The sequence below is a fragment of the Trachurus japonicus genome, chromosome 5, assembly GCF_045865225.1.
Source record: "Trachurus japonicus isolate A0001 chromosome 5, Traja_1.0".
Taxonomy (NCBI): Eukaryota; Metazoa; Chordata; class Actinopteri; order Carangiformes; family Carangidae; genus Trachurus; species Trachurus japonicus.
The window spans coordinates 22,563,442-22,635,530 of record NC_140911.1 but is presented as its reverse complement, the minus strand read 5'-3'; the positions used below and the strand labels follow the sequence as shown (position 1 = coordinate 22,635,530).

General features: G+C 40.6%; 1 protein-coding gene across 1 annotated transcript; it reads right to left on the bottom strand.

Annotated features, from left to right (window-relative positions):
• Positions 1 to 48,356: 48,356 nt before the first annotated feature.
• Positions 48,357 to 54,636, bottom strand: nicn1 (nicolin 1). The gene is made up of 6 exons (XM_085778053.1): positions 54,490 to 54,636; positions 52,802 to 52,981; positions 50,298 to 50,411; positions 49,216 to 49,284; positions 48,983 to 49,087; positions 48,357 to 48,616 (listed from the first exon to the last, which is right to left on the bottom strand). The coding sequence occupies exons 1-6, from the start codon at positions 54,634 to 54,636 to the stop codon at positions 48,575 to 48,577; spliced, it is 657 nt and encodes a 218-aa protein (XP_085634179.1). The 3' UTR covers positions 48,357 to 48,574.
• Positions 54,637 to 72,089: the final 17,453 nt, after the last annotated feature.

Here is a 72,089-nt window from a genome sequence, read left to right as displayed (position 1 = left end):
CTTGGGCACAGTACGATTGCCTCGTGTGAGTGCGCCCTTAATGATACCAGGAGACTTTAATCATGTTTCCCTGATGGGTTCACTGGGGGATGTGGTAGAGAGATGCACACTGAAGATGGTGGAGGCCTTTTTGATCAACTTGGATCCTCCACTTCATAATAACTTGATGGACCAGGAAAACACTGGTGGTGGACGGCTCGCTCTTGCAGTACGGACATATAGAAAATATAGAAGATCTTTACAACCATCAGGCTTTTTCATTCTTCTGCAAATGGTAGCCTAGATGAACAGACAGACAAACTAATTTCCCTTTGGGGATTAATAAAGTAATTCAGATTTGTATTTGTATTCATATTTGTAAATAGAACATAGTCATGTTTACTAGTTCAATCCATTAAATGTTACTGCAAAGTCAATAATAGGATATACCCCCTTACAAGACCAGCAGTCTTTGCTCCAGTCATCCTGTGACCCTAAAAGGATAAGCAAGATGGATAACGATAACAATAGCAATAATAATAATGGTACATTTTATCAATAATTTAAATGTTTTTTGATGGACAAACTGGGCTCAGCCTCAGATAGTTATTGGTCCAGCCAACACCCCTGCTGGAACCCCTTTTTATCACCTGTCAGAGACAAAGCAATAGAGCAACCCTGTCAGCTGCTGATCATTTGCCCCCAGTGATTTTGTTGCACAGTCCTTTGCTATCACAATGATTAATCACAAACCTGCAGGGTTACTTGTATTGCTTCTGTAACTCCCATGCAGTTGGAAGGATGCAGTGCCCACAGGGCACTCTCTTTACTTGGCCCAACGATAGCTGTAGCTCACCTCGCTCTATCAGTGGTATGTTATTGGCCTCAGGCTCAGCAGTCCATCTTCCAAAGTTTCATTATACAACAGTTCACGGCAAGATCACCCTCAGTGAGTCTAACACCTCCTCATGTCCCTCTCTTTACTTTATTAGGGACCTGAGCAGTGAAGCAACAGGAATCCTGCCGCTTTTGTTCTCATTACTGAAATTAATTTAGTTTTTTCTCTGTAAGAAAACAAAAGGACTTGATGAAGTAAAGACGTTTCCTCAGTAGAAATACAAAGGGAGTGACCAGTCAGTCCACTGGGACTTTTGTTGTCTCGAGGCATTTTCACACCACAGGAGACTGTTAGTTCATTTGAATTGGTCCGGACCAAATGCAATGTTTGTTTGTTTTTTTGGTTTGTTTGGTGCGGTTCACTTTCACATTCAACATTTTGCATGTGGACCAGATTTTGTAAACAAAGCTATGTATATGCTTAGGTTGTTCAATCATTGGTCAGAAACATCTGCAGCGTGGCAAAGCAGGGAGTGCTAAGTGGAAGTAAAGAATCATGGAGAGCTTGCACACTGCATTCATTGTTCTGATACTGATCTTGCTTATACACATACTGTAGTTACATATAGTTTACAGTGCTTCCAGAGAGCGTTTGCAAGTGCGTTAAAGGCGTATGCTTTTTGCAACTGGATTGGAATGAGGTCAGACTGCTTTCAGACCTCAAGTCAACTGTACCAGGGTTTGTTTAAAACCACACTGAGACCACCACTTCAGCTGGATCTTGGTCCACTTGTTTGGGCAGCTGAGTTCTATATCACGTGATGGCACACAGCGGTCGCAGCCGGTCACAGCACCATCTTGGGTACCGACTTCCAAAGGCTGTCCATGAGCTGTGACATCAAGTCTCACAAAACGAGTGGATAAACCTTTTTTTATTACACGGCTCTATATAATGTCGCATTCCGATAATTAATTGATATTTCTGATATTTGCTGTATGTACATTCTAATTTTGCATTTTACGGTCTGTTATTTCTGTATAACAGATCGTTGCTAAGTAAAAAACACAGTTGCTAGCCAAACGTGTCCCATAAACCGTAATCTCTTGTTTATGACAGATACAACTACACAAATACATACATTGTAACATATAATAATCCATCGATCCACTGATGCGCTCACAACATGCGCTTCAACTGGGAGCAGCAAAGTCTGGTAGCTCTGAGTTTTTGAGTTTTTACTCAACATTTGCTTTATTTTTGTTATGTTTTTTGTTATCTACTGATGGATGCTTCTCTGGGGAGAAGAGATTCTTCAGAGATGAGCTTCTTTCATTGAAAATGGACAGATCTGGAGGACACCACCATCCTGTCCTCAGATGATCTGAAGAGGTGCTTTTGTGGTGGTTGTTGTGCTGCTGCTGGTGCAAAGTTAAAGGCTTGGAGGTGGAGATGTCCTATCAGTCCTTTCTGAGGTCAGTCATCATTGGAAATATCAACTCTCTGCCCAACAAGAGTGATGAAGAGCTGGAGATATTGGTGAAGACTCAGAAAGTAGACATTTATTTTATTTTTTCGAATCATAACAACACTTGTGTACATCCCACCTAATGGCAACTGCTTAAGTTCCATCTGAAGTTCTCCATGAAGTTGTTGCTAGGATACAGACTAAACATCCTGAGGCACTAGAGCACTGAAGAAGGAGGAGGCAATTCTGGACGGCCTGGATCATCCACTTCATGGCACCTTCACTGACCAGGAAAGCAGCGGTGGTGGACGGCTCCTCTCTCCTTGCTGCAAGATGGAGGAATATAGTAGTGGGGCGGATAAGCAAAATGATTTGGCCCCTCCACCAATGATCCTGATCCACCCAGCTGCCTCTTCACCATCGGTCCTGCTCCACCCGGCGGCCCTGCTCCACCCTGCGGTTCCTGCTCCATCCGGCGGTTCCCGGCGGTTCCTGCTCCACCCGGCGGTTCCTGCTCCATCCGGCGGTTCCTGCTCCACCCGGCGGTTCCTGCTCCATCCGGCGACCCTGCTCCATCTTTCTTTCTTTTTTGTGTCATTGTCGTGTGAGCTACTACACTAATATGAATTTCCCTCCTCGGGATGAATAAAGTATTCTCTACTCTACTCTACTCTACAAGAACGTCACGTGACTGATATCCATCTATTGCTGTATTCACACCTGACCAAAAGGTCTGCACCAAGGGGGGAAACGAGTTTGAGTTTCTTTCAAGTAAATTTGACAACTGATAGCCAAGAATAGACTGCCTGATTATTGTATCTTAATGACGCAATACATTGATACAATATCATTCTTTTTTTCTAGAGTGAATGACAGAAACAACCATGCATCAGACTGTGGGCTGTACATGAAAGACAGAAGTGCAAGAACGTTTTTCCCAGCAGTGTTTTATTCTGAAAGGTTCTGATGGGATGTTACAGTGGTTCAGATAGTTGGTTGTTACACCTCTGAAGTAGAGAACATACAGTATGAAGAGTGATGCAAAAAAAATAACACCAGTCAATCGACCAAACACATAATGGGACTGTGAACCTCAGCAGTACTGATGTTGTAACAGTCGGTATGTTTACATGCACAGCTTAATCGAGCTATGCTCAAAATTCGATTTCAGTTTACATGCAACAGAGAAAATCAAATAACGGAAGGTTAATACCCCCTATCCTGTTGACTTTTCTGTCAACAAGTAAAAAACTCAATATAAACAACTTAATGAGCTTAATAAATTATCAACCAAAGTCCCCAACCAGACCCACCAGTCTCACTTTCTCCCTTTTTTTTTTCTTTTTTTAATAAAACACAACCTGTGAAATGCACTGAATGGGCGCTGACACCGTTTTTTTTGTTGTTTTTTTTTCTTTACTTGGCTGGGTTCGGTCAGCTTCTTTGCTCCACTTTGTGCCGTCTCTACTTTTGTGGAGCATGTGCACATGCATTGTCCAGTTTCAGTCAGATTCAGTCCATATACATGCTGAAGAAAATTGATTTCCAATCGCATTATCTGGGTGTCTTAATTGGAGTTGGAGAACTCCGATATTAGTCGGAGTAAAGCGTTTACATGCACTTATGTTGTCCAGTTATAGCCGGATTAAGGCAATAATTTGTTTTTTTCAAGTGTCATGTACTGACTGACAAAGCAAATTCTAATCAATTAGTAAAACCTTGTCCTAAGACCAAACTTACTTAACCCCTTTATCTCCATATGAACCACAGTGACGCCAAACCTCCATGTAAAGAGCTGATCTCGTTTGACTGGAGGATAAAATAATTACGGAAAAAAAAAAATTGGAATCACGGTGCCCTCAAAAACAATTAGTCTGTGAATCAACAAAGAGAGCTTATCAACCACTTGTCTTGTCTGACAGTTAATGAAATGAAAAAGGACAAATGTGCAATGGCTTCCTAGTAATTACGTACCTCCAGTTAGCTGATAGAGGGTTAGGAAAGAAGCCAATCTGGCAGATACTGAGTCCCCTGGCTAATCAGACAGTCTTATTATTTCTGTCTTAACTGCAGTCCATTACAGTTACAGCTGGAGAGATAGCTATGCAGCTGAAACACATCAGCCCAGAAAGAAAAGAATAAACTCTGTGTTTTCTACTTTAGGTCTATAGATATATTGAGGTTTAATATTAAAGTGATGGGTCATTAGAGCAATTAGACCTAATTAGCTTTATTGGGGGGGGGGCTTTGCCGAAGCTAGTCTGGTCTTTTTACCTTGGTTATGCCATAAGTGGCATAATGCCTGGTACACACATAAAGATTTTATAAATCTCAACCGATTTTTTGTCTGTGAGAGACAAGAAGATAAAATATCTCTGATTGAACAGTTTTGATCGTATTGTTTGTGGTGTGCTCCGATATTCCAAATACAGCACACCACACATCTCGCATGATCAAACGTGATGTGACGTACTTTGTTGATGGTAGCCATGGAGATGGTAGTCACACCGGTTTGTTATGCTACGTGTGCTGCAGTCAGCTCGCTTCTTTATTGGTTACATTCAATTTCACGTCACATTCCGATTAGTCGGTGACTCAGGATTGTCGGGTTCCCTCACACACAAGCCGACTTTTGTTCCAAACAGTGACAATTGTAAATATTGAACATGTTTAATATTTATGATTTTTGTCGGCGCCAACCGTTTTACTAGCCGATTGTCGGGAGAATTTAACAAGTAACACACCAGACACCACAGGAGAATCTCATAAAATAATCTTAAGAGCCTAAAATAATCGGGGGATTTTTGTCCTTGGTCGAAAGGGGCAAAATCAGACAGATTATCTTTATGTGTGTGGTAGGCTTAAGTGAGATAAGTGTTGTAGATTTAACTTCAAACTAAAAAATGACGAAGCGAGGCGTTTTCTTCCATTCAAAATGCTTTAGTTGATAATAGTAAAAAAAAAAAGAAAAGAGAAAAACATACAGCGTGTGCGAGTTTTCAGGGTTCAACATACGCAACAACAACACTGACGTAATCACGTTACGTTACCTTCTTGCTCCTAGAGCATCATGGGAAATGAAGTCCATTTTAATGTAACTACAAATCAATGAAATGCAGTCTCCTTTTTAACCACATATTCAACAACATATTAACTGTTTTTGTCAATATTAATGTTAACTTGTATTTAACTCATTAACTTATTTATCATTCATTTATTCTTCTGAAATAATGTCTTTCCAACAAATAAATTCTCAACAATAAGGTTTGTCTCCTACTGTTTCTGAAGTGCACTGTCATGTGTATAAAAGCTTAAAATGAGCTTATCTAACCTACTTTGATTAAGTAACAAGTAGATGTGTGGTTTATAGTAACATCCATCCATTAGCTATACCGTGTGTAAGGTTGTAGGGACAGCTGGAGCCAGGGGTTCACCTTGGAAGATCACCAGTCAACCCAAGTCTGACATAGAGACAAATGACCTCACACCATTACATTCACACTGGCGGGCAATTCAGAGTCGCCAATCAAACTAGTGTGCCTGTCTTTGAACTGTAGGAGGAAGCTGGAGAACCTGGAGAAAACCTTTGCAGACACGGAAGTAATATACAAACTCTTGTTCAGAGAAAAGTGAAGTGCAGATCTATTAAAGGAATGGTTGGGTTGGGTTTGGTTTGGTTATGTTAGTGATATGTCCCCCGAATGAAAGGGTGAATTGTTGTTTTTATACACAAACATTTGTTCAGATGTAATAACCAAGACCTTACACAGTAATGAGTGAGCTTTAGAGGAGCTGGTGGGCGGATTTTGTTTTATTTGGACAGGAGAGTGGTTTCACCCTGTTTCCAATATTTGTGTAATTAGCCAACTGCCGACTGACTTAAAACAACTACCCTTAGCAAAAAGTGAATTAATCCATTTCAAACTGCTTCCACAAAAGTTTTTTTTTTTTTTTTTTTAAATATGTAAATATTAATACATTCTCATTCTATGTCCAGCAGGTCATATCCTTGCCAGGCCTCTAAAACCTTGTTCTTCATTTTATATTGGCTGTCCCACTGGAGATTATAATGATTGATGTGTATACCATTGCAGAACTGTTGCACTATTTTATCCTTCAGTAATGTCAAACGAATCCCAAAAGAGCTGTAACAGCATCCACATAAGGCAGAATTTGGAGGGCGCACGCAGTTTTGAAGTTGTATTCCACACTCGTCTCCACAGTGTTTAAATAAGTTTGACTGAATGTCATGGGTGACACTTTGTGCCAGATTTGCCCGTGAGGTGAGCTTTTCCTGGTGACATTTCACACCCGTGTGTGTGACAACTTGTCTCTGTCAGCATGTGTTTGTTTAAGGAAGACACAGACAGACTGGAATGTGATTGGTTGTGTGAAAACCAGGACATGTTCGCAGCTATTGTCCCGCAAGGTCACAGTGATCCTAGTCTCCATCTGTCACTGCGGTCACGCACACTTGTATATACATTTATATTATCCATCACTCTCAACATCAGAGTCTTATGCCCTTCTCAAAATTCACACACCATATGATTTCCAGTGGATGGACGGACACACACACACACATACCCTAACCCACACAAACACATTGACCTTCAGGCTACAACTGACATCTAACTACTGATATAGAAGAAGCCCTCTGCCACTGACAGCCACTGATTGTATGTGTGTTTTTGTGTTTGTGCGTGCATTGGTTTAATCATTTATTTGATGTGTGAAGAAAAGGTGATGAAAGCAAAATATTTCCTTCGGTCAGAGTTGCAGTAATCACAGTAATTCATAAACTTGTGTAGACAAAAACAAACTAACAAATGATACTAAAGTAGGATAAACACCAACATGCTCATATTTACAGTTGTTTACTTTACCATCCTTAGTTCTTTGCATTCACCCCTTCATCACCAGTGTAAAAATATAAATATAAAGAAGGCCCAGCTACCAAACACTGGCTGGCAATCTTCACTCATGGGGCTGGCTCAGGGAGAGAGGGCTCTTGTGACCCCTTTCCTGGGGAGGTAACATGCTGACAGATTCATTCTGGGTTTTTGAATAACTTTAGGTCCAACTTCTACATGTACAAAAAGTTTCAGCTGGAAAATGATGTAGGTCTAAGTGTATGCTGCGGTTCACAGGACTGTGGTGCCTCAGGATGGTTCACTAATTGTTGACATCTGCAAGTGGGACATATGAAAAAAAGAATCTGCAGACTGATCTGAGCTCTGTTTCTGTTGGTTAAAGAGATATTATCTCTGGCAAGCAGACATGAGTGAACAGCATGTGGATTCCACTTCATTCAGTCTGTCCCTGCCAGGGAGCGCACACCAGCCAACGGTCGTCGGCACATGATGTCAGACTTACCCACACTAGTATAGTCAACAATAACAGTGCAAATGAATTAGTCAGCAGAGTTTTAGTCCTTTTCCTGTCTCTGTCTTTCCTGTTGTGAAATAAAAATATTTTGGCTAACTTCCTGTCAGCCGATGGAGTTAGCAGTCCCCGCCCTCGTCCCTACGTCACCACATTCACGCGCATCCCTTGGCTGCACACACAGAGAGGACAGCCCCTTTATGCCGTTCTCCCTCTTCATTGGATAAAGATTGTAGGATACAAGGAAAGTTTTCTCCTCGGCTTACAGCAGAGCAGAGTGACTGACAGACCCGTGTTTCAGTCCAAATACTCTATATAAGTGATTGCTGTCGGAAGATATAACTATTTAAGACTTATATTGACACAAATATTCCGCTTACTTCTGCTTTAAAGCTATTTATCACACATATGAGCTGGTAAGGGTTTTTTTCTCCCTCTTCTTTCTCTCCACCTCTTTATCTGTCTCCTTTTCTGACAGTCTACAGACTTTACAGTGCACCTTCACCATCAGTTCTGCTCAATTAACTACAGTAGAATTTGGAAGGTAATTAGTATAGATGAACTGATAAGTGACTGGAATGATTAAATGAGGTGCTTTGAGCTAAACGCTAACATGCTAACTGAGAACATGCTGGCAGATTTTTAAGTGCTGAAATGAAGGCAACTAGTCTTCTTTCTTTGTTGCTTAAGTTCCACCTTTCATCCAAAAAGGCTTCTTCAGTTCAAAAAAATTGGTTAGGGATACCCAGGTATTTTGGGTCCTGGGAGTTGTCCCACCCTGTCATCAGGTGAGTTGTTTTCTTGATATCTTTAGGGTGAAACCAATAAGTTAGTCTTTACCCTCACAACTCATTTGTGGGATGTTCCCCACCAGACTTCTTTTTATTGATAAAAAATGTATATCACAATACAATAATATCATAAGATATTAAATTAAATATCAAAAGATAATCTGAAGGATGATGGTCACTTCTACATTTTGGTAGAAGATCACCAAAGACCGTAGTATTCACCCTCTGGGTAACACAAGCATGTTTTCAAAGAAGCAGTTGCAAATAAGGGTTAATAGTGGTTGACATAATCAATGAGACACAGCACAAGTCGTTAACTCGTTATTTTCCCATTTTCACCTGACTGTGAAAGATTACCTCGTTACCACACCCTACATCACTGACAGCTGTGGCCAGAAGATGGGCCCTTCAGTAATGTGATGCCAGTGGAGTCCTGGGCAGTGGGCACTAGTCTGTTTCAGAAAGCAGGCTCAACAAAAACTCAGAGTTTTCGGTTTCAGAACAGGTGATCAGAATTAGCTAAATCAACTCTGATTATGTTGAGCATGAGGGAGGTGCATTCACTGTGAGCACAAAGAGCGGTCATCAGTGGAGCACAGATGACACGATTCACGAAAGTCAGAGCCGCTAATTTCACTCTAACCCAACTGGAGATTTTAATGATGCCGTATGTGGAGTATAAACACATTTAAAAAAGACTGAATTCAGCGGAAACCGCGTGCGCTGATGTGGGAAAAAGAGTGCAGTGTGTTCTCCAAAAAATTCGGGGTATGGTCAGCGAGGGGCCGACAGAGCTTTACTGTATTTTCAATAACATGTATAACAGTTTCTGCCCACACTGTCCCACATGAAAACCCAAGCCGTTGTCTTTCTGATGTGTTCACTGTCTCCGATGTTAAAAAAGAAAAGAAAAAAAAAACGAAACTAAAAGCTGCTGTCGTTGAAGAATCGAATGACAAAAAATAAACATAAAATCTGCTCCGATGATAATGATCAATGATCACCTATCCACGATGTGTGGTGAAACAGTAGCTATCTTTCATAGAGGTAATAAATCCTCCAGGATCGAACATCCAACAGGCTCTACTGTAATGATCCGCTCTTCAACAGCCTTCAACAGCGGGCTATCAACCTCAGGTTTAGATGAATCAAACCTGCCAGGGAGCAGGTTTGATTCACAGCACATGTTGCCATAGTGACTGACTCAGCATTACATTGAGACGGCTCTCTGACACGGAAAACTCTGAGTTTCCCTCATCTCAGGCTTAACATAATCAGACTCTTCACATATCCTGCTTTCTGAAAGTACACCTGCACATCAATGCAGTCAGGTGAGGAGTTTAACCATTGAAGGTCACTAAGGACACTTTTCTCTTTAAAAAGTTTGAGTTTCTGAAGACATCCTCTTGCACTTGTTATTTTTCTGCTGCATGAATAAATGAACACTTCAAAATAGTCAAAACTAAAAGAAGCAGCTACTCTTGAACGAGTTTGCTTCTCCTCAGCCGACTTTGATGGTTAAAGTGCAGCAGTTAAATAAGTACAGTGTACAGTACAGAGTACAGTGATCCCTCATTAGCATGACACATTCAGGTCAGTTTCAACCCTGTTTTCACATCCACACTGACGGCTTTGCCTCAGGTTCAGGCCCTGGTGATCATTTTACAATTAAATATCAGATGTCACAAGAATTGCTTCACTACTGAAATTCTAATCATTAATTTGTCAGGCTGTATCAGGATGTTTTGTTGTGTTTCTTCATTATATACATATACTTCTGTGTCAGTGAGGGTTGCTGTGTACATTTTGGCTACCCAAATTCATACACTCCAAACTGATTTTAGCCTGACCTACTAAAAAAACTAAGTCCTAACTTGAAACTGTAAGGGCCTGCTAAAATGTCTTGACTATACAGTCTGGTCCACGTTTAGATAGGAGAAGTACACACAAACACACGCATCATTCTGCAGCAGAATCATTCGCAGCCTTCCTTTCATCACCATGTGTCATGTTTATAACGTTATAACTATCATCCCAACGGTAGAACTCTGACTCAGAGACAGTGTGAGTGTTAAAACAAAGACATTTCATTGGAAAGTCATAATGGGGGGGAATCCTGAGAAGAGCAGGGCAGGTAGTGGGTGAGACACTGGAGATGAATGCAAACCAGGAGGGACAGGAGGTCGTGGACCTGAAGAACAGGTAAAAATCCAGGAGCTTGCAGAGCCCCGAGAGAGTAAGCCAAATGAAATGATACAACATTCTGGGTGGAGTGGAGGGATGGTCCAGGCTTTTATAAGCCTGTTGTAGACTTCAGGTATAACCAATGAGTAGATTGGCAGCAGGTGAACAGATGGAGGGGAAAAAATCAGGTTGCCACAACCTGATTTGAGACAAACAAGACACATCCGGGAGAGAATAAAACAGCAGAAACACTCAGGGTGATTCTGCTGGGCTCTAACTCCATGTCTCAACAATAACATTAACTTCTTATCATCTTGATGTGTTTGTGTGTGAGACAAGATAGAAGGGTCAAATGTTTGGATAGAACTCTACTGTAAAGTCTTCACACAGTAGAGAGAGTGGTAAGCGCTGGTAATTTCTTTGCAGAGCAGTTTAACTTTAACTAACGCCATCTCTGTGTTTCATAGCTGCATGTTAGCCTCACAAATCATCCCTCTCAAAATGAATGCAAATCCATCTCAAATGAAAATCCTTTTTTAAAAAAAGCTATTTTGTAACTAAACTGGGGTGAATTTCAAGTGGAAAGTCTGAAATCCTGCATTATTCTGGATGAGCAAAGGACCATGTCAACATGAGGATAATGTCAAGAAAAGAATCTCCCCTGACGTGTGACTAATACAAAACAGGCCTGTGGAATGAAAAGACGAGGGAGAAAAATGAGTCATTTGAACCTTGTTGAAAGCCGTCGTACTCTCAAAGCACTCAGCAGGTTTACACTATGTATTGGGACAATATTAGAGGTACTTAACAATGGACCGTTGACAGCATGTTAGACAGAAATGTAATGGACTATTGTTGAGTGCCACAAAGAAAGTAACAGTGAAGCAAAGACTGGATAATCACAATGGAGACATTTAGGCCGTGTTCAGACAAAGAGCACTGTGAGAATAAGTCCCTTTAGAAGCCACATAATTTTGTGTCTCTTAACAACAATCAACAATAATGATAATACTGTAATACAGTTTATTTACACAGCACTCAACCAATTAGCAACCAACCTTGATGTGGTTACAGTTACAGATACACACACACACCAAAACACACAGGTAACATACACATGCGCGCACTCCGCTCCCACACTCCCACACACACAAACACACAGGTAACTTAAGAGACAACAAAAATAAAACACTGAACCTACACTAACAAATAACACTGATTTAAAAAGCAACAAAAATAGAAATGAACTCTTCTTATGCTGCACTGCCTTTGGCTGTGTAACTCCCTCATACACACTTGTTTTCAGCCCTCTCCTGCTGCAGCCACCCCCTACATGAAATGAGGAGTCGGGAAAGGGTGCGCAAGTCATCCCAGATTCTGTTTGAAGCATGACGTCAGTGGGAGGATGACATCAGCAAACACCAACTCCGCTGCACAGCAGGAGTGTAGGAATGAAAATATTTCGAAGCCATTAGAGAGAGGAGAGTGAGACACGGAAACGGGAAGAAAAAGAGAGCACGACTTGATCTTAGACACTGCAGATATGTGCAGTCTGAAGTGCATGGCTATGGTTTCCAAACCAAAGTATGAACCAAAAAAGTCCTGGACTCAGGGCCATAAAAACATCTATTTATCTTGAATGGAGGGATATACAGAAATCTCAACAATGAAGAATAATAAGATGACAAACAATGGAAGACAGTGTTGGTTGATCAGTTGTTGCACTTGATGTAGTGAGAGCTGAGAGCCGAGCCTGTCTGTGTGCAGACAATTAGACATAAACAAAATGACAATCTGTGTATCTTTAAATGAATTTCATTATGAAAACAGACACATCACAGCCCATGACTGGATAGCTAATATGTTATGCCAAAATACGCTGTTGCATTATTCAAAAGCTAATTCAGAACTACACATGCACGCATGCATGCAGACCCGCATGCGCGCACACACACACACACACACACACACACACACACACACACACACACACACACACACACACACACACACAATTTACGATCTACAGTACAGGTAGTACAAATTGCATCCAGGGAAATACACATACTCACCATTATGTTGAGAAATGCACATAAAACAGTATTAAAAATGTACAACATCCTGCATAAGAATAACCCTAGAGGCAGCTTAGTTTAAAGTGTATGATGTTTACTCCAGAATGCCACACACACACACACGCACACACATACATCTTACAAACCTGTCTCCTAAAAATGATTATATATTATATATAGGGGCGCGTGACGTCAGTCCGACTTCCCATTTCTCCGACTTCCTATTTCTCCGACCCTCCGACTTCCGTTCTTCCTAACCCTCTCCGACCATACATTTCTATATTTTTGCTCCCATTAGTCCGACTTCCCATTTCTCCGACAACCCAAAAGTCCGACTTCCCATTTCTCCGACCACACATTTCTATATTTTTGCGTCCATTAATCCGACCTCCCATTTCCTCGATTTAAGTATGCCCGGGGCTCCGACTCCCAGTAATTACGACAGTGTATTAGCCCGACTAATCCGGCCCAGAAGCACCCCTGAACCAGGCTCTACAAACAGTTCCAGGGTGCCATTCCGAAGGGCCGCCATTCCGAACGTTTACTTTAATGTGTCGGAATGCCGGCCCTTAATTATTTATGGAAAAGGGGTGCCTTTCCGAACCTGAAAATAGTCCGCCATTAAAAGGTTTAACGGACTGGGTACATACATCGCAGCGAATGGTTTGGTAGCACAGTGATTAGAGCATCCGCCTCCGGCACGGGAGATTAGTGTTCGACCCCCGGAGGATATGCATATTAGCAGAGACTTTGTTGGCCTCTACTTGATCTTTTTACTAAACTTAACCAACTCCTTTCTACATTGCCTAAACCCAACCAAAGCACCGAGCAAGGACATTTATTTTTCAGCAGGAGTGCCGCGGCTGCATCAGACTCGCACCTAGGTGAAACTTTGGAGGGGGAGGGGGGGGGGGGCTGTCCCTGCGGCGCGATCGTGTCAAGCCGGGCAGGAAGTCAAACCACGAGAGAATCCGGTCAATTTTCAAAATAAAACACATTCGGAACAGCGGCCCCTAGGAAGGAATTTTCGGACTGGCAGACTGCCGGAATGGCGGTCCTTCGAAATGGGGATCGCCCCCCCTACAAACACTGGTGCGCATTATGCCACGTAGCAATGGGACTCATCGCTCATTATTAATAATAGCCTACTGCACAACTGAAAATATTGTAGCAACCCCGCATGTTCTTGTTATGATGTTTAAGTTCTGTGATTTCATCGCTGTAGCCTACTGTATGTCCTCTGTGTGCGTGTGTGTAGGTGAGTGAGTGAGTGAGGGAGGAGGAGCAGAGGAAGAAGTGTCTTTTTTTCTTTCCGCCTATCACCAGTTTGATGAGGGAGTGATGTTCTTAATCTCAATAACTAAACTATCAAGTCACACACAAAACTGACACACATGATAAACAAACAGAACTATGTTGCAGTTTGTTTGTCAAGTTAACCTGTGACATTCAGCACCATGGACAGCGCAGCGGATGAGCCGCGGAGAAGCTGTAACTGTGAGCCTCTGGGCTCTGGGCTTAGGGCCTGGGGCCTCATTTATCAAAACTGTAAGTAAGCAGTGTAAAACTGCTACTAAATTTTTGCTTAGGCCTATGGCGAAAAGACGAAAATGGCGTACACCCAAAATATTAACACCTTTTTCAGATCTATCAAACTGTGCGTACGCACAACTCTCCGCAATTTCTCTTTGATGAATCACACTGGACCCGAGAATGGTGCGCACGTGAACACATATACTCATATTCCGCCCCCGGAACGTCTAGACACAACCATATATGGTCAGCACGTGCATATTAAGTAGCCATGTGCGCTCTGTGGAGCGGCAACAAAAAAAAAAAAAAAAGGAGGCAAACACATAAGCCGTGAGTCTCCTTCGTCTCGAGCGTCTCCAAACTGACCCAGAGCCGGTCCCGTCCAAAATTTAGTCGGAGCAGTGGGCAGGGGGCAGTGGGCAGGGGTCTAGAAAAGTCGGATTAATGGGTAGTCGGAGAGATGGGCCGTCGGACTATTGGGCGGTCGGATTGCAGATGCTCCCCTATATATAGTACCACTATACTAAAACAGCAGTTGTTTTTCTGGAAAAAAGTTCTCAGGACTATGTTCACAAGCAACTTGTTTTATTTTATTTTATTTTATTTTTGAATGTATAAAGTGTAGCTTTTTACACATATCCTTGATCACATTTTATGTAATCAAGGATATGTGTACAAATGTTGTTGACTTCAAGGTGAAGCCCTGAATGTATTGTTTGGACTTTGACAAATATGGGCTATTCCACATCCGCCCTTCATGAATGCATTAAAAAGAAACAAGTCAAAGAAACAACATCTTTATCAATTTATTATGTTTAAGTAAATAATTAATAGTCAGAAAATATGACTAAAAAAGTCACCCCAACAAATAAACATTATCTGCTTCTGCTCTCATTCCTGTGAGACCTCTGTTTTGTTGTCGCCCCCTAATTACACCCAGCCTTTATATAGCATCTCCCTCATTCCTCCTGCCACCCTGTTGTCTTTTTTCTCAGGACTTTTTTCTCCACCTCCCACAGTCCATCTCCTCTACTGCTGCTCAGATCAGATATTTATTGTGAACCCAAAAGGATTTGCCTACAAGGGGGGAGGATATAGGGTTGGGGAGGGGGGTAAAGGAGGAAGGGTGGAGGGTGGTGGGGTAAATTAGATTTTGGCAGGTATTATCCATTTCAAAGACGTATGGATGTCCAAGGACATCGCCGGCAGGGTAAACAACAAGGCAGCTGGATAAATAAAACAAGCACAACAAATAAAGCATCATGATGATTGTGGACACAGTGAGAAATGAGATCTGCGATGGGCTGGATGCTTGTGGGGGGTGGGGTCTAGACATGTGGGGTTTCTTATTGATAAGAGTGCATTAGGGGACATTACATTTGGCATCCTGTTTTGTCAACTTTGGCTTTGCATTCATTCATGGACTGTTATTTAGACCAAAAAGCTTCATTCTTTTGAAAGCAGAAAAAGTAGTAACTCTCTTAAGCTGGACATGCACATTAGATAGTGGTGACAAAGTACATGCATTACCAGAAACTTTGTTATATTGTTATTGCTATAAGTTTTCTATCTTTTTTATTGTGCAATATAAGTGACAAACATAAAGACACGACACAAGACAAAAAATAACAAACACAGAAAAAAGTAAATGAATTGAGAAATTGTGATAAGAGAGAACAAAACAAGAGAAAAAGAGAAGAAAAAATAAATAAACTGCAGCCAATTGATCAATCAATCAATTTTTCCCTTTCCCTTCATTTCCCTTCCCTTCCCCCCCTTCTTCTTCTACATGGTTACAGTGTTGAAATGTTCAAAAGCTATGCAGTGATGGCAGATTGTTTATGGCCTTGAAAGCAGCTTTAAATCTGTTTGACACAAAATCACATCTCACAAACATGTTTCACTTCCAGCAGCAACATCACTGTCATCAAAAAAAAAAGAAAGCATACTGTACAACGACAAACTCACTGCTCCTGAGGTTTACATTGTGTCTGTTTACATTGTGAGTAAGTATTCCATACCTATACACAAAGGCTACTCACAGCTCAGAGGGTGGGGGGTACCCGAGTAGTGAAATGGCACTCAGATGCTGCCCAAGCCGAGCGAGTATTCGAGTACTCGGATATCGGCTACAGCCCTACTGTTAAGTTACATTTAACGTTAGTTAGGGTTTACTGGGCTGGGTTTATTTAGGGGGCTATCGGCCCTATCCTGTTTCAGTTAAGCTAGGTAATGTTAGCTACTGGCTGCTGCTGTCAGAAATCACAACCTTACTTTAAACCTATTTTTTCAATAATTCAAATTCTGTTTGAATAGTGAAGTTCGTTCTGACAGCCCTAGTCATCACGAGAAAACGGTTATAAAAAAAAGGGCAGATACTGCTTTTGCCAAATATACAGTTAGAAAAACATTTTAAAAATCAGAGAATGCAACAAGTTACAGGTTACTCTGTACTTTAAGGTCATATCCCTGTTTATCCAGAATCTTAAAAATTATGAATCAAATTGTATCATAATTGCTCTGTGAGATTTTGAGCAATGGCTAAAAACTGTTTTGTGGTCACCATGGCCTTGACCTTTGACAACCAAGCTCTGAATAGTGTGTTGAGTCCAAGTGGAGTTTTGTACCAAGTTTTAAGAATGTCCTTTTACGGTGGTCTGGAGATATTGCATTCGCAAGGCCCAAATCATGTTTTGTGAGGTCGTCATAATGCTGACCTTTGACCTTTAGCAACCAAACACTTAGCAGTCCAAGTGTGTATTTGCGTGAAGAAGTTATTTACAAGACGTTCCTAAGACACCATGTCCACATGAGTGAGACAGACAGACAGATGAACAACCTGGGAACAATGCACCAAAACAAAGCCAAACAAAAGATAAAGAAAATGAGAGTTGATCACTGTCACGTGTCACATAGTATACTGTATGCACACACTAGACTGCCACTGATGGTCCACCCATCTCTGTTGTCTAGCTCTGAGGGACACACACAGTGAACTGAAGCATTGATGTCCAACACGTCCAGCCTTTTTTCTTTCAGATGTGACATTCACTGCTAAGATGTGTACACTGTGTAAACTACAATGCTCTCAAGCTTTGATGTGGCATCAGTGCTCACTCTGCTGGATTTTACTTGTTTCCTTTCATTTTTCCATTTTCTGAGCTAATAAACAATCAGCCTGAATTCATTTTGTCTTGATAGTGATGATGTTGATGTTGGACTTCATGTAGATCCTGCCAGATATTTGCAAATCACAACAGTTTTGCATCTTCATAGTTTTAGTATTCACCAAGAAATAAGCAAATAAGCTGAGCTGCACTGATTTGCATGAGGTGCTGCTAAACAAATAACCAGCGAAAAATAAGAAATGGTAATTTCCTTAAAGGGACAACGAGGAGTTTCTATTTGGTTATAAAAAAGTCTCACGTTAATGTGGATGAATCTACGCTACCCACACTTGTTAATGGCTCCATTTTCGATAAATATATCGTTTAGTCTCTATCGTTATTTTGTTATTATTAGTGGTGGTGGAAATGCTGGGCGAGCCGACCAGTGTTTATTTACTTTCGGTTTCGCAGACGCTCATGAGAATAACACCGCCGTATTGCCGCTTATGGTCGGAACTACGACGGTAACTGAACCTCTTTGAACCTCTGACTTTAATTCTTGATGAATGAAAACATGAGTCCATCTTGCGCCGGTCGAAGAATTCTACGGTGTGCGCGGAGGCTCATAAATGTAGTGTGAAAACGCGTCGCTTTTCCAAAACTCCTCGTTGTCCCTTTAAAGGATCATAGGGCAGGATTAATGAGAACGGCCAGTGACGCGACGGCCGCTGCGCGTAACCACAGCAACCAGCGAAGCCACCGGCACGGGAGCGCGCACAGACTTCTCACTGTTTACTTTACTCTTTACAGTCTTTCCTATCTGGGGGGGGGGGTATTTTACCGTAGGCTCTCTCTCTCTCTCTCTCTCTCTCTCTCTCTCTCACACAGACAGACAGACAGACACACACCTGCCTCTTCACTGCTGCAGCAGGGGGCTGCTTGTCTGTTCCTCAGCACCTATGCATGGATCCTACAGGCCGGTACCGAGAATTAACGCGCCGGGTCCGGGTGTCGGACCGCATCTATCAGGGTCCGCGATCCCATGCAAACCAATCAACACCGGACATATTCATGATTTCATAAAAAAAAACAAAAAAACGGACATGTCGCGGACACGCCGGCCAGGACGTGAAAAGTGGACGTGTCCGGGCAAAAGAGGACGTTTGTCCACCTGCCTGATAACGTTGTTAAAGTTATAACGTCGGCTTTTAACCGCTAGCTGCGGCTAACGGCTAATAATAAGACAGTAGTGATGAGGGAGAGGGTGTGTAAGTTAGTGACCTGCCTGCTGCTGTGTGCGTGTGTGAAGGGAGGGGGAGAGAGAGTGGCGGCGGCGGGGGGGGGGGGGGGGGGGTTAACAGGGCTTTCAGTTGTGCTGGGTCGTTTGCTGGCAGTAACAGTAATTTGGATCCACCGTGGTTCAGAGCGATTGATATAACAGGGAGTGTCGCCACTCTGTTACTATATATCAATCGCTCTGCCGCGGTTGCCCTCTTCATGTCTCCATTCCATTGATCCATTCTAAGGCAGTCGTGGACGCGCTGACGTCAGGTCCGCCGGCCAATGTGCGAAATTCACCCCCTGAATTGCAGCGCATTTTGCAGCACAGACCCCGTTCAGGGCAATCGAGAGATACGCGGGTGGGCTCGTTCTTTTTGGTTTTGAACGCTTCCTCACCCATTATTATTTAAAAAACGTAAAACGCATGGGTATTTTCTCACAAATCCTGCCCTATGATCCTTTAAACGCTATTTTTTAAATTTCAACCTTGTTGCAGATATTTTAGCAATGTGTTCATAAAGTACCAACGAAAGACATTGGAAATCCTTGGTTCTACCATCATTAACTACTGTCTTTCTTTTCTTGGCAGCAAGTGGTAATATTTGTTTTCTCCCATAATTGTTAAAGACATTAATTGAGAGAGAGAGAGATTACAGGAATGAGGAATGGCACACAGTAAAGGTCAGATACTATGGATCATGATCGGTGCTTTGACCCCTCAGCCAGAGCACACTTGTCGGCAAGTTATTGGTTTCCTTACAGTATCTTCACATGGATGGCTGGTTGGTTAGTGGGTTGTTGGTTGGTTGTTTACTTTATCAAGTCTAAGTGAACCTGTGATAGTGAACATGTCTTTTGCAGATGTAATAGACTTAATGTTCTAGACCTTTTTTTTTTTTTTTTTAAAGTATATTTTTGGCTTTTCATGCCTTCACTAGACAGGACAGCTGAGAGTGTGACAGGAAATGGGAGGCAGAGAGCGGGGACTACAGCCTCAACACATGGGGCGGGTGCTCTACCAACTGAGCTAAACACCACCCCTTAATGTTCTAGACCTTTAACTTGATCTTTTTTTTTTATTGACTGGATCTTTTTTAATCAATCAATCAATCAATCAATCAATCAATAAAACATGGTTAACATCACCAGATATGCCACATAATCTTTATTATGAAAAGGTAGAAAATACAGCAGGTGGTAATACTTGGTTTTTACCATCATTGCTAAAGAGAAACTGATTTTCACTTAATGCAGGATAGAGATGACAGAGTATGAGTTGTGGCAAATATGGCAAATGACACAACTATGGAGAAATATTGTATATCATGGTCAATGCCTTGACCCTAGGTAGGCAGGAGGTAGGAGGAGGGAAACAAGATAGATTTGTTAGACTTCAAGCAGAAGTAAGCAGAATATTTGTGTTAATATAAGTCTTAAATAGTTATATCTTCCGACAGCAATCACTTACATAGAGTGTTTGGTCTGAAACACGGGTCTGTCATTCACTCTGCTCTGCTGTAAGCTGAGGAGAAAACTTTCCTTGTATCCTACAACCTTTATCCAATGAGGAGAGAGAACGGCATAAAGGGGCGGTCCTCTCTGTGTGTGCAGCCAAGGGATGCGCGTGAATGTGGTGACGTAGGGACGAGGGCGGGGGCTGCTAACTCCATCAGCTGACAAGAAGTTAGCCAAAACGACCGGATCGCTTACTTCTGCTTAAAGTCAGACTTAATAAAACATGGTTAAAGTGAACAGAGATGCCTCATGTCATCCACTACTTTGACTTGCATATCTTAACACTAGAACGGCCATGGCGGTCATTTTGACCGTTTTGATATTTATATGTGCAATAACTTTGTTGAAAAAAAACATACAATCCTGCTGGTACCTGACTTTTCCTAAAAGTGTCTGTATTTTAATTCAAAATGTTTTTTAAATAAATCACACAAAAGGCAAAGAAAATATGGTCACTTTTACCTATTTCGGCCATACGCGGTCATTCTGACCGCACGGATTTCCCCGCGATTAATGTTACAATTTTGGTTGCTCAGCAACTAGCCTACCATTGTTTATGTCAAGTGCCGGTCTCGAGTGATTGTATTTATCAACATTGGAGTGACTTCAGACAATGGCTGCAAATAAAGAGAAGAGAAATATGACGGCTGCATGACGCACCAGGTGAGCTCCGCTGTCCTGTCCTGATCACCAGCTGAGCTGCATAATGTCCCACTGATAGATTCTGTCCTGTATAGGGCTGTAAAGTCGACTGGTCGATAATTTCTGGCTCATCTTCATCTTCCTCACTGTGCTGTCAGACCCATATAACGTTACATGTCTATGGTCGGACCTGGCTCTGTCTCCGTTGCGCACGCTATAGCGCTTCATGTCAGAGCATTTTCACGTAGTGTGCTCCAGTCCGTCCGGTCCCGGGTTACGGACACGGAGCACGGAGCAGAGACCAGGTCCGACATTGCAAGGCTGTCCCTCTCTGAAGCAGAGGATGAAGCTGCGTCACTCTCGTCAGTCTTCACAGACAGTCCGCAGACTTGAAAGAGTTTCTGATCATATCGTTGTCAGTTTGTTCCAGGCGACAGAGTTTGTTCTTTGTTGTAATGTGAATTAGTTTAAGTTATTACCTTTTTGAAATATATGTGTTGGTGTTATGTTGTTTAAAAAAGATATCACAACACAATAAATTAATTAACTTTTCAACTTAGTATTTTTTGTGAGAGATGACAGGGTTTTGGATCAAACGGTCATTTTGACCGCTTATGGCCGTTCTAGTAGGTTTGGAATTCTGGCACTTCTAGTGTTAACTGTGAAGAAAGCCTTTCTGCCCTAACTGGGGCTACCTGTTGCCAATGGACACACTCTTCTGATATGAACAGACTTCCACTGCTTCTTGGTACAAAAAAAATACCAGTAAAAAGGGTACAAACACATGCATCCTTACAGACCAAACACTAACTATCCCTGTGCAAATAGATACAGATAAGCACAGACAGCCAGACTGGGGACACACAAACACGCACACACACGTGCACGTACACACACACACACGCAGACACACACACTTTCTATCCAAGCTGAGGCTGAACCACCTAATGCTTTCACAGTTCATGGAATCTAGTCATCGAGTGAGGCAAGATTGAGTGTCTGGCTTGCAGGAGTCAGTGCCAGTGAGAGGGGGGGCCCCAATGCTGAAAGAAAAGTGGAGGAAAACAAGGAGAGGAAAAAGATGGGGGGGAAATGGAGGGATCCCTGGGGGCCAAGTCACACATCACATAGCCTGACTGAGACGGAAGTTAGAAATTCCACTTTACTGAGACATCTACTTTCATTTGGACCCCATCAATGTCTTTTTCAATACCCATTACCACCAGAGACACAAGGGAAAGAGTGGAGAGGTTAGGGATCAATGGTCTTATTAAAGGGAAGGAAAGAGTCTCTAAAATGTGTCCTCAAGTGCGACAGCCTTTGAAAGGTGAATTCTTTTAAGTCATTGATGAAAGGGACTCTAAATATGCTAAATAATAGACTCAGCAGGTTGCACAAGCAGACAAGCCGGTAATAAGACAATTTAGGTGACTGAATTTTTCCTTTACTTTTACATTTGAGAACATGAAGGGAAATATTTATTGTAGGTTTGAGGCTTTTATTGAAGCGCAAAACAGTCATACTGTATTATCAAGAGTTTGCCCTTATTCACTGCAGGGCTTGATCAAGGTTCCAGTGAACATGACTTATATATATTAATATATATACTGTTATCATCTCTCAAGCTAAAACTTGCTAACAAACAGTTGCATATTTTTATATCCCCGGGTTAAACAACAACAACAACAACAACAACACCACAATGAATCTCAGTTCATTCCATTCACTCTGTTTTAGCTCTATGTTTGGGCTCCACCAGCTTCTTAGGGGAATATCTTGAATATCAAGAAGTTCATACAAAATCGGGTACAGCTTTATCAGAAACAGATTGACAGGAATTAATTATTAATAATATTAAATATGCATTTTCATGTGACCTTACAGGAGCTTTTTGTTCAACACTAAATAGTGCAATAAATGTTTTTAAACTTTTTCTTATCCCAGCTGCTTATTTCCCCCTCAATAATAACATTTGATGGCTAGTACTACGTATTGTGCAGGTATTTTATCATCATCATTGTATTTGGCATTTCAACTTCATTGGACAGTGGACAGTGCAGAGATAGAGTTACCAAGATGCCCATGATTCATGGATTCATGCAGTCACTGACCTTTTTGTTGAGCTGACAACATCAGGATTCCTCACCCACAGTGAGCCACTGTTTTGCAGGTCAAATATGTAATTGCTGTTCTTAAAGTGTCTCTTCACCTGATAATTACAGTGCACCTGCACAAAACACACTCTTCCCTGCAGACCTGCACAGCAGCCCGGCATGGCTTCTTATTCAGCTGCATTTTATGCAAATTTTGATAAACCATAGCTCATTTAGGTGTAGCTTTAGAAAGAAATTGTGCTCCACTGGGTTGGTGAATTAATAATAAAAATACAGAACATATAAACTATCTTCAGCAAAGCTTAAACTTGTCTCTAAAGAAAGAATCTGTGCTGCAATTTTAATCTTTCTCGTCCTAAACATCCTCATATCAGCCTTTGGAGTTACAGTGCATTCATGCAGAAAAACAGCAAGAACGCTGTTCCACCTGCCAGCTACAGTGGGAGGATACACTCACTCTGCTGAGCACCATCGATTGGCTTACTATATATTTAAGGCATGTCAGATCAATAAAGGAGATTTAAGGGGGCTTGTGTTTTACGGTGCAAACATGTGGTTGATGTGCAGTGAGGCCTTTCACAACAACACACAGGCATGCACACACACATGAAGCAATACTGTATATCAAGCTTGTATTCATTGGGTAATGTGTGTTAATTCCATGTTACACACACACACACACACACACATGTAATGCAGCACAAGGCATTTGTTTCGTTCTTCATTCTTTGCTGTAACGAGCAGACGTGAAGCGTTAACATGGTTCTATTATTTCACTTCCCACACATTCCTCAATCCGCATTCATTCTTTCCCTCCCTGTTTTCCCTCATTACTTCACTTTATACCTTTAAATTCCACGTGAAATACACTTGGGCATACAGTAGAGCGCACATGCCACTGCCAGTGGTAATTGTTCAAAGGCCACGTGCACTGCCTCTCCCTGCTTTCCCCATTACAAGCACACACACATGCAATGGATGAGCTTTAATTGTTTGCTTGTGGCCCGAGCAGAAAAAAGAGAGCTGCGGCATGTTGATTCGTGCCCCCTGGGACAACATCAGTGATGGTGATGGAGGAGCACAATGCAATCAAAGAGGCAATATAGAAGCCTCAACACATGGAGAATCCAATTCTTATTCTAATGTTGTAATAACATGGGAGGAGAGGCCGCTCATCAGCCCATCATTTTGTCAGCGCTGTCTCCAGAGACACGCTACACACTCGGTCTAAAATTACACACACACACACACACACACACACACACACATGCCTCATGCAAACACAAATGAATCCTCATCCCGCTGAGTAACCACATAAATGCACATTTCACTGGCAGCTGTTTTAGATTGCTCATTAGCAGGGTTTATTTCATTTCTTTATGATTTCTAATTGAATAAGGCTAAATATTAATTTAGGTATGTTCACGGCTCGTCCCTGGAGCTCGTTTTCTGTGTTGCTGCGATAAATTAAAATTCAGACAGTCAGGTCGCGCACATCTAGTGTAGCTTTACTGTTCCGTGTGACACCCAGAGAATCATTGTGCAGCTCATCACTTGTCCCTCATTTTAGCATATTCCTGTGGGGATTACAGCTTGTGGGTTGTGGCCTGCTAACTCTGGGAGACACTTAGAACATTTATTTTATGTAAAGCACCATGGTCAACCTAGGTTGTGTATAAGGTGCTCTTTGAATAAACGTGACCTTGACCTTGACCACGACAGCAGGAACATGGCGCATGAAGGACAGACAGTGGGAAATGTAGCAACAACCCAAACAGATGCATGTGCCATCATCGCACCACTGTTGAGGTTCAGATGGACATGAATATTCTAACTTGTTGCTAATTTGTCCCATGTCCTTTGCCTGTTGCCAGATGGTTGGGTCTGTATGGCTTGGGTATGTAATGTAATGTAATGGGTATGTGAACCACTGATTAATTAACAATGTGGTAAGTAATTATATTTTTACAGCTGTCTTATTCATTTGAGTTGCATATGTGAAACTGTACATCTCAAATTACAATATAAAAAGGAATAATAATGGATTCTCTGACTGTTTTTGCACCATTGACAGAAACATGTCGAAGTCACTATCAGACACAGGTGTTTGCAGGCACCTTGCACAGTTAAAGGACAATTCCAGGCGAATTCAACTCGGGGGTGTATTTTCATATCATTTTAGGTCTAAAAGAATGAATCTGAAGATTTTCAGTTTAATCGCTCCTGTTTTGCGGTAGTTGCGTCTGTCCCCGCATCGCCACGGCAGCAATGAATGGGAGTGGATGTAAGTTCCACTGCTTAGGCTGTTTCCATCCCTCAAAGCCGCAATTTTTTTCCACAGACAGCGTCAGATGGCTACTCAAACATGCACCGAGAAGTTTATTAACTTCAAGCAAGCCGACATGTTTGTAAAAGTCGATCTAATTCAAAGTCTCCCGGAGTCTCGCGCGAGCCCGAAGTTGCAGTGCTGGTGTATTCAGGCGCAGTGGGAGCTACCGCTTGTGTCATAAACACAGGAATATCAACTCTTTACTTGCTTGAAGTGTACATTTTTTTCCACAGACAGCGTCAGATGGCTACTCAAACATGCGCCGAGAAGTTTTTTTTACTTGAAGCAAGTAAAGAGTTGATATTCCTGTGTTTATGACACAAACGGTAGCTTTTCCCACTGCACCTGAACACACCGAGCACGGCAACTGGGTCTCGCGCGAGACTCCGGGAGACTATGAATTAGATCTAGTTTTACAAACATGTCGGCTTGCTTGAAGTAAATAAACTTCTTGGTGCATGTTTGAGTAGCCATCTGACGCTGTCTGTGGAAAAAAATTGCGGCTTTGAGGGCTGGAAACAGCCTAAACAGCGGAACTTACATCCACTCCCATTCATTGCTGCCGTGGCGATGCGGGGACAGACACAACTAGCGCAAAACAGGAGCGATTAAACTGAAAATCTTCAGATTCATTCTTTTAGACCTAAAATGATAGGAAAATACACCCCCGAGTTGAATTCGCCTGGAATTGTCCTTTAATAATAAATAAATTATAAATAATTAGCTTTATTGATTTCCCTTGCAATGCAGTGGATGTCTGAAGTAAATGACATCCTAGTGATTTTAAGGGTATTTGTTTATTGTTTGCATGTTTACATTTGATGGAATCATGTGTTGTGAAGCACAGCCATCGGTCTTAACATGTATGTTGTGGTGAGCATTATGCATATGTAATTTTCGTGAAAAGGCCTAGAAAATAGGCTTGGTTTTTAACAGGCCCGAGGGTGAAAATGAGCTAGCTGGCTAACACAGTTACATTGATTTATTTGTCGACGCTTCTCACCCATGACCTCCAAATGTGGCCCATCACTAAAGCTTGAGCATCACATGAAACCGTGGTGTAACTATTAGGAAAGGTTTGCTTGTCACTACTGAATTTGAGTGGTAAAACATTTGCTGGTGAAATAAACAAAGCTTTTCTTTTTCTCAATTTACCCAGAATTCATTGTACCTCAGTCTAGTAGGCCTATAAGATGGTTAACAGCTGAAGCTTAAGCTGTGTTGACATAGCCCAGGTGAGCTGTGGGTGCATGACATATTGAATCAGGTAAGACGTGATTTTTCTGATGTTGTATTTTTGATGATCAGCAACAGAAATAAAAGAAACATATTTTCTATTGTTTTCAACATAGACGGTTCTTGGCCCGTGAATTGAGCTAATCATCGAGTCTCAGCAGGTGATGTTGCTCAGTGATTTGTGTTTGAACTGAGAATGTGACATTTTCTCAGTCAGAGTTCAATGCAAAGAATAGACACAGAAACAAACATATAAACTGGCCTGAAGGCAGAAAAAAAACTCCAACTGTCTGTGCATTTATTATCAGTTAATTAAATATGCATTATCTTCCACGGTATTTACATAGGAGCACTCGCACACAGATGCACAGACCAAGGCACATAGTTACAAAGAAGGGTTAACCAGCTTTGGAGAAAGGTCAGATTTAATTACATCCCATGCTTATCCCTCTGCTAGCCCTGCAACAATTACAGGTTAATGGAGGAAGTCACAGAGAGCAGCTTCCTCTACGACTACTGAATATTAACATGACAGGAGTATACAGCTATGTGTGTGTGTGGTGTGCGTGTGTGTGTGTCTGTGTGTGTGTGTGTGTGTGTGTGCATGTGTCTAACATACAGTACAGCCCTCCTAGCTTATTACTAATAGTCAAGCAATTTTACTGAAGCCGTACTTCTCTTTATTCTTTCTGCTAATCATTTGCAAATGCCCAATTATTCCCAATCACTTTCACAGACGAACATTCTCAACGTAATGAGCCCTTCATAAGAATCCACTCACTCTCAATCAGAACCTCACGCTGGGACATTTCTATGTGGGGAAATTACATCCACCTTCCAAGCATGACAGCTCAATGTACGGGTTTTTTTTCTGCAGAAGAAAAACAAGAAGTTTTGGAATTTGTGTCAGAATCAAATGCCTGAGGCAAGGTCGCATTAAATATGGAGGCTTTAAACTATGAGGGTTTTATTTTGTTTTTATTTTGTTTATTTTGATTGTCTTTTTAATTTCTCAGTTTCATATTCATTCTGATGCAGAGCATTGCAGCTGTACATCATGCATTATGTAACACCAAAGACACTCTCATGAGTTTAATCGTCCATCAGAGGTTATATTATAACCCCACAGCAAAGTCCCTTGTACCTAGACTTTTTCAATGTTTTCATTTTTGAGTGAGCAGGGAACAAGAATTGTGAATGTGAAAGTGTTTTCTCCCACTGGAGTTCTGACAATATTCAGCTCCACAATACTCACTGAAATCCTGGGTGCTCTCAGCTCCAAGACCAGTTGTTATTGGCAAATATCTATTAAATGGGTCACATGTATAAGGCTCAGTCATTTTGTAAGACTGTAGTTTCTAATCGAACTGCTGGGCTCTATTTGCAGCAGCGGATTAATCCACATTTGGCACTCTAGTCAGCATTTCTAGTAGCAGGATACTGTGTGACGCTCAAAACAACTAGAGTCAAAATAAACTAGAATGTGTGCTCATGGTTACGAAGGAACATGCAACAATGAAGCTCTATAGCACAGAGGATATAACTACCAGGCTTAAGGTAGGCTACACACACACACACACACACACACACACACAGAGAAAATAGCTTTTTCTGGTCTTTGCTTGACAGATGATAGCAGGAAATGTGGGTTGCTTCACACAGACAATATTTTCTTTTAGGGTAAATCCAATGCTGGGTTTGAGCTTTTCAAAGGATTTGTTGACAACGAAGAAAAATATCCCCAGACTTATCCTTTAAACCATGAAGGTGCCACGCTCATGCCTTCCTCATAATTGGCGACAGACAAAGGACACCAAGACCAAAACCTCAGCCTGGATAACAGTGGAAACCTAAAGCACCACTTCAGTCTCCCCAAGTATACAAAAGGATAATTCATTTGGTGGCTGTGTCCTGATACCTTAACAAACACCACCCATGAGAGTCTCTGTGGGAGCCATATTGTCCGTATGAGTCTGTGCATACACGTGTTTTGATTTGTGATACTTATTTCTCTTCATGTGTGAGCATCTTTTCAATGGGTTCTTTCAAACATGACCAGTATATATAAGGGAAAAAAACATACACAATATACGTATAATCTGTAACTGTGTGTGTTTATAATATCACTGATATTATACTGTGTACTGTATATATATGTCTGACATTATCACTAAGTCACCTGGCAGTTATTTTTCCCCCTCACAGAATACACAAACTGCTGTATTGACAGAGCCCTCAAAATACTCAGAGAGCATACACACCCACAGTGGCATGGACGGTTACACACACACCAAAACTTTCACCTGTGAACGTGTAAACATGCGCTGACACTGGAAGGCAAATCTATGGCACAGTCAGATACAGATGCTCTGCTCACCTACAGTATACTGACCTCACTTTGTCAAGGTTTTTGGGGGGAGAGAGAGAGAGATAGAGAGAGATGGGGAGAAAAGGATTACTTCCCTGCTCTCGCCCTCACACTGTGGAGCTGAATCTAAAGCTTTGGTCGTGTTATGCCCAGGGCTGTTCTCACCATCCTCAGAGCACTTCCTCTCAACCTTAGTCAGCCGAGCGAACAGGAGAAGAGCTGCGGCATGTGAGAAAGAATGATTAACATCACCATGACCTCCATCATCCTCAAGAAGCAATGTGAATTCATCTGGTTTGTTCGACTCCAGACCCCAGAAAGGTCAGACTTCAGACAGAAAACAAGGCTTTAAGATGGTGAAACTTGCTCAGAGACATAAATCTGGGCAGGTGTTTTGGGGATCTTGAAGATCTTTACATTTTGGAGCACAATACCTCAACCTAAGAGCTCAGTGTTCGCCTGCTTTTTTATTCCCTTTTCTCTGGAAAAAGGACAGTATGTGTGTGTGTGTGTGTGTGTGTGTGTGTGTGTGTGTGTGTGTGTGTGTGTGTGTGTGTGTGTGTGTGTGTGTGTGTGTGTGTGTGTGTGTGTGTGTGTGTGTGTGTGTGTGAGTTGAGTAGCGTCCAAAACTCCACACAGGCCTCAACACTTTCGCTGATTTATTTACAGCAGAGTATTTACAAATTGGCAGAAATTGGACCATCACATATTTGCTTGTAAAAAAGTCGACACAAGACTACGCAGCCAAGGCCTCGAGCTGACACTGAATCTCTCACAAAGACCAAAAGTAGGAGGAGAAACTGGCATCTATGGATGGGCTTTAAAAGAAGGAGATACATTATTTTATTTTATTTATTTATTGTTATAACAGAGAAACATTCAAGGTTCAAGTTGTCCCTCCATCCTATTTTTGTGAACACAACATTTGAACCTCAGTGATAAACTCATCAAATCTGATAGCAAAAAAGTCAAAGGTCAAGACCACTGTGACCTCACTGAGCACATTTTGTCCATGACCCTAAACTTAATACACTAGCCATGGCAATGTTTTCAAACAAATGTCTTAAGTTAGATACTAGTTGCATCCCAGCACAGGAACAAAGTGTTTTTTTTATTCCCAGGAGGCGATGAGGTCAGGTGGAAGAAGGGTCTTAATGTCTTGTCTTCCTTCTCTCTGTGTTAGTCCATCTGTCTCTTGGTATCTCTCTCTCTCTCTCTCTACTTTGCTTTCTCCATCTTCTCATCCTTAAGGGGCCCTGACTTCAGAGAAAGAGATCGATAAGGGGCACTTCAAAGTGGTCTTGGATCCAAGCGGTGCTTTGAAAGATGCAGGAGGCAACATTGCTCAACGTGCACAGGATCCTCTTGCATCAGCAGAGCTGTCATGGCCACTCGCAAACCTTTAAAAAGACGCAAGTCACAAATAGGGTGGGAAACGATGTGGGCAGAAGAGGAGTGAGAGGCTGGGAGATGAGGAGAGGACATGTAGTTGAAGAGGAAGGGAAGAATTCATGACAAAATAGGAGATGGGTGGAGACAGAATGAAGCAACACACCCCAAACAGATGGAAAAGTGAGTCTAGGGGCAACAGAGTGGTGTGAAAATAACCAACTTTCTCGTAGATTTAAAATTGAGAGGGAAATCAGTAATTTTGTTAATCATTTATATTGACAAAAAAAACACACATTTTACTTATCAACTTCCCTCACAAGAGTGCTTTTAAAGAGACGTGAAGTTCACTTGACATCAGAAAAACAAAATTACATGTAATCTACTGAACTTGTGGTAAACTCAACAAGTGGATAATTAATAAATAACTTAATTAAGATCAATGATTCAGTCCTTGTGTAGGCACAAAAAAACTAAATCCCCACCATCCTCAGAGTGATGCTGAGGTGGGTATGGCCAAATGGGGTCCAATTCAGATAAGAATTGATAAAACAATACAACTCATTGTTAAAATATATTCAAATTGAATCATCAATCAATATTGATCCCTGAGATGAGAGGGGATGGGGCATCCAGGTAATCTCTGGTTACACCGCTGCAACGTCCACAGTTTGATGTCAGGGGGGTCCACAGCTCCCTGGCTGTCACTTCATGAAGGAAAACACCCTTTTTTTTTTTACATAGAGGCATCAGAGTGGAGACTCCCTACCGCCCCTGAATACAGCCCAGCATGGCCACAAGTGAGAGTTGGTGAGTACATGAGTAATGACACACACCTGGACCTCACCTGAACTGCAGACTGGAGCCTGTTAACACCAGAGCCAAACAGAGATTTGTGCATCCAGAAATAAATATACAATACAAATTCACCCTGATAAATGTTGATCTGACAGTTTGGTGAACATTATCCAGATGAATAATTTTACTCCACAGATCAAAGAGACCACATCCTGTTTTAGACAAAATGGCTTGAGATTAAACATAGGTAGGAGAAGAAGTACAAAACTACAGAAGAAGAGAAAACTGAACTGAGAGACATATTTCCTGAGAGACAGGCAAAAGGAGCTCATGTCCTTGAAACTGAGAAGGGAACTGTAAATGTAAAAACAAATGCCCCCAAAAAACCTATCCTGGAGGAGAGAAGAGAAAGAGAGAGTGAGAGAGGTTGAAATATGAGAGCATCTAAAAAGTAAAACCTTCCAACAGATGTAATGATGCAGCTTTGAAAAACAGAAAATAAGAAGTAAATAAGATAAAGTTCTGGCTGATGCTGAATTATAAAACATCATCTGTGATGGGCTATATTTTTACACATCAAAAGAAAATTATTGGGTCAACGGAGCCTTGTTCAGGGTAACTCAGCAAAGTGAAGGAGACAAGGGGACCAAGGGAGATTCATTTATAAAACATGTCCACACTTTTCTAACTGCTTTCATTGATGCAGATACAGAAACTCTTTTAAGCAATTTTTACTTTTTCATTTACAGGTTCAGAGATACTCTGTATTTCTGTTGGATATATCTGGATTTATTTTAGTCATCGGGATCAAAGCATCAACAACACCTTCATCATCTTGGAATTGGCAGCTGGACTATACATTTATTTATTTTTCAAATATATGTTGCACACTTGGATAAAGAGACTCCCAGGCGTGCATGAAGTTTATCTCTTTCTTTAATCTGACAACACAGGAATACAGACACGGTAAGTAACCCTCGCTCCCCTGCAGGCGCTCTGCTTGCTACATCACATACAGTACACGCCTGACCCTGAGGACCCTTAGCTGGATCCCTAGCTGTCTCCCTCACTCTGTAACTCACGCATATTTCTTGTGGCTGCAGTTTACTCACATTAGCTGTATTGTTTCTTCTCATATGAGATAATGAGACGCTAAGGTGTGTTCTACACACTAGCTCTCCATTACACAATGCACCCTATTTACACCTGATATTAGAATTTGATCTTATTCAGATATGTGATTTTCTTTTTAAGGCCCAGATAAGAGACTGACACCAATTCCGTTTTTGTAATATGTTCTTATTGTGCTCATTGTGATTTAATGCCTGTCCTTGGAGTAACCCATTCATTCGCTTCGCTAATGTAGTATACGTGTACACAGTATATTGAATTTTCATTCATTATGTGTATGTCCACTGTATACAGTATAAAATACAAACACACTGCATGTACAGAATCACTTACTGATTAGCTGTAACATGAAAACAGCCTATAGGTGACATACAGTGTGTAACAGCATCAACCATGACAAAAGGGGACATGTTACATATGATCATCTTCATTATGGAGACACACCTGCAGTCAACTGAATGTCATTGATGTCCAACAATGATATACAGATCAGATGAGTGATCCACGCAGTGTTCACTCAGTGTGAATCCAAGTGGAATTATAACAAGGAGTAATAACACACGTTTGAGTAGCTACACAATTTACTGCTTTAAGCAGCACAACATACATTAATGAGAAACTTTAAGATTTAAAAGTAAAATTTTTACAGCATGTGCCTGACAATTTTTGTTCTGGTTTAATTATGATACTGTGATCCTTGAGGGTTTAACCGTGTAAGCTTTTATATTATTTTGCTCTGTCTATTATTCATTTTTGCTGTAAATTATTGATGGAGACAAATTGACAGGGCTCCTAAGCAGAAAGCACTCAAAAACAAAGTTAGACACAGAGAGGAGAGGATTCATATGCAAAAACACCAGAGGTGGAAGAACCACAGAGACATGACAGAGAGAGAGAGGCAGAGACACAGTCAGACAGGGTGACAGGCCCTGGTGAGGTGGAGAGAGGTGAGTAACACAGTGCTGTCACTCGGCTGCTTTGACAAGTTGCCCTGGTTGCCTGCTGAGAAACAAAAGCAGTGTCAGACAGTAGCAGAAGAGATGGAGGAAAAACCCCAAAACATCACCCTCCCTCAAAACTCTGCTCTGACTTTTCACAGAAGAGACAACCTGTTAAAAGTTCATTTCAGTGACCACACCACCCGAGTCACCTTTATGACTTGACTTAAACTCTTTCACGACCACACTAATTGTTCATCACATCCGCTCCGGACCGCATGTTTTTGGCTATTTGTTTACCTTTTATCTCACGTCGAAGCAAACTCTGTACATCACCTAGAAACAAACAGTTTTCACGTGATTGAAGAGTGACTTTCCAACGTGCTCCTCGAAAAAACGGCGAGGTTTTCCGCCGTTTCGTTTGTGAGTACGAATGAGAAGAAGAGAGCTCGGTTTCTCCAAAAACGGAGCTCCCGCTCTAGTTTCAGAGAAAAATGCAATTTTGTGTAAAATGGCAATCGGCTCATTTTACCGGTACTCTGCAGCGTGGCATGTCTTCCAAATCATTTCTACGGCTAAATAAGTATTTTTGTAGGCAAATCTGGGGGGTGCGGCGGCGTGGAATGCAGCGGTGCGGGTCTCTGGTCGTCAATGGTCGCAAAAGAGTTAAGCAGCTCGCCTTATATCATACACAGGTTAGTGGAGGCAGGAATCAAAACTTCAAAACTTCCACTGCTCCCGTTTATTGCAACTAGACAACATGCCCTGGACTCATTTGACACCAAATACAACCAACAACACACATCAAATGACATGTGATTTTTGTGCACATCACAATACAACAAAATAGCGGCCACAGTTTTCTTCTTTAAAACTGTGACATTTTTTGCATCTCTATTGCAGTAGCCACCTGTAAGTAAATGGTAAATGGTCTGTATTTATATAGGTACATAATTGTCATCTATTTAAACTCCACCACCATCCACAGAATAGTATGATCTCTCCTGCTCCTTCAGTCTCAGACTGTTTTGTCTGCTAAAATGGAGTCAGCGACAAGATGAGGACGAGACATGCATGCAAACCAGAGCTGTGACATCGGGTCAGAGAGACAGATAAACAGGAATAAAAATGCTCATGATGTGATGCAGCCTCCCCAACAAATACAATTTTACAGAGGTTTTGCACATGTAACAGTCCAATCTCTGTCTCTGTCTGGTTTTGTTACTTTACGCCCCCCTCCCTCCCTATAATTCAACAGCAGAAAATCACTGTAACTTACACCAGGATGTTGGAGACTCTGCACCTCAAGCTTCAATGAGGGGATTTAACATTCAGGGCAGAGATGCTCTCTCATTAAGATCTGTGTGATCTGACAGCAGGCTGTTGATAGCAGAGGGGAACTGATTGTGCTATATTTTAGACACACACAGATCAGCACACGCAGGGATGGATCTCCGAGGACTATACACACACTGTGTGTCTCGCACACACGCACGTACACACACACACACACACTGCAGGGGTGTCTGATTAGATCTCGTCTGTAGATGGTTTCGATCAACTCGCCGTTCTTTACACCAGCAGATGCAGTGCCCCATGCTGCGCCGGCTCACTCACATATACAGCTTCTCATGTTGCTGCATTTTAATATGTTGGAGATATGAGGTGCTCAGCGCACTCTTCAGAATTACAAAGCAGGACGGTGATTGATTATGCATCGTGTCTCGACCGCTTCCACAGAAACGGCAAAGGAAGCGGCTTAACCAGTTTTGCCACATGCTGAACCGCACCACATCACTCCTGACCGTCTAACCCACATTGATATGCATTTAAACTGGCTGCAATCTCCACAAGTGGCTTATCGTGAGAGAGTGAGAGCAAAGCAGAGTGTTTTTACTCTTTGTTTTTTCCTCAGAAAAAGGATGCCAGAGTCCATTTTGGAACCTCAAATAAACTTTCATTATTTGTTTGTCGTTTTTGAGACAGAATATTTCTGCCTGTGACTGTGCCAAAGCAAGGGAAGGTCTTGTAAAACGATTTTTAATATAGTTCCTGGAGGCAGAGGTGGAAATTATTGGACTGTTTTGTTTAGTTCCAAAAATTCAAAAATATTCTCACTTTTGTCACCATGCAAAGTTCATCTCCAACAACAAGGTTTTGCAAACTGAAATATAAAAACCACATTGATACCTGCTTGGTAAAGGCAAGAGAAGAGGATCTTTGCTCCTTACCACTAGTTATGCCTCTTCTCCACTGCACAGTTACAGCTCTACTCGGCACGACTCACCTCGACTTGGTTAGGGTCCTTTTCCATTACAGCTGAGTAACTACTTCATAGTACCCCCTCAACATGGGCGGGGTCATCAGAGCACAGCTGCTATTGACTCATCATCTTGGATCCTCATGTCAGCTCCAAACATACTCGTCTGCACCTTGATTATGGGCCACACTATGTAGGTACTACTGTATGATGTACTCAGTTGCAAAAAATAATGACCTTAACCGAGGATGAGGTAAGTCCAGTCGTGTCGAGCCAAGTAGAGCTGTAACTGTGTAGTGGAAAAGGGCCATGGAATTGATTAATCTCTTACAGAATCTGTCGCTCTTCCCTTTTTTAATCTACAGCATGCTGTCCAATAGTCGGCTCCATGACTTAATTTCTCAGTGGAGAGCTGCCTCTGTAGCCTTCTCTGAATAATCTTTACTGCTGCATTGCACTATTGCTGTGTCCACAGTCTTGCCACAGCTCATCAAAAGATGAATCACCTCTGTATTCCTTGAGTGTGTCCTGCAGTGCTTCAATAAGGTCTACAGCTTCAAAATCAATGTGTGCTCCAAGCATGTCAGAGAGCCATTTGATTGACCTTTCTCTAATATTGCCTGAAAACTCCAATAAAAGATCAAGTCTATTTGTGTAAGTGAGCCCCTAGAGGTCCACACATATTTCCCTGCTGTTGTCCATGTCGTGGCTGCGTCTCTGCAGCTCTGTAGCTCTACTTTGAGTGTACAGGTAACAGGTCTGAAAGCTTTAATCCTGCACCTGTACTAATCTGTTTTCCAGACATTTGATTCCCCCATCAATGAAGCTCTGGTGAATGTAACTTTTAATATCAGTGAATTTATCAAAAAGTAGCATAATCAATAAACTGGCACAATACATCATTTGTAATTTTCCTCCACAATGGCACATAAAAGCATAATCACAAGAAATTGGTCATTGAATTTTCTGGCTGGAGAACTTCCTCCTTCCTGATTATTTCAAAACAGATCACATTTACTTTTGTCCAAGGTCTATGCTGAAATCTAACTGGATGTGCAACAAGTTTTACTTTACAGTTAACACTTTTGGGACTCACAAATCACAATGGTGCTCAATTTTTAGAGTGCCACACTAACTGCCGCCATATAGCATCCATCCAATAGCACTCAGACTCTACAACCACTTAAACAGTAACTGAGCTCATTTTCAAGATCGAGGTAGTCAATTATGAGCTCTATTTGCCAAATATCCCAGTGGAGGGGGAAAGAAAACACAAAGTCAATCAACTGAATGATCCCCTCCCTGAAGCTGTGTGGAGGCACACAACATTGTGTGGGGAAGGACTAATCTCACTCATATACCCCAGTTATAAAATGAGAAGTCCTGCATGACACTAAGCAGGGAGTAAGGGACAGATGGATGAATAAGCTTTAGGATATAGTGTGAAGCAAATCAATCGATAATATAATAATGCCTGTATTTACCAAAACACTCTTCTCCAGGGTGGATACAAAGTGCAGTGTAACTTTAATGCTACTGAACCATGAACTGAATGATTGGTCAGGGGTTAGGGTGAGGTCCGGATCAGGTCTTGGCTGAGACCTGCTCTTCTTTGTCTCATTCATCCTCATGCTGGCAGGGCAGTCACTGGTGATTGGACAAAACCTTCCTAATATGGCCTGTCTACTGCCATCATCTATCCGCCCTTCAAACTAATGGCAATACAATTCTCGGGCCATTAAATAACATTATACTGTATATAAAGTTGCTCCAGTGCACAAGTTTTAATTGCCAAGTACTTTGTCCGAAATACATTATATACAGCTCCTATTCTGTGTTTGCTGTCAGTCTCATCTGTTGCTTTTGTCCTGGCCGACCCTCCCACACTGTCCTCTTCCCCCTCCTCCACATCTCTCTCTTCATTAGCTGCTATCCCTTCCTGACCCTGTCTCACTGCTGCATCAGCAGCTCTGGTTCCAAGGCTGGAAATATTTGAATCCAATTAATTGGACAGCTATAACACAGTGGTCATATTGTTCTTTAAAAAGTTTTTTATTTTACTATTTTGTGGTGTTTTACATCAAGTTTTGATCCACAAGATAGACCATGCTTCTGTTTTTAAGAACCTTTTTCAGCTTCTCAAGTTTTGGATGGTGGTTCCAGGTGGGTGGGGCTTGGTGGATGCTTTATTGTGACATCACAAAGTACACAGGAAGTCCTGACAGCTGGTTTTAAGGCTCAGCATCTGAATACAGGAAGTGTACATTTCTTTGTGGAGAGATCTAATTTTACACTGAGTGGGATTTATGTTTTTAAGTTTCTTTATTTGGCTCATCCCTCTGCTCCAGACCATCTTCCCACCTCCTTATGACAAGTTCTTTCTGAGTCTTTTTGATCTTGATTATTTTTTGCCTCATATGCTATTCTTTTACTTTATTTGTTTAAAAGCTTACAAAAACCTCATGACACTCATGACACTATGATGCCTGATATGGTGCAACAACAGTGACATTAAGTTAGTTTGGAATTGAAATTAAAAACCAAAACTGAGAAAGAAAACTCTGCTAATTCAGCTCTGCCTGTCTCAGTGGCAAACAGGATGGAGTCAGTTCCACCAGGGCTCAGCTCAGTTTCATTGCCACAAACACATCAACCAGACCATTTACATATGCTCTTCTTCTGGCTCATATGATGCTGATGTGCTACAGTCACTGTGGTCACAAGATCTGACAAGTCACAGATTTCATTGCAACACAGCAACTGATTTAAACTATGTGTTGAACCAAACATAAAAAAAACAGAACCTGTGTCAAATGTGCATGCAGAAAATTGCATTATTGAAAAGGAATTTCACTTTGACAGCTCTTGTATGTACATGGATGTAATCCTATTGACTGACACCAGCAGCCAGCAACCTGTGAAAGACAGTGAAAGGCTGCCATTCCACCTTCTATATGATTTCTTTGCTTTATATTTTTTCTCTGTGTTTTTCAAACAGCAGCCTATGTTATGTTTAATAAGAATAATACTCAACCATCTGTTTGGATGGACATGTTATTGCATTATGTTATTAAATTGTGACCACAATTCTTGGAATTGTCATTCATAACTCAATCGGCCCTGAAGCAAAGAAAATTCTATTTATTTCTCCATTTGTCTTGCAAGTGTGTGTGTGTGTGTGTGTGTGTGTGTGTGTGTGTGTGTGTGTGTGTGTGTGTGTGTGTGTGTGTGTGTGTGTGTGTGGAGACTTCATATAGCTGTTGTATGCGGTTCCCTTCAGTATTTCCTGTGACACTTTAAAGATTAATGGATAAGACATGACAAAGGACTTCTGGGAGCAAACGCATGTTCCGGTAATGCCTAAAGGAGCTGTAATTTACATTAAAGTTCCTTGCCCCCAACCCCCCCCCCTCCTTCAGATTGCCACTTCCTGAGGAACATCTGACACCATCCACTACTCCACCCCACTACTGCACCCACCCCCATGCACAGTGCATCCAAGCAGCATCCTGCACCTCATTCCATCCTGTGGTATAATGTGAAAATAATGGCTGCATCTGTGAAGCCCAGGTGTGGGGATGACTACAGAGAGAAACTGCTGCCTCATGAAATCCTTCTGATGTGCTTCTTTCCATGTGAGAGGCTTAGGGTAAAACTCCTCTAACCATTCTCCATGCTTTCCTCATCTACTCCAATTGGCGGATATTGTAAAACTGCTCATTTTTGGATGGCATTATCACATTTTGAACGATCCCATTACTTACTCTGTTGTGTTTTGCTGTGTTCGTGCATCCCATCATCCTCCCGACTCAACGGCTTATGCTTGATCCCATAGGTACCTGACTGAGTGAATTTGAGCTAAACAAAGTCAACCAGCATCAGCTTCCTCGAGTCACAGCCTTTATTATATTTCATCCCGGACTCTGGGCATTTATAGCAGCCCCACATAATGTTGTTAATGCTCAGCTGTGACGCTTTGAGGGCTGAAAACCCATCTGAAATAAATGGGCAGTAACTGGGCTAATGAGTGTGACAAAAGAAGACTTTGATTGTCAGGCTTTGTTCTGTCTATTGGTGGAAGAGAGAGCAATTAGCATCGCTCTGACAGCCCATCAGAGTTTCTGAAATTGGATTTTGGTCCAGAGTGGCTTTCATAAGACCCTCGTCATCGTCCCCGTCATCGCTGTGACACAGTAATGTTGCTTATTTAATCAAAGCACTGCAACCTCTCCTGTTTTGTGTCACAGCTGAGCATTATCTGAAGAAAAAAAAAGTGAACAGGAGATAAAAGAGTTTATCTGTGGAAGACTGCACACTATCCACTCAAACAAAACAAAACAAACCAAAAAAGAAAAAACCTAAGTGTTGAAGGATAACTAGTAAGTTCAGATGGTGTGAAGAAGAACACCAGCTCCATCTAGTGGTGAACAGGATACAAGAGGCATTTCTTTACTCTCTGACACTCTTGAGTTTTCACCTCTTTTCGAGACATTAACGTCACAAATATTATTCATTCCAGTCAGATAAACCCATTTTTACATTACTGTTTAAGCCAGACAGAATTCACACTGAACACAATTATACACACAAACACTTACATTTTTGCTTTCATTTCTCATGAGCTGACACAGCAGAAGCTCCTTTCAGTGTGGCTCAGTGGGTGTGACAGGTGTGGCTCATCAAGAGGTGATTACACAGCATGATTATAGCAGGTGTGCAGACGTTTGAGTTTTTAAAGTTTCAACAAGTGACGAATGGAAGTGAAAACACAAATGTTGCTTTTATATTTTTGTTTGTCAATTAAATCAGACATAGTTGGTTTATTTGAGCTGTTTGTAATCACTTCTGCTGCTGTTTCAGGAGTTGATAATAAAATCTTAAAACATCCACCTGTTCCCTTTAGTACAGAACTATATATTTGTATTAAAAAGTATGGCCAGTCTGTCGAGTGTGTAACACATACGCCTTCCTTCATAAAACTTTTATTTTGCTGAAACTGAACACATTTGTTTATATATTCTCTTAAGTGTGTTAATGCTACTTTTTCTACATTTATTTTATAGAAGGAAATGTTACCTTTAGTTTTTACTCCACCAGGAGAATCTGACAGCTAATGTTAGTTTGTAGTTGAAAGATTTGAAAACACTTGATGACCAATGGATCACTGGTCCAGACCTTGATGATCATATTAAAGGGTTCATTTCGGTAGTGATGGGAAGTCCAGCTCTTTTCAAAGGTCCGGCTCCGTTCAAAGATTCGGCTCTCTTGGCTCAGCTCCCTTAGAAGAGCAGGCTCATACTGCTACCAAATGGTTCTTCATTTTCATATCACTCAGAGCCTTCTACTCTAGCCTAATTTCGCAATTATGAATGGTTTGTGTGTTGGTAAGAATTTTTTCATTTGGTGTTTACTGGGTCTGTAACAGTATATAAAAATTTCGGTATGGTACATATTTTGTTTTTGAAGCCAAAACTCGAAATGTTGTGAATAAAGGTGTGTAGACCAGTTTGTTGGGAAGTTGGGGACTGAGACCTTTGGTCTAACTCCAGTTCTGGACGACTAGCGGCCGGAGATGGGAGCTCAGCTAAAACTAAAAGGTGTCAGAAGGTTATCTACTCCCACCATCTCTACTTTTATATCAAGACATGTTGGTCTGGCCTTTTTAGCTCAAACCATTTTCATTATTCTTTGTGTTGTCCTTGTTGCTTCTTCTTTGTTTGTATGTTAATTATGTTTCTGTAGCTAAAGGTATATCTTTTTTTTTTCCCTGCTGAATTTATTTTGTTTGTTTCAGGGTCTGTGATGCAGGACTTTGATATTTTAGGCTGTTTTTGAATAAATTGCACAAATATAGCAAATTAAACCAATCTTACATTGATGAGCTATATCACAAACAGCTACAATATTAAACATGTTCTTGAATCATTAATGATAATAATGATCCAGCATGAACAAAGCCTTTTCTGGCTCCTTAGTAAGTGAGTTTTGAGACGGTATTTAAACTGCAGCATAACAACTCAACATCAAAATACTTCTTCACTGGCAGTGAAACAATCAGGATGCAGCTTCAACATGTTTTCATCTGAGTCACTGTCTGCAGCTGTTGTTTATTTTCTTAGGCTACATAATCCTCAGAGCAAAGAATTTTTGATTCTTTCTGACAACACCTGCCTGAAGCTGGTGTGTTTGTTATCAGGAACCCTGGGAAGTGGCGATCAACCCAGACTTGGAGATGTCTGGGCTCTGAGCAGAGACAAAAGGGTGTTACTGCAAGCTGTTTATTGAGGAGTGAAAACTGAGCTCACAGCAGCTTATTATGACCCGCGGTCACGGTTTATTGTGTCCATGGTGATCATGATGCAATCAAAGGAGGAAGTCTGATTTCACAACAACAAACAGCAAGTTAGGAGGAGGTTGAGGTGGGTGTTCAGGGGTCACCACCACACAACTGGGAAAGAGGGGTCAATCATGACAAACTGTTTCTTTTTCTTCTTTTTTTCACCGGATTCACACTGGAAAAGTTTTGTATTATTGTATCCTGTTCGGGTTTTTTTTGTTTTTGTTTGTTTTTTGTGCCAGTTCCTCTGGCGAAGTCTGATCCTCAAGTACCTCCAGCTTTATTTCTTAGAAAGTTTAAATTGAGGTTGGTGTTGGTTTTTTGTTTTGTTTTTTTCGTTCCTCCGTTAAGACTTCATTATTGCCTCAGATTGGCTCGCATATTAATCTCGAATCAATTTGCATTCAACCCTCCTAAAGAAACAGCAGCAGCAAGTGAAATATATGAAAATCAAACACCCTCCAAACAAAAACAATCGTTTCTGTTCCAATTATGAGCAAACAATTTTCTGCATGTGAATGGCCCTGGAGTAAGACAACATTATTACCTTCATCATTTTAATTGTGTATTACTTTGCTACAGCAGCATACTGTGCTACGCTAAGTGCTTGCAAACAAATGTTTGATAGTTATTATAGTACACATCTCAAATAGAGAAATCTGTCGTCCATTCATACGACACTCATTACTCTTATAAACATCAAACTGGGAGACAAATGTATTCTGTCAATAAGGTGACACCTACATTTTATATCCTGAGCTGCATGCTTGTGTAAATGTAATTATTCACTGGGTGGTGCAGTGGATTGCACCGTCACTCAAAAGTAGGAAGGTTTTGAGTTTGAACCCTGAATCCCTTCACTTTCACCTACACCCAGAGTCCAAAGATAATGTACTGTACATCAGGTCCAGCTCAGTCTGTCATTTTTAATTGGTACAAAGAATGCACATACAAATAGCTAGAATGTACATTTAACATGGAAATAAAAAAAATGTGAAAATTAAACTTTTATTTTTTAAAAATCTGAAAATTAAACTTTTATTTTAAATTACCAGCCCAAATAATCCTTTCTAAGTTAAAAGTCGACCTTTAAACAGTTTTCCAAGAGATCAGTCTCCCAGGAGCCCATCTGGAGGAGGTGGAAGGAGTGCTGTAAAGTATTCTATTCACAGTGTGAAGTGTCTTTTTTCTTGCTGTCAGGTATTAGAGAAAGGCTGTGACACCGCTGTCACAGACTCATCTGAATAAATGATTCATGGCATCGGGGTGAAGAGCTGCAGCGGCATCACTCATCACACGGAAAATGATGCAATGTTGCAAGGATCAAATCAGGTTTTAAACATGGAGGGCACAGGGGGAAGAAAAGAGTGATGGGTGGAGGCTGAAAGCTTGTGTACGTGTTCAGTCAAAATAATGGGCGGAGGTTAAAGAGAAATGGGAGTAGGAGTTAATGAGAGAGACAATATAAGTTTTGTAACACAAAGAAAAACACATTTGATTCCAGTCTGATAACATCAATTTAGAGGCAAATTGTTTCCTCCTTTGTCTTAACTGTCGAGATGTCATGCTATTTTTTGAAAAACACCAACAATAACACAAGGTAGCTTATACTGTACAGGCTGGAGCCCTGTTTCCTCAAACAAAACTAAAGAAGGCCAAATATATTTGGGGAGTTTTATCAGGCTAATACATTAGACTCTCCAGGTTTCTTAAAGGGATATTCCGGTGTAAGTTTAACCCATGGTCTAACACACTGTGACACTGAGTAAGACTCCCCCCCTCAAGAGATCATGTTTGCCGACCACTAGCTTCTCTTGTTGTAGCAACTTCAGCAAAGACCGCACGATAGCAAACACCGCTGTCGATTCCTCCACCAACCAATCGACATCAAAAAAGCCACTCATCCACTCTCCTCCAGTAGTTTGCTCATTGTGAGGAAGCCCTGGCTTTTTTTGATGGTGGTTGGTTGGTTGAGGAATCGACAGCAGTGTATTGGTATTGTGCGGCGGTCTTTGTTGAACTACGTAGAAGCTGGCAGTCGGCAAACTTGATCTCTCAAGGGGGGGTCTTATATGTCATGGTGTATTAGACCATGGGTTAAACTTACGCCTGAATATCCCCTAAGTCCAAGTTTTTTTAGGATCACTGTAATGTCAGGATAAAGTGCAGCTGAACATTGTAAAAAATGAGTAAAGAAAAAGTCCTCTGTTGCAGCAAGTCGGGAGCATTCAAAGATCAAGAAATTCAACCGTTTTTACAAAAATACCAGGAATTGGTGAAACAGTCCTCCCAAGAAAAAAATAATCTGTCGTTTCTATGATGACAGTATTTTAAATGAATTATTAAGCTTTACACATTTCTTGGATATACATCAAGGGCTGACCCTCATTTTAAGTAAGTGCATTCAAAAAATACTTTTTTAGAACTTTTAGTACTAAAGGTGAAACGTGATGGAGGACCCCTGACCCACCCGCGCACCCATCCCCCACCTTGACCAAGGACTTTTTTGGGGTCAAATCAATTACAATGCACAAAGTTCCTCAAAAGCCTCCTGGTTCCTAAGAAAGGTATAGGGGCCTTTTTACGGGGTCTGTTGGGGCATGTCTCCATGGCAGGAACCACCCATGAAGAACCATAAATGAGTTCCTGCCTAGAGGTACATACTCTGAGTGGCCCCTAATAACTCCAGGTTGGGCTTGATTATCTGTGCTGATTGGGTCAGAGCGGGACGTGACACCAACAGAAAGCGCAAAAATACTGTAAGCAGCATTAAAATTCAACAGTAAGGAACATTAGTTGAAAGCAACTAGACGGCCTGGAAAACAACAACAGTAACAAAAGCATAAAAAAAAGACAAGATGTATGATAAATGGACAAAGACTACGCAATTATGTGACAATCGAAAATATTGCATAATGATTATGTTGGTCGTCTGACTGGTCCTATGAATTTCTTGTAAAGTTCCCTCCTCTTTTAATTTTACCAAGAACTTCCTTCGTAGAAACATGGCTTTTCTGTTGTGAAAATGAAGGCAGACATCTCAAAAATAGGAGAGCAAACAATTAGAAAACAATATCAGTTCCAAATAAAAACAGATGCATTTAAGAACATTATGATTTCAAAGAATAAAATTTGCTAAACCATCCCATCTGAATTCAACCATTACATGAATGTTATTTTTAAACTAATTAGTCAAACATCAATAAACTGTTTTTAGCTTCCTGCAGGTATTGTCCGCCAGGAGTGAGGGAGGACGTCTGCTGATACAACACAATGACAAAAACGAGGGTGATCATTCCCTCCTTTCTGCCAATACTCCAGTAACTTTTTTTTACTCAGGATCTCCGCACACGATGGTACAGTATGTTCTTCACACAGTCAGATTTCCTAAAATTGCATGGATTAAGGATATCAGAATATATTGAATTGTAACACCCATATCACAATTTGTATTTGTGATGTACTTGCCAATACACTGCTGTGTCTGTGTGGCTCTTTTTTTCCCCCCATTTACACACATAAACAGTGTTCCTCCTCCTCCTCCTCCACTATCTCCTGCATTCACACTGTTCTCGCTCTTTTACAAATGTGTCCAGGCTCCAGAAGGCATCAATATGCAGGGTGCAAGAAGTAGGGCTAGGCATATGAATTTAAATGTCAAGTACACTTGAATAGGCAGCTGGTTCTGCAGATGTGGTATACACAGTTTTGTATTTGTCGATTTGTGTGTGTGTGTGTGTGTGTGTGTGTGTGTGTGTGTTTGTTTGTTTGTTGTGGAAAGGTGCACCGACAATCTCCTGTCCGCTCTCAATTTGTTCCTTCAATTTTGTCTCTATTTCCTTCTCTTTCTGACTTTATTTCACCTCATTTACTTTTCTCAAGTGTGTCTCCCATTTTTAACTCTGCTGTAAGCTGTGGATTGAAATAACAAAAAAAAAAAGTCAGAGGATAGTTTGTGTGGACCAATATCACATTTAATGTCTGAGTGGGGTTTACAGGCACAGAGCTGCACCAGGAAATCAGAAGAAAACTCCACCGACTAGTAAAAATCCTTGATCTTTAAGACCCATTTTTAATTTGCTTTCTATCTCATGGTGAAAAACATTACATACTTTCATATCATTGCTTTTTTATCTATGTAAGGTCCCATAGCCTTTGAAAAAATGTAAGGTCACAGAGACTTGTTAAAGCAGAAGTAAGCGATCCGGTCGTTTTGGCTAACTTCTTGTCAGCCGATGGAGTTAGCAGTCCCGTCCCTCGTCCCTACGTCATTCACGCGCATCCCTTGGCTGCACACACAGAGAGGACCGCCCCTTTATGCCGTTCTCTCTCCTCATTGGATAAAGGTTGTAGGATACAAGGAGAGTTTTCTCCTCGGCTTACAGCAGAGCAGAGTGACTGACAGACCCGTGTTTCAGACCAAACACTCTATATAAGTGATTGCTGTCGGAAGATATAACTATTTAAGACTTATATTAACACAAACATTCCGCTTACTTCTGCTTTAACTATGAGTCTTTCATGAGACTGCACTTAAACAATGGGTAAAATATTAAAACATTAAAGCAACAGGTGGATGAATTACTTCTGCAAGACTAACATGATGTTGCTTTTTTCTGTTTGGTGTAGTGTAGTAGAAAGTGATAATTAATTAATTTAATAATCCCATAAATGAAGGATTCAATCTCAATCACATCATTTTACACAATCCCACGTCATCATGACCTGTAGTAGCTGCTCACATGCTATAGGCTATTTTAACCCTTATTACCCTATGAAGCACACTGAATTGTGCTGGTGTATGAATTGTGCTACGTATATAAATTATGTCTGCCTAAAGGCAGCCTAAAGGAAGCATAGAAAGCTTTTCTTTCTCTGATTAGCTGGAGAAGACCTGCAGCCTTCCCCCTGCACGCAGACACACACACACACACACACTTAACACGCACACAGTCCAACTCAGGTTGAACGCTCCATTCATCATGGGTCCTTCTTTGAGGAAAATCTGCAGCCATTAACCTCTTTTCCTCATCAGGACTAAATGAGCCTCTGAGGGACACCAACAGTTCAGCCTGCTTCATACACCCTGAGATGCACTGTGATTTATGGTCCTTTTGGTTCATATTTAAATCACCCAGCCTCACATTGTCTCACTAAAACTGGTTTGTTTCAGCTCCATTTTCTTTTAAATAGCCAGGTTTCTGTGGAAACTACAGACCACTTAATTGCTGACAAGTAGCAGAAAGAGGCAGCCTATACCTTAGCTGCAGCAAAACATATACAGAAGCAAAAAAATAAATTACAAACTATATGAAATCCAATAAATTGCCATCTTTAATGCAGTTGGACTGAAAGATTCCACATAGGCTACTGTACCTGCAACAACAATTGAACATTTCCTATTGACATAGTCATGAGAACTAGCAGTGCAAAAATCAGGGATTAACTGTCTGGGGACTAAACTCTATTCACCCTGAAACCACCTGACACTCTGATTTCTATTGCTTCAAGCATCAAACATCACTGTAGGGCCCATTTACCACACTGAATGAAGAAAGCTACAATGACTCGTGATCTGAGCAACATGCTGCTAAAAGGCCCAGGCACAAAGATTTATGTTAGAACCTATAATACTGTACAGAAAGCTATCAACTTCCCAGTATGTGGGATCCTGGGAAAGTGGAAGGTGTATGTATACATATTGTGACAGTCAGTTGTTTACTAGTCTGTTCTCTGCAAAGTAAAACAATGAGAAGCAGAAAAAAACCACTTGTCCTCTTTCTTTCATTCAGCTTTGTTGAGGGAACCTCTTGAGGATCTACAACGCTGTTCTGCACTCTAAGTAAAATTAGAACAGCAGCTGATTTCCTGACACACCACTGGGATTCTTCTCTTTATTTTTTATTTCCTAGCAGCAGCTGCTGAGCAAAGTGTGCCACATTCCCCAATGCATCCCAGAAGTTAATATTGTTTGATAACTGCTCAGCAAAGACAGGAACACATATTTTTTATTGACATGTGGCAACAAGAGCTGCAAATGACACAACATATACGTACGTAGACTTCACATTTTCAGACAGTCCACTTTTTCAAACATTCCACCACTCATCCGTACACACAAGATTTGTGAGGACTCTCACTGACAATGGATATTTTGGCTCCCAACCTGTATCACAATAAACCTAAATTCAAATAGAATATATTTTACATCAACAGCCCTGAGGCCGGACCAGAATCTTCTCACAAGTGTCCTCACTAGGTCTTGGTCCACACAAAGAAGGAAGTTGACAACACATAAACACCTCTTAAATTATCCACTGCTGCCACCCAGTGTTTCATAGTGAATGGCATTACAAAAAAAAAAAAAAAAGTGCATATTTTTTGCCCTTTTTACTTATGTCATTAAACATGCACACCCTTGAAGATAAACACTACCTACAGTAATGGATAGGCAATTAGGCAATTTATAGTGCTACAGCGCAACACTGAATGATTTGAGCACATAGGTTATTTCTTGGCTTAATAGATAGTTGTAATTAACATGAATGCACTGTGTGTGCGACTGAAACTGTACTCCTCTGTGAAAATAATAATATTATGTATACCATGTACAGCATTATCTGAGTTTTATGACCAGAGAATGTAACGTTTGTCACAATAAATTATATCACCACATTTCTGCCAGTAGTCAATGTTAAAGCAGCAGATGCATGCCATTCACTGCATCACATGTCTGTGTAAAATCTTTCCATTGTTAACGGTTCCCCAACTGACCCTGTCCTATTTCCATTGGTATTCATCAGTATTCCTTCAATTACTGATCATCAGTGGTCGTCTATAAAGTGAGCTTCACGTGCATGCAAGAGCACAATGACCACGTTACGTCAGGGACAGCAGGTTGATATCGTAGCATCCGTCCACCTGTGGAGACAAACAACGAGAATAAAGTTTTTTTTTCTCCGTCATTTCATGTGAAATGCCACATCTGTTAGTACTGTAGAGACCACACAAGAGAATGTAAGTGAGAGAAAAGCAGAGATTGCATCAACACAGCCATCAAGGCTCCAGTAAACTCAGTGAAAAGAGAAAAAAGAAAAGAAAAGCACTGACGGAGGATCAAGTTGAAGAAGCTGAGAGCACTCAGCACTAATAAATAAGATTATGCTTAATTAATAATTAATTGATTTACACAATTAAAACCAAGCTAATCAAAGCCACTGCTAATATAGCTTTCTGTGTTGTGAATTATATTTAAATACAGCGGTGATCTCTTTGTTTCACACTCACATCAAATCGTCCAATGGAGGCTGTAGTCTGGTTGGTCTGCATCACCTCAGTCAGAGCCCACATCTGCTGGATACTAGATGATACAGTCTGAGGGTCTGGGAGGCCCTGTGAGACACACAGCAAAACAAATGTTGGCGTGAAGAAGCATCAGCAATGTAAAGTCTCCAAACTGCTTTGATTACAGTAATCATTTTTAATGACGTACGCACACACACACAAAACCAAAGATTTACCTCCAGGTCAGGGTGCTGGTCAACCAGGGTCAGGTCAGAAAGCCAATCAGAAACCTCCTTCTCTGGGTCCTAAGGGGAGGAACAACAACCAAAATGTCATCATAAATTAATAATAATAATGAGATAATATAATAATTTTAGTCCTTGTTTGTTTTTCCCATACTATGTAAAATGTGGTTTTATTTTAGTGGTGATATTAAGAATAGTTTTACTGTAGTAGTAGTAATATAGTGTACCTGAAGGAAGCTACAATCACATCAAATGGAAGCTTAAAGCTTCACATCACACTTAGAAATAAAACACACACAGAGACTCAAAAACAACCTGCTGATGTATCACACAACAAATTACCAAATAAATAATTTCCATTCATGTGAGTCACTTTTCCCTCTTCATACATAAACACCAACAGATCACATGGCAATTTGTGTGCTGCTTGTAGTGACAAACATTAGAGAATCATCTCCTGGCTCAGCAGCTCCCCTACACTCATTGTGGATGAGGATCATTTTGTGAATGAGCTAAAAACATCAACAACCGTCTCCTCGTACATGATGTAACCTTCTTTATGAGCGGAGTGTTGGCCAGAAACATGTGATAATGTTTTCAGAGTGCAGTGTTCACACCGGTGATGGGAAAATTTGGGATATGCGAAAAAGCCAGCAGACAAGGTAATGTCTCTCTTATCGACGAGAAAAATGCAGAAACTAAATTGACAAAAATAAAAACAATTTCCAGAAGCATAATTACACTACAAATCAGACAAGACTCTCGAATATAAACCTGCTCAGGGAGCAGTTACCCTGCTGAGTAACCTCCTTCCCTCTCACTGACATTCACCTCATTAAATACATTAATTTTGTCTTCGCTGTCTCATTAAGTTTGTATATGAATGAATATGTTATTTCCGTGTCGTGCCACCACTGTGTCACATCCCATACTGGATTACAAGAACATCAAAAACTAGACAATCCTTCCTTCTGGCATTACCCACCACACAAATGTACATACAACACAGAATGTTACATGTTTGTTTTCTTTCTTTTGGTCAAACTTTCTGAACACAAAAAACAAAAACTAACCGGCTCGGTGTGCGGATATATTTTGATGTCTTCCAGGCTGAAGGTTAACCAGGCAGAGGACGGCTGTCTCAGGATCAGGCGCACAGACACAACGTGATCAGGCTCCACCTGCATCTACACAAATAACAATAAACCATAACATCAGTGGTGTCGGAGAAAAAGTGGTTCTTAAGTGTTTGATGCACACGAATGTCACATAATAGAATAAAACTGATTACAGCACCAGTCAATACCACTAAAATGTTGAGTAATCACAACATCCACTCCATTTAACACAGTCATACCCCTTAGGAACCAGCTACACCAGAGGCCTGTTCAGTCTTCATTACTGAGATTATGCTCTTTTATTCTTAATGATACCTGTCTTCATGAGTCTGTGGAGATTTATTCTGATTCTTTCCAGCTGCTTTGCTGGAGGGTTTTTTTTTGTTTGTTAACTTTCTTCTGCTTTCAAATATACCAAAGGTTTTCTACTGGATTCAAGTCAGGAGATGTAGTTGGTCTCTGTCACAATTTGTTTTTTTTTTCTCTTGGATCAGCTGCCTTCATGAAGTTTCCTCCACATTTACTCTTGGTTTTACCAACAAGTTTTTGAAATCGCAGGCATAAATCTTTCTGATTTTCAAGACAAGGTTTCATATATAGCACCTGTTATTGGTAGTACTGTTCCTATGCCTTCTAAGTAGTAAATAACTAAGTTGTTCATCAGCCTGACGATACTTGTCACTGTCAAGTTGACCATTTGAAAACCAGAACAGCAAAGCAATTGTTGTTTTCTCCTTCACCTCTGGTGTTCCCAGTGTAAACATGATGCCTGCCTAGCAGCAGTGAGGAGAGAAGAGGCAGTTACCACCTCTGTGAATGTACACAGCCATTTGCAACCACTGCCGACTGAGACAACAGAGGGAAATGATACAGGAGCTGATGTACTGGGGTGTTAATGCCCGGGATTATTTGGCAGAGATCAAATAGGTCAAGAGAAATTATCCTGGACCAGCAGCCTCAGAGTTTGTTTTTGATATCAATTACCAAAATGTCCTATATTAATATTAATGTGTGCTGCTGAGATTAAGTAGGTAGCAGCAGCCTGTTGTGTTAGGTGCAAGTCACTCGTGGGAGCCTGAGTGGGAGAGTTGCACATTGCTGCTCGCCAGTCAAAATACAATGAAATTCAACATTAGACATAGCAGTTGTAACATTTCCAAGCAAAGTTTATGATTTAGCTGCCACTGTGGACAGGTGAGGGAAGATCGTTTCCTAGAGCTTCATTCTTTTTGTGCTTTATGTGCCAATATTTTCTGCAGTAAAAGTATGCATTCAACATCCCTTCAGGCTAAATATGACAATTACCCATGTAAAGTAAATAAACATGATTTACACAATCACTCTTTAAAACTCGGAGCACCATTCGGAGTAAACAAAAATTAAATCGCCATTCACCACCTGACTCTATTTACATAGAAAACAAACAAGAAATAAAAAGAAGAAATGGAAAATATCTCAGTTTGTATTTGTTGCCATATATCAACATTACAATGGTTATTGTGCCTTTCCTGGATAGTTGGCTGGCTCGCCTCCAACACCAGCTGAGAGGAAAAACATAAACAGCACAAAGAACTGGCAGCCTCTGTTTGCTCTGTGCCCAATGGGACGTGTTGTTCAGCTGCAGACATGTTGAATAGTGGCCTGATGTTCGCTAGTATATACAATAAGAACGGTTCATCTAAGCATGGTTTCTGCATTGTAACGTTTTTGGCTGTGGTGGACCACAAAGCTAGGACACTAAAACAACAACAATTTGTCATCATCTTCACATTTTGCTGCTATTGGGAATTTCTACAAGTGGTGTGCAGAGGGAAAAACAACAACATCCGAGTGCTGCCAAGAGACATCAGTTTATGAGTATATCACAGTTTTCTCAACTATTCCAGTCAGAAAACCCCTTACACCAACAGTAACAGCTTCCCTGGTGATAATAACAAGACTCTTCAGCAGTGACAAGCCTACAGGTGTTTTACCATTGGAGACCATTGACTGTAAAAAATATGGACGTAGCAATCGTGACGTCACCCATTGGTTTTGGGGAGTCGTTTTTGTGACTCAAATATGGCGGCCTGAACAGCGCCATGATGGATTTACCAGCCGAGAACCCGCCCACTGACCGCGCCCTAATTGGCGAGAATTTTAAACCTAATAATAGTAAAACGGTAGAGTTTTTTTTTTTAAAATCACCCCCTCAGAGTGTATGCGGGGGTAGAAACTATCGGTTGAGACCAAAAAATGTGATGACACCAGGCTTTGATCATGTCTATTGAGGATGTAAAATCTGTGATTTTAACATGGAGGTCTATGGAGAATGCTGCTTTCTGACACCAGCCCCCAGGGGCAGCCGAGAGGATTGCAGTTTTTTGAACGCGGAAGTGAGCTTCACTTCTCAGACCGACAACTTCCCCCTTGTTGGAGACTCAATGATAACACTTTATAACACTATGCTGAAGCCTCACCTGTGTCCTGTGGATGGAGTAGTAGTGTTGGGAGCCCCCCTCTGTGTGGGGGTTGTCCATCAGGGGCAGGTCTCTCAGAGCCGTGCACCACTTTGCAGGGACGTCCTGCGCTAAATTCCTCCTCAACAAACGCACGGTCACATAGGCTGTGTAGTAGTTCTTAAAGCTGATTTCCTCAATCTGAAAAACACAGCGACAGTGGATTGCCATCAATATACTGAAATAACCTGTGTCTCCATGAGACAGTAACAACCTGCTATTATCTGATGATATGATCTGATTAACATAAGCAGACAAGTCAAATGCTTTTTAACCTTCGATCCAACTTCAATAACGAATAAATAAAAAAGAGCTTCCCTGATGACCTGCTGGATGAAATGGCACTTAAACACATTGTCTTCCACAATAAATCCGGGCCATTAAACTATAGTGGCGCCCTGAGGAAACATGCCTCCAGGCCACACTGGGTCTTAACCTATTGTTTAAGAAACACTGAGTCTGCCAAATCACAGTATTAACATTATAAGCCAAAGACACTACCATGAAAAAGCCTGGAAGAGATAATGCATTCATGCATAAACTTGCTCCAGGCAGATGCCTTTGAAGATTGAAGCTTTGAGCTAATGAGGAGTCACTCTGCATTAAAAAAGATTTTTTTTAATTAGGATTAAATGCTGAAAAAGTAGGTCAATGCCCAAAATGTTTGAAGTGTCTCTCCAGACTGGAATACAGTGATATATTTAAAGAAAGTAATTTATTTACGTGTGCAATTTATCTGCTTTAGTAGACAATGCCACTGGGAGACACCAGAAAAAAAAAGATTAACAAACAAAAAATGGTGATGAGAGATTTTGAGAGAACTGTGTGAACTGGGGACAAAGGAACCAACTAAAAAGATTACACACATTTGGTACTTCTTACATTACCATAACCATAGGTTATGTGGTCAACAATCAGAGCATTAGGAGAATTAGAGGACCATGTATAAAGACATTAACTTAATAGGTAACATGTTGACAGGACAGCAAAGTAAGAATTTCATTGTCAGGAAAACTCACCTTTCCACTGTGCAAATGACAATAAACACTTTGACTTGACTTGACAGAGAACTGAGAGCTTTGTGACAATACAGGCAAATTTCAGTGAATATGAGTCACAAGTGTGGAGGTTATTTCTTTACTTCAGCTCGTACTTTATTATAAACATCAAAGACAGAACTGAAAACTAGAGTATACAGAGAATGTGATCAGTATCACAATTCAGAATAAGGCTGTGACACATGGACACCAAGTGTTCATGAAGCTGAGATAGCAGTGGTTCTTTAACCACAGCCAGGATACCAATACCATGTCACTTCAAAAGCAGACAACTGTCCGCAGTTGTCTGCCCCCAATGGGACTGGGGATGGAAATTAGCCACTTGGCTACAACCCCACATATTTACATGTCAATGTCCATCAATATGTACTGTTCCCATTTTTACAAAAATAAATAAATCTGAAATCTGAAACCAACTCATAGCCACTAAAGTGTATTTTAACATTTCTGACGACTTGACTATTTTATTACTGCTTATTCATGTTAAGATCAAATCATTGTTAGAAACATAATTCTTTACAGTGTGGATACCAAATACATGTGCACTATCATTCATGTGTCAACCACTTTCCGTGGTACGCTGTAACTCACATTGGCAGACTTTCCAAAAGGGAGATTGACATCAACCACGCAAATACCAGAGTGAGATGCGTCCATTTTTGTGTCTCCAATCTGCAGGTAGACAGGAGGTTTGACTGTGCAGGTCACAGCCTTGAGGTCATCAGTACTCTCACTCATGCTCTGGAAACAAATAAAGAATGATAGAGTTCATTTAGTAGTACATTAGTGTACACACGGTCCACAAATCTAAACTCAGTACTTAAGTATAGTATTTATTTTCACGTGGTCGGAGAATTGGATTGGATTCGTCAATGAAAATACTTGTAATTTGAGAGACAGTAGGTTATGTCCTTTTGTTTATAAAAAACAAACAAACAAACATATAATTCAAACTGTCAGATCATTATCCGCTTTACTGGCAAAGTATGTGTGCACTTATAAATAAATAGGTACTGGTATCTAGCTAGATGTAAGTTACAATGAGAAGTAAGGAGAACAAAAAATATTTTTTTAAAAATATGAATGGTCCAGACATGGAAGCAGTGCAAAAATAAAATATTAAAGTCGACATATTTTATTATTTTTTATTGTCAGCAGTGTTTCTTTACACTCTTCTTACACTATGGAGATATGGATATAGGCTAGCCTAATGAATGATCATATCAACTAATGTTCAAAAAGGTTAAAAAGTAATGGCATTAGGGTAGTTATGTTAATAACAATAATAATATGTTCATTTACTTATTGTATATGATCACTGTCGTGTATTTCTTTCTCTCAGTACTCTAACTACATACGGTACCTATAAGTTAACATTATAAGTTAGATCATTCATCCCAAACCATTATTATCCTCGTATTCTGCTCTCTCCTAGCACCATGGACAGCGACATGTTATGAGTGTAAATCAGCCACTAGGTTACATCGAGATCCAGCGGTTCAACAGCGACACTGAAGGGTTTTGTGTTTAACGTTTATTATACAGTGTAAATAAATAAACTGTAAGAAGTTAAGGAAGGCAGCGACGTTAGCAAACAAGCTAACGGTGCAGCTAAGTTAGCGCAGCTGCTAACAGACGAGTCCGGCGTTATTGCTGAATCAGGACTCGAATTAACCAATAGAGTGACTTCGTGTTTGTTCGGTACTTGCCTGTTCTTCTCAGGGAGGAGGTACAGTTAGTAAAAGTCCAGGACAGAGAGCACCGTGAGTCTCAAACGCTTGAGGTCGCAGATGACATGCTAAAGGTGCTCCTCTGTGTTTCCTCCTGAGCGTAACCACGGCAACAGGAAGAGTCTTAAAGGACCAGCAGCATTCTCAGCTGCATCTCGTCCTGCTGCACAGCCGCCACCTCCTGCTTGGGAGTGTGGGCCACACGACAAAACCTTCACAGTATCTCTGTTTGTATCATATGCTGGGGTAACAACATCAGGGTCAGAAACAGGAACAGATTAGACAAGCTCATCAAGACATGTAGCTCTGTGATGGGAAAGGAAGCGGAGCTGGTGGAGGCTGTGATGGCGTGTAAACTAAAGGCCATCCTGGGTGACCCCCAACACCCTTACAGAACCTCTACACAGGACTCAGGTCAGAGGAGGAGTAGCAGTAACAGGCTCATCTCCCTGACCTGCAGAAGACTCAGGAAATCCTTCATTCCTGCTGCCATCAAAATGCACAGTGCCTTTTGTAAGGATATAGATGTTTACTTTTTATATCATTTATATCATATCATTGTTTTGTAAGCTGCTCTGATCTGAATTTCCCTCCTAGGGATTAATAAAGTATTCTCTAAAATAGTCTGTATGTGCCTAGAAAGTGTCAGTTGTACAGTATTTTTTAACACTGAATAATATTACTTTGAAATGCAAACCTATTCTTTAATTTATAAACTGTTGTCAGTGAGATTTATGTCACATTTTTCTATTAGAATTTGCTATACCAATATGAAATCCCTAAAAGCTTGAAGAAAATCAGTGATAGCATCTATCACCCCAAAAAATCTGTTGTGCCATTGTACGAATACACAGATGACAGGTTTGATGTAGTTCTACACAGATTGCAATGATATTACATGACTGTCTGCCTTCCATTTATGCAGTAGCAAGAATTATATATTTTTGTCATGCAGAAAGATCTATGATTTAAAATGGTTAAACCATTTGGTAAAGTAAGGTGGCACTGAGACAGCAGAGGGCAGGCTTACTCCATGAAATGCACTTCCACTACAGTCTGTGTGACATTGACGTCTGTTAAAATTTAAAGGCCTCTCCTCCACTAAGCTCATCACCTCATTCACATCTCCACACCCCTCTGAGTATATGTCTCCAATAAATAAATAAATAAAAAAGAAGAAGAAATGATAGATGCTCATCCCCAGCAGGCACAATCTCCCACCAGAATGAGATTCAGGTGTGTGCAGCTCTGGTATCAGGGCGAGACGGTGCACCTATGGCTTTATCAGTCTGCGGCAGGAATCAGCCATTATTTCTCTGCGGCCTTGTGATGACAATCCTGCAAAGCCGCAACACGCTCTCCAGAGTGTCCCATATCGATTCTGAACAACATGCATTACCTGCACTGCAATGTTTTGTATGTAAACTCTGCACCTGAATATTTCACGTAACAGAACTTATCAAAAGAGAAAAAAAAAATAGAAAAATACTTTTTTCTGTAAGTCATGCTGAGAATTAAAAGTTGTTGTACACTTTTTAATCTATTCTTTTTCTGACATTCTGAGGAAACTTATTAGTGGTGGGCTAAATATTTGTGTTCAGGGTTTCTATACATGCAGGTGTGAGCAGAGCAGCGGAAGCTATACGAGTTCACAATTATCAGATTAGAGACAAACTGTACTGAGATCAGGGTTTGGCCAAAAGAAATGAATCAAAATCCATCAGCCACAGGTACAAAAAAATGCTTCCTTAGTCAAAGGCTGCGTCCAAAAATCACAAGACCTGGTGAAAAACACACTGGAGAGAGGAGACAATAAGACACAGGTGGAAAGAGGAAAGGAAGCAAGTGACCTGAAACAAAATGGGAGGTGAGTAGCAATTCATTTTAGACAAACTGGAATGGGCAGCCGCAGATGACATTTTATTCAAAATAAAACAGGAAATGATAAAAATCAACACTAGAAATGAGTGGATGGGCTAAAACTAAATTTGGCACTGGTTTTGACCAATTGGATTATTCTGACAGATAATTCACTTTTACAGGAACAAGGAACAAATAAAAATACAAAAACAAAAATATTTCACATCTAAGTCTGACCATAATGGCCAAACTTGCCAATGACACAACGCAGTTTGATATTTCGTTCACCATGAAATAAAGGGCATAAAAAGGTGAGCGTGACTTTTTAAATCCTCTGTTTATTATGAATCTCCAAATGTAGAGCCTCTCCATACAGTAAGGAGCAGTGAAGTGCAGCTCAGTCTGTCACTCAGTTGTTCCCCCTCATCCTCCTCCCCTGTGTCGCTATGACTCCAACTCAAAGAAACCCCTCGCCCCCCTCTCCGATCTCTGCCTCACTCCCATACTCCCCCCTACCCACCCCCACCGCCACCCCTTCGAGATACAGTACAATGGCATACATTCATCCATTCTGTTTATTGTGTTTGAAGCAGGGGAGTAGGGCTTTCCAAAGCCCCCAGATCAGTCAGTGTAGGAAGCTGGCAACGTGGGTCCCGCTGCAAAAACAATCCCCTTTCTCCCAGATGGTCTGCGCAAGCAAGCGTGTAGCTGCAGGGGCTTAAAGGAGGCAGAGGGAGGGAGAAAGAGAGAGAGGGAGAGGGGAGAATAGAGGGAGAAGGCAGAAAGAGAAAAACTCCTACCAATCCAAGTAGCAATGTCCAGTGGGTTTTATCTCTGAGTCCCATACCCCTGGCATTCACTCTGTCTGCCTGGCTGTCGGTCTAATGCTAATCTTTACATCCCCCTTCCTTCCTTGATTCCTTCCTTCCTTACCTCCTTCTTTCTTTTTCTCCTCCTTTCTTTCATTTCTCCTTTCTTGCCTTTCTTGTTTTCTCCAATCTGTCTGCCAGTTGTCAGTGCCATCTGTCTGCTTTACCCATGATAAGAACATGTTTGTTTGTTTGTTTGTCTTTTTTTAAGCCAGACAAACCGGGAAAGGCAGATGACAATTTTCAATAATCCACCGCTGCTCTGGGAGTCTCTCTCTCTCTCTCTCTTTCTCTTTCTATCTGTCTCCCTCTTTCTCGTTTCTGAACCCGTCCCCCCTGCTGAGTGCAGCACCTCTGAGACGAGGGAGGGAGAGAAAATTCATTTGGCTTGGTCGATGATATGTTTCTTACATAAGAGCACCACTGAGGTGTCGCTCTTATGTAAGAAACATGCCATCGACAAAGCCTGCTGCTTTACCCTTAGAGCGACAGAAAATAACCTTGAGAATGAGAGAGAAAGGAGTGGGAGAGAGGGGGGGGACATTTGTCATGGTTAACTTAGGAGAAGACACTTTTAAAGGTGCTGTTACAGTATGTGTGAATTTCAAATAATTTCCTATTAAAGCCTTAAGCGATTGATGAGTCCAATTAGTACAGAGAGAAGGCTCAGACTGTGTTGTCAGGTTGTGTGGGCTGAGAAAAACAACATGTTCTCATTCCCAGCTCATCACATATGGACACTGAGGATTCTTTTGTGTCATTTGTCAACATGCAGAGGAAATTATTTTTTTATTTATTATTTTCTTGAATGGATGACGCAGAGTCAGCAGGAGGTGGTTGTTGTGAAAGAACTCAACACCAGAGACTAAGGTTCACATCCAGAGTCCTGTCCCTGCCCCCGATGACTGACACCAATACTAAGAAACATAGTTGAAATAATACAAAGAATACAAACTAAATGAATGAAAGGGTTAATGATAAAATCACAAAAAAAAGTGGTGTAAATATATATTGTTGAACTAACAAAAGATGAGAGAAAGGAAACAAAAAGAGAATTATGCAAATACTGTAAGTAGAAGAAATGAACGATCAAGAGTGAAGGGTTTGTAGAAACAATAAAATATATCAAAAATAAATATAAAGACTAATTACTGCACACTGCATTAAAGCCAGAATGACTTTTAAAAGTATTAGGCTAATATTTCTAGCACCTTTCAGCACCAGCATCATGTGTGATGAGTTGGGCATGACACCACCCTGATAACAAAAGAAGCTAAATTATGATGGTTACAAAGTTGTTCAGGTGATAAAACTTTTTAGTAGATAAAAAGAACAAAGGCATGGTGATCTAACACAAATGCTCAATAAGAAGGCAAAAAAACAATCTTTATATTTTAACCGGTGAGATGAAAATAAATATAATACATAAGGTGAAATGATTTTGAAAACAACAATAAAAGCTAAGGGTTAAATAGAAAAAAGGGATTCCAGAAAAATGAATAACTTCTCAGGATATGGCTCTGAGGGCGTTCACAGGTTGATGAACTTGTAACAACTTCAGTGAGTGCAGTGTGATAAATTAGTTGCACAGCAAAACTACTTTGCATAAATTTAATACACAGAGTTGATTTAAAGACTTCCAAAATGGCTCCATACATAAGCTGATGAGTTTGAGGAAATAACAAACACTCTCATTTACGTCTCATTTCTCATTGTGTTTACATATTAATTCATAATGGCTCTGTTAATGGAGATTCTAAACAATAAAATAGAGGTAAACAACTACGATACAGGTGGCTGAATCAACAAGGTGGTAAAGGGTCTAACTCAACTTTTTCTTCCTGATGTCAAAGCAACTTGATGACATAATTTTACATGGCTATTTTCAATAGTGGCCCACAGTAGACATGTGAATTATATCTAACATTTGATAAAATTTAAGATAACATAACATGAGTCATGACATAACATAAGATTTTATTCATCCCTCAATGGACAAATTAACATATAAAGAAAACATTAATAAAACAGATTACATTGCATACACAGCTTAAATGGAGACTTAAAAATGAAAAAGTATTTGTAAATGAAAAAAAGTGAGAGCAATACATATACAGTGCTCATTAACTGTTTTTGAGTCTGACAGAGGATGTGGTGAAAGACCTGCAGTAGCGTTCCTTATTGCTCCGTGGGTCTAACTGTCTGCTGAAGTAGCCCGTGGCCCTGACAAATGCTTACTAAGCACTTAACTCTCATGTGAATTGCTTGTAAATATTGATTATAAATTATGCTTTGCATTGGGTTTACATCTGTGAAACATGGTTGAACAATGGTGAATTTTCATCTGACTAATGTCAGGGACTGGTGGTGATGATACATTTTAATCAACAATATGACTCCTGTAAGTTTATTTGCAGATATAGCCAATAACTATCACTCTGCAGCATAAAATACTGTACAGTACATCTGAATGTGAAGTACTTTTTGTAAACAACATTTGCATATTATCTGCATCTACATAAACATGACATAGTCCATTATGTGGTTATAACCATGCTTTAGGCTCATTTTCACATGAAATAAACACAAGGAGGAAGGGAGCAAGGATGTTGGCTCATGAAGTTATGAGTCAATCTTTTTAAGGTGCCAAAATACATTAAACAATTTCAAACTACATTAGATTGAAACTTTGAGCCTCTGTGGATCTAATTAGTAGAGGGTAAAACTGTATCCCTGGGATATATGAGCTGCTATAAGAAGAAATCAAACAACAACAAAAAATTGGGCATGAATGAATTCATGCTACATATGGAACATGTCAGTGCTTTATGCACAAGTCCAGTTCATGTCAAGTCTTCATAATGAGTTTTAATACATTCAGACCTAGAGAAAAAAATTCTGCAAAAGACAAAACTCATCTTTGTAATGCAACAGTACAACCACACGGCATTCCAGTTTAACTTCACAGTAAAGCACTCTTGACAAAAATGGTGCGGTTGTCATTAAACTGAAACACCTTCCACCCATTTCATGATATGGGTCAGGTGGATTAAGGGGGACTGGGTTGTTAAAGGAGTCTGACAGGAAGTTGTTCAACCATGACCCCTTTAGAATCTCTCTTCACGCACAGACATACACACAAGCACACAGAGAGAGAGCAGGGATTAGATTAGATAAGGTATATTTTATTGCCCTTTGGTAAGAAATTGTCTGGGATACCAGATGACTCCTGCAATTTATGAGATGTATAAGTAGGAGTTAAGGAGAGAAAAAAATACAAAAACAAAGCATTACATTCATGCATTTCAGTTAAATATGAACTTTGACCTCCTCACAGCTAGAATTTCATGGTATTCAAGAAAAAAACAACAACAACAAAAGAACTTGTGAATGATTTTCACTAGCACAAAGAAAAGTATACTCCTGGGTGCAATGACTTGTATTGTGCTAGTTTACAAACATGCCAGAAGCTGTGTTGGGCTGTAAATAGCAAACATCAACATTTTATGCTCACAGTTACAATGTTGGCAAGCTCATTTGTACCAGATGTAATGATTTCAATCACTTAGTTTACCATATTAGCCAGCTAATATTTGATAATTAGCATGTACGGGAGCTGTTACTACTTTATTCTTGTACTGTAGTTGACAGATTTCAGTTTAGTCTTGATTGATTTATTAGCCTATAATAGAGCAGACAGAAGACAAAAAAAGAACTTGTTCTTGTTATTTTATGAGTATGTCACAGAGTTACAACAAAGAAAACAATGATGATATTTCTGTGACCAGAGAAAACAGAAAGCACAAGGGAGGGAAATATAAAACGATTCCAGAGAACTGTGAAGCAGCAGACGAGTCCCTGTTTCATTGTAAAGATCAGTGAGCTCTGGCCTGCAGATAGAAAAATGCTGTGATTGTCTTAACCTTAGTGAATCAACCTTGTCAGACCCATCTCCTCTGCTATCGATCTGTGGCTTTAGAGCACTGCCTCTGGATGCAGTGGGCTCATTACAGGGACACATCAAGGTTTTTTACCTTAAGTTTTTTTGTCACCTACAACAAGACAGATATTGTGTTTTTTCAAGAGTTTTACCTCAGTGTAGTGCCACCACTCCATCATCCCAGAAAAATAAGAGGCTAAATTCACCCATTCCTTTTTTCTTTCTTTTTGTTTGGAAATGAGCCACTATTACTCACACCTACTTACTTACACGCTCTACTTACGTTCAAGCTCAGTCATAAAGTTCAACTTATTTCTCTTATTTGTATGTTTTCTTTCTTTTAAAAGCTTTTTTTTTCTTTTAATATTTCCATCTTGTGCAAACAGGGATCCCAAAATTAAACCGACTTGGCATCTCCACCACCCATCACCACCTCTGTGTAATTTTCTTCTCCATCAATATTTCCTAACACAGAGATGATTTGCAAGCACCTCTCTGCAGCAATGCACAGCTAAGACTCCCATGATTTAAGGCTTTATTGATTGTCATGAAATGAAAAGCACTCTAAGTAAGAATGGTGCTGAATGATACCACAGTGAAGACCTCATAGTCACCACGATTATTTCTAGTCTATTGGTGAAAAGAAGGATTTTTGATCAATTTTTATTTATTTATTTATGATTTTCCACTGTGAAAAATACCCCAGAGCCTAGAGATATACCTGCATATTCCAAATTAGGATCCTATGATGACATATGTACTGGGCATGACATTGTCAACAATCAGCCTACCAAATCTCCACATATGCCAGCCCAGATATGACCAAGACTCTTGTATTAACCTATAAAACAATATCAATATCTCTGCATTCTTGAGGTTTTGGCTCAGGGTTTTCAATCAAAGACACTCAATATCTCTCTAATAAAAGTCCTAAATTAAAATTATGGTTTTAGACTCAGCGGTGGCTTGCCTGTGGGTGGTATTCCTGCTGCCTGTGGATCTTGGCAAGGCTGTCTGTTGCAGTTTGGTTGATAATTAGTGTAGGGGAGGAAATATCTAGAGACATGTAACAATATCTCCCCATGTATTCTGTCATTCCGGTGTTGGGATGATGTTTTCAAAGTTTTTTTTATTTAATCTGACTCCATTTAAAAATAACTTTACCATTAAATACGGTGAGAATTAATAGTTAACCAGTAATCAGAAATATTGTCATTTTAAGAATTCAACTCTGCTGTTAAGAGATCTGACATCAGATCAGTCTTAGTTCAGGGATGGTTAAAGGGATAGTTCAGAGTCCTCCGTGCCTTCTCTCAGTTGAGTCATATGGACATGCAGCACTGCATGTCCATATGACAGTTGCGAGTGGGCCTCACTTTTCTTTGTCCAAAAAGACACACCAAAAAAACATCCAAATACCTCCATAGTGCTCGTCTGTAATGTCCCTCTTGTATTGAAGCCCCAACATGAGAAATTGTTCCGAAAAAAATTAAATAAGTATAGTTTTAAGGTTGTTTGTAGCTCCCAGTGTTGCTCTGCCGGAATCTTGCGCGATTTGTGGAGCCGTGAACTGGGTGTCAGTGCAAATCGCGCGAGATTTGCACAGACACAGGCAAAGCAGTGAACTGAGACACTGGGAGCTTCCGCTACCAACAAACTTTACTTATTAAATTTTTTTCCGAACAATTTCTCATGTCGGGGCTTCAATACAAGAGGGACAGACGAGCACTATGGAGGTATTTGGATGTTTTTTGGTGTGTCTTTTTGGACGAAGAAAAGTGAGGCCCATTCGCAACTGTCATATGGACAGAGAAGGCACGGAGGACTCTGAAACTTCTCCCAGCCCTTAGTCGACATGAGGGTGAGTAGATAATGTGTGAAATTTGAATTTTGGGTGAACTATCCCTTTAAACAGTAGGTTAAAACTACTCAGTGACCTTCTTAACATGGAAGAATAGCCCTGATGTCTGAGTTGAAGTATTCATAGGCTAGAGAACATGATACTCAGTTCAGAGACAGTCCCAAAATTGTGAGGTTCGAACCTAGGTGGTTAATTCATTTACAGATAACCAAAAGGCATAATATATACAGTATACAGTTAAAGTGGTTACATCCAGTCTGGGGAACAACTTCCATTGTTTTAGAGACAACATTTCAGGGTGGGGGTCTGACTGTCTTACAATAGACAACTTTTAGTAGCCTGTTAATATTGTTTTTACAATGCCAATATTTTATCGGTGCTATCTGAAATTTTTATATCCATATGAAGATTTAGTTGTGGTTTTAACAGCCAAAAAACATCTCAGTGTAGTTTTAAATCTCCTCTCTCATGTTTCTTAGTGGAGCTCTGGTGACAACAGGTCAGTGTCAGCCACTCAGAAGAAAGAAGGGTCTGGGCTGTAACAAATCCTGCAAGGTTGTTTATGACATTTATGACGTTATAAGAAGTCTGACAGCTGGTTTAAGGCACGATTTCTGAATACAGGCTGTGTGCATTTCTCTGTGGACTGAGGCTTTGACACTTTGACAGTATTAATATAGAACAGAGATCTGCATTATAATGAAAGAAAACACAGAAATCTACATAGAACATGGGATCTTTAATACATTTCTTGTCGAGGGAAAACATTTGTTTGTGTGAACAATGCTGCAGACAACAGTCGGTGGTGAACTAGTGGAGCCTTTAGCAGCTAAAGATGGCGGGAGCTGGTGGAGACCAAACTCAGAGCTAAAACAAACGGCTGGGATTCTTCAGGTGAAAACAAACACTCCCCATTAACATCATGTTGTTCCTAAATGAGCTGGAATTGTAAATGAGAAACTGTTTGATATCAGCTTTAAATTGATGACAGTGTTGTGATCAGTAATTGTTTCCTTTGACCTCAAGTGGCCAAAGAATCTGGTATGTAAGGATGAGTAAGTTTGCTTATTTCACTGCTCAGTTTGATCTCTCTATCCCTCCACTCTGCATCACAAGTCAACAGAGAGAATGAATCGATACAATGACACATCCTGAATAGGATGCCTTAACACTGTTTTATTCTTTCTTTCTATGGCAAATGTATTATCTATGTGGTTTTTCAGTGATGTCTAGGTCTATTTTTGACTGCTGCTTTCTCTTAATCATACAATGAAGGATGCACATTGCTTTTGGAGAAAGAACAGAGTGTGTGGAGGAGAGAAACTGTGAAAGATTGAGGTAGAAAACAGATATGGCATCAAGAGGGATGGAGAGAGAGAAAGAGATTGGTGGCATCGTCAAAGAAGAAGAGAAATGATCTTAGGAACTCTGTCTGATTTTCCGCCTGGTGAAGCACACAAAGCCACTAGTGCAAACACCTGCAGATTTTTATTTTCCATGCATTTGTTATCAGGCCTGTGTTTTATACTCGGGTGCTATAATGGTGTGGTAAATCACAGCTGACAAGTCAGGAACAGTCACAGGCCCACCACCCTTTAAAAGGAAAGACAAATGATGGTGGAAAAAGGAGATGAGTTATTAAAGGCAGTGATGTCAGTGTAGAGTAAGAGATGGAGAAATACTGTTTCTGCGAGTGTTGGAAAATGACATATATGTATTGCATGGATTAATACAGTCATGTAGTGCAGTGTTTTAATTTGTGCCATTTTCCTTGCTGGATTAAGCTAAATAGGCTACTTGACAGGGTGTCAATGCTTTGTTTAAAGCTTCAAGCACACACACATAAATATATATATGAGATTTAACTTGGTGAGACCAAAGCACAGGCAGACTATCCATGGTACAAGGGAGTTTTGATGATCAGCCAGTGGAGCCTCAAAACAACTTTTTTACTGGTTCTATCAGTATCTTAATCCACAGCACGTAATTTCAGCCACTAGGGGGCCCTTAATCACTTAAACACTACCAAAGGATGTATTCTGATTAGATAACGAAAGAGCGATGGATCATGGGAATTGTTGTTTACACCATCACAGCCAATTAACTCGATCTCGCTTGGCCAAAATAATGTCCTTGGATGAGGTAATGTATACAAATTTTATTAATGTTTTCTTTTGTCACATATTTCACTTGACGTTGTTACATTATAATGAATTAGAGGCACAAAATGACCCAAAGGATTTGGTGCTCTACTGTAACAAAATAAGGGGTTTATCTAGATTTGAAAATGATTGCAGAAGTTTGGGATATTGGAAGGACGCACTAAAATTTAACAGGTAATTTCTTTAGACATTTTAATGTGGAAAATTTACATAGCTTTAAGCATTTCCATTGGTTATACCAAACATCCTCTGCACAGATGATAATGTATTTCATGCAGCACCAAAGGTATGAAATGGTTTTCACTTCCAGTTTCCTAAATTGACAGGTTTGTGATTGAATGTTGGTCAAAACATAACAATACACAACACTGGATACACTTAAATTTGCAGGTTGTTTTATGGGCTAATATCTGATCAAGATCAAGCAAGATCATATGTGTTTATTACTCTCTGTTTTCCCTTCAAAACCACATAGATGATAATAACAGTAACAGTTTTATTTAGCAGGGAAACACTTGTTTTATAAAAAAAAAACATCACATCTTGGTCTGCAGCTTTTAAAACCAAACCCACCAGACAGAGGAGAGATGTTGTAAAACAGAAGCAGCTCACAAAGAAAGTTTTTTTTTTCTTTTTTTTTTCAGATTCAAAATTTTCATATTGTTCAGAGGATCTTTTGCCCCCGATAATTGGTTCTGATATTTATTTTGGTGTGGAGCAAAACAATTAGTGATAATATGTAATCATGCTAACTTCTCCCATGGCAGTGAACAGAATGAGACCTGCTATTTGAAGTGATCAGGAAGGAAGAGTGGCATTTCTCTACTGTCTCAGGCTGTGACTGAACAGTTGTTGGTGTAGTTCGCCCTCTAGTGGCAGTGACAATTGCCCGTACAGAATTTCTAGGAAAATGTTGCTCATCTTTTAGGTCCTTATACAAAAAAAAAAACAATGTATAGTTTGTCAGACAAATTTGAGAAATTTCACACTGTTCAACAGTTTGGTGTTTTTCACAGCCTGTCAATTTGGAAGTTGTGTTTTTATTCCAGATCCATGGGGTATTTTTCTGTTCAGTGTACATAACAACTCATGCACACTAACTCAAACCGTACACACACACACACACTCACACACATATCTCAGCCTTACTTCTATATTCAACCCCACACAGTAAATGACTCTGTACCTCCCTTCCACTTTATTGATTTGACATTCATTACGAAGTCAGATCTTTTCAAGCGTGCCAAGACATGGGTTAGAGGTGAAAGAAAAAAAAGAAATAAAGAATAACTTATTTATTGACTCTATGGTCAACAGGAGGTAGAGTAAAAACAGAATAATAATTTTAAAACAGACATTTTTAACCTATATTATTTCAAATGCTTGCTTATTCTGCCTCTTTCTTTTGTCATCCCCGTCTCCAGCGCTGCCCTCCCTCATGCCTCTATTCATCACCTCTGTTGTTCTCCCTTTCTCTCTTTCTCTCTTTCCCTCTCTGTTTCCCTCTTCCCTGTTGTCTAAAAAGGCAAATGAATTCAACCCTATTTTGTGTGTAATTGTAAATGTGGACACATCCAAAGGTCACTGATTACATCAGTGTCTGGTGGGATCTGGGCCCCTGTCCTTTATACGTGAGCAGGTGTGTGTGTGTGTGTGTGTGTGTGTGTGTGTGTGTGTGTGTGTGTGTGTGTGTGTGTGTGTGCGTGCGTGTGTGTGTGTAGATTTGTTCCGTGCAACACTGAATTTCTATCTTTGGCTCATTTGAATGTGTTTTTAATTATCTGCCCTCAACAGGCTATCAAGAGAGAGAGAGAGAGAAGGAAGTAGAGACTAATTCAGGTTGTGTAGGGGACATGCATTAATGACTGACTGAACGGCGAAATTCAAATTAATGCTAAAGAACTCCATTTGCTGACACCTCGAGCACAATTGAGTTGCACAGACTTTCAGCTGTTTTATCACTGCTGAAACACGTAGAAGCTTAGATGCTATTTGTTCTTTGTGGTCCTGGTTTCCAACTTTTACCTAGAAAAAAACCCCCATATTTAATTTCCACACAAACCTTAAACCTGACTTGAATTTATTGTAAGCTATTCCTTTTTTCTTTTCTTTTTTACTTATTTTTCACTTTTATGGTCTTCTGTTTCAACTTTTAATTCATAAGAAGATAAATGTGGTTTTAAGAACCAAAATCCATCACAGTGTAGACTAACCTGTACATCCTCTCTCCCCTGGAGCTCGAAACAACAGGTTGGTAAGCCAATAGCCCAATGGGCCAGTGGGCCAACAGACGGGGCTTTGGGCACAGCTGAGGGCAGTGATTGCTTGGTTGTGACATCAGAAAGCCACAGTCTTGACGGTCCGTTTCTGAATACAGGCTGTGTGCATCTCTCTGTACACTGAGGTTTTGATACAGTATTAACATCTAACATTGACCTGCTTTATAATCAAACTAGATAAGAAAATATATTTTTTAATGATTTGGGACCTTATTTTGCTTTGGCAGGAGGCATGACTTCTTCATCAGTTAAAGAGTCCATCAGTGGTCCTTGATGTAGTGCTTTGTCACTGAGTTTGATCATGTAAATTAAACTTTTAATAATATCACTTTCCCATCAGTGAGAGCACTTGGTAGCTTTGAAAAGCGTTGTTTCTAAACTGATACTTAGTCTGATGCCCAAAAATAATTAGCATCAACTGGTTTACACAAAGCGATGTCACCAGGTACGTATCCTGACTTTGTACCATGTCGGTCGATCAGGAAATGACTTGTTTTTGAGTGACAGCCCTCAGATATTCACACGAGAGCATACTTGACACACCATCTTGGTGAAGCTGTTATGTGACGTCTGTCTATCTATCCATCCATCCCTCTGTCTACACTCTTCTCTCTGTTCTTCTTCTGTGTTTCATTCCCCAGGGTTCACAGTTTCATTTCCAGTCCTTCACTTGTATCCCTTCGCCTCTCCATCTTTTCTGTCTCCACCCTCTGTCTTTTGTTCCCTTGTCTCTCTCCTGGTCTCTCTCTCTCTCACACTGTCTCTTTGCTCCATATTTCTTTATGAACCTCTTGTCTGCCTCACCTCTCTCCCTCTCTCTCTCTCTCTATTTGAGTGACATATTGGTGTGAAGAGATGTTCCCAGCTAGCAGTCAAGCCTGACACTGTCACTGTCCTCTTCCGCGAGAAAGAGAGGTCAAGAAGAAAGAGAGAGATGAGATGAAATGTGGAAGGAGCCTGAAAATGGAAGCAGAGGAAAATGGGAACGAACATCCAAATGGAGAAACATGAAGATAAACAGAGTGAGGAGACAGACAGAGATCACCACCAGGACTTTGCTCACAAGGATTGCACTGGTTACAGTCAATAAACAAGCTCCTTCTTTTACCTTCTCACTTTTATTTGTCCATATAAGTAATGTAACTTTAAACCAAATCAATAAAACAATATGAGGCAGTTGTAAACAAATCTTAGGGTCTATAAAAGCCAGTGTTTTCTTTTGCAGTGTGTCTGTGTGTGAGGGAGGTGGGGGGTATTAAGGCACTCAAGCAGGCTTTACTGTGCTCATGTTGTTATAAATGTTGGTTTATGTGTAGTAGAGTTATGATCCACACACATCCAGGACGTCATCAAATTATGTTTGTTGTAGATCTACAACCATCCGAATATCATCAAGTGACTGGCTCAGTGTGTGTGTGTGTGTGTGTGTGTGTTTGGCACTAAACCCCAACAAAACTAAAGGAATGATTGTGGACTTCAGGAGGAGGGGAGCGGAACCAGCACCTCTGTACCTCAAAGGCGTGGAAGTCGAGAGGGTCGGTGAATACAGGTTCCTGGGCACATACATGTCACAGGACCTCTCATGGACTACCAACACCACTGCCCTCGTGAAGAAGGCTCAGCAGCGGCTCTATTTCCTGAGGACTCTAAGGAAAGTCCACCTCTCGAGAGAGCTGCTGCTGTCCTTCTACTGTTGCTCTGTAGAGAGCATCCTCTGCCACGGCATTCTTGTGTGGTTCCGGAGCTGCACCAAAGCCGAGAGGAAGGCACAGTCCATCACCAATACACCCCACCCTCGAAGACATCTACAGGTCCCGTTGCCTACAATGGGCAAACAACATAATAAATGACTCATCACACACAGGAAACCACCACTTTTTCACACTTTTGCCGTCTGGAAAGCGCCAAACTCCAGCCTAAAGGACAGATAGGCAACAATGGGTTGTGCAATCCCCAGCAGACAATATGCAATATCCTTTCGTGAGCTTATGTTTTTATATGCTTTTACACTTATATCTCATGTGATGTTTTTATGGGTCTCATGTTTTGTATTTATCTTGTCTTGTGTGTGTTGTGTGGTACCACAGCGGTCCCAATCAATCAACAATCAATCATCACAGTGACCTGAACAAATAAGCCATTGTAGATAAATGCAAAAGGTGAGGTTGTTGCTGTTTTTGTCTGTATGTGTGTGTTTGCTTAATCTGCACACCAATTCAGTCACTGTTTGCACCAATGTAGCTAAATTCTGTTTTTCCATGCTTGTTATGCTTGTTAGGAGAGAAGTCCAAGAAGCTGATGTGAACATCGCTTATCATTGGAAACAGCAATGTTAATGTTGGTGCGGCAAAGACCTGTTGGATAATTTGATTTGGTCCACAGAGTGCAGAGTGTAGAGTACAGAGTGCCACAGTCACTTCAACAGCAGAAAAGTTTATTATTTTCAGAGAGATGATGAAAACATGGCAGAATCCACTGTTCAGAAATTCTGTTTGGAAAAGGATGTTTTCTAAGGTTACACTGCTCTTGACCTTTTCAAAGTAAAAATAGCTTCTTTCTATTGCAAACATCCATAAGAAAACATACAGACAGTCATCATGTATTTCTTTATTTTATTTCTTTTTTGAAAGACACAAATACAACAGAGGTGAATGATTATTTACAGTGTTTTGAAAAGTAAAAAGGTCCTCAATGAAATGGGAGCTCTATTTATCTCTGTCTCTCTTCCCTCTGTCACAGATCTCCACTATAATTACACAGCTAATGAAGGACCTTCTGTCTTCCTTGAGTGCCTCGTCTCACCCTCTAAACACGCACACATGCTTACACACTCACACACACAGACACACACACACACAAACATTCCCAGAAGAGACAAAGATTTATCTGCGCTGGGTGCAAGGGTGTCACATCCAGATTCAAATGAATAGTGGCTGGAGCGAGGACGATTCTCACTGGTGTAGTTTGCTGCTTAACGACACATTTTTAGTCGACTAACAGGCAAGCTACACAGGGAGTGTTGTATGGCAGCGAGCCTGCATAACCTCAGCTGTCCATCATCCTTACTTCCTCAACCAAAGCCCCAGAATGTAAATTGCGGTGCATTAGAGTCCATGCAAACATCCTGCAAGCTGTGTATAAAATGATTTCTCTCCCTGGAATCGATATATTTCCTCCACATTTTCCAGGATGAAATCATTACCTGACCTTCTTCATTTAAAGGGATTTTCAACAGCATACTGAGACTCTCATGATTTATACTGGATTTAACTGACTTCATTTAACCTATATTAAACTGTACATAATGTATTTTACTGCACATGTTAGATAAGTACTCACTGTTTATACAACATAATTTCACCATAAATATGATTTACTGGGTTGAAGTGAACAAGCGAAAGATAGAAAAAATCATGGTCTCTGTTTAATTGCAGCCAGTTAATGTTTTCAGTTATTTACTGTTTTGATTATACACTGTACAGACTGTAAA

Excerpts from the sequence above, each read along its gene's own strand:
- nicn1 (XM_085778053.1), bottom strand. The coding sequence starts at position 54,636 with ATGAGTGAGAGTACTGATGACCTCAAGGCTGTGACCTGCACAGTCAAA. Across the intron at positions 52,982-54,489 it reads CTTTTGGAAAGTCTGCCAAT|ATTGAGGAAATCAGCTTTAA; the intron begins GTGAGTTACAGC and ends TGTGTTTTTCAG. Across the intron at positions 49,285-50,297 it reads TATATCCGCACACCGAGCCG|GACCCAGAGAAGGAGGTTTC; the intron begins GTTAGTTTTTGT and ends TCCTCCCCTTAG.